At 41.1% G+C, this 72,089-nt stretch overlaps 1 protein-coding gene and 1 non-coding gene across 2 annotated transcripts; both read left to right on the top strand.

The window, feature by feature from the left end:
* Positions 1–17,099: 17,099 nt before the first annotated feature.
* On the top strand, positions 17,100–71,682 carry CSNK2A1 (casein kinase 2 alpha 1). Its single transcript, XM_060031096.1, is given in 14 exon segments — positions 17,100–17,227; positions 47,375–47,584; positions 49,579–49,690; positions 54,288–54,389; positions 54,904–54,954; positions 57,002–57,061; positions 58,588–58,671; positions 63,300–63,410; positions 64,321–64,422; positions 65,927–66,027; positions 66,858–67,006; positions 68,035–68,121; positions 70,309–70,385; positions 70,387–71,682. Coding segments are annotated over 13 exon segments (1,194 nt in total). The 5' UTR covers positions 17,100–17,227; positions 47,375–47,483; the 3' UTR covers positions 70,444–71,682.
* TRNAK-CUU (transfer RNA lysine (anticodon CUU)) lies at positions 63,114–63,186 on the top strand. Its single transcript has one exon. It is a non-coding gene; the product is annotated as a tRNA-Lys (tRNA).
* Positions 71,683–72,089: the final 407 nt, after the last annotated feature.

Below are 72,089 nucleotides of genomic sequence, written 5' to 3'. Positions count from 1 at the left end.
TTGTGAGAATTAAATTTGAAGAGTTTATAAAGTGCCCAGAACAGCACTGGACACATGAGTGTGGCATCGCTGAAGGACCGGGAGCTCTGAGGTCAGGCTGACCTAAGGTCAAGTCCCAGCTTCACCACTTTTGCTCGTGGAGACAAATACTCTACCTCTCTGAGCCTCACTAGACCCATCTGGAAAACAGGGATGATCAGTGCCTCTCATAAAGATGGTGCTGGTCCCAAAAGCTTAATTTTTTAAAAGTTAAAACATAGCTCTCATAGAAATAAAAAGTAAGCATGTGCCAAAATTATATGTAATTCATTAGCATTTAACCAGCAGGACAGAGAAGCTGGTTCAAAGAGGATAAGAGAGTCTGAAATGTTTATAATCAATGAAAGACAAAATGCTGAAATATGACTGCAGAGTGAAACTGGCAAAAGAACTGTAACCTTCGGGGTGATCTTTTTTACTGGACAAAAATCATTTGCAAGATAAATCTACAAGTGATTACATAACTTCCCTGCATTTGGGCCCTAACAAGTAAGTAAATGACAAGTCAAATAAAGATCTATTTCCCTAGAGAGTTAGATAACCCTTGGGTGGGCCTGTTGGACAATGCTCCAGCATATTTCTGAAAGGACATGCAGCTCTCTTTTTGCTTTATTGCCAAGTTTGGGATACTTTTTTTTAACCTGAGGGTGCAATACAGTAATAGAGGTAGAAAGGATTTATAAATTTATTATTTGTGCAGTGTCTCTGCCCACCAAACCCAGAACTCTGAGGGAGTCCCTCCCAGCAGCCCCTACGCTAACTAAATGAGGTAGACAGTGAGCTAGGAACACTCACAAGGCTGTAAGCTATTTACAAACATCATCTTACTCATCTTCATTTCCTTCCAGAACACTCTGAATGTCAGGGTTGGGACTAGGGTGAGGCGATGCTGAACATCACACAATCCATAAGTATCCTTTACATGGAGTCCCCACTCACCCACTGGCTCTCTGGTAGAGTCTGGAAGAGTCTTTGGTTTTATTTATTCAACAACTATTTCCTGGGGCCCTACTGTCCTGGGTACTTGGGATAAGGCAGAAGGCAAGAGAGATCCAGTCCCTGCCTTCAAGGGCCTAGAATCTAGACAGGAGAAAATTAACCAAGATAGAGGCTAAACCAGGGGTCCCCAACCCCCGGGCCGCAGACCATTACTGGTCTGTGGCCTGTTAGGACCGGGGCTGCACAGCAGGAGGTCAGCGAAGCTTCATCTGCTGCTCCCCATCACTCCCCATCGCTCGCATTACCGCCTGAACCATCCCTCCCCACCCCGTCCGTGGAAAAACTGCCTTCCACAAAACCGGTCCCTGGTGCCAAAAAGGTTGGGGACCACTGGGCTAAACAATTACAAATCACCACAAGCACTCAAAAGGAAAAGAACAGGGATGAACAGCAGCAGGGCCAACAGCTTCCTCGCCAGCAGAAGAAAAGCTCTCTGAATGGTGACATTCAAGTTGAGGCATGAGGAATGAAAGGATGCCAACCAAAGAACAGGCTGTGGGAAAGGCATCCCAGGTGGGAGGTACAGCACGTGCAAAGGCCCTGATGCAGGAACTAGCTTCAAGGAACTGAGCAAAACAGTGTGGCCACTGTTTAAGAAGCAGCAGGAGATGACAGACCAATTTTGTGCTTTGTATTTGCAGTGCTGACCTTTGAAACAGAATTTCTACTTTCTGTTACCACCTCGAAAGGGGACAGCTCTCCATTGCTCTCCTGGTTGTCTGAAAGCTCCTATTCTGTCTGTACCAAGTGATAGCTTCTTTCTCTTGTCCAAGTGCATGTTACTGTAATGTGGCCCTGAAAGCAGTTTTATAATATGAAGAATAAACAGCTTGTGAAAGAAAGAAAGAAAGAAAGAAAGAAAGAAAGAAAGAAAGAAAGAAAGAAAGAAAGGAAGGAAGAAAGGAAGGAGAGGGAGGGAGGGAGGGAGGGAGAGAGAGAGAGAGAAAAAGAAAGAAAGAAAGAGAAAGAAAGAAAGAGGAAGGAAGGAAGGGAGAGAGAGAGAGGCAGGAGATGAGGTAAGGAAAGAAACCAGGACCTGAATCATGATGGGGGTGGAGAGGGACCTGGTCAGAGAACTAGATTTAATTCTAAATATGATGAGAAGGCACTGGAGTGTTTTGGTCAGACATCTCTGATACCCCACCTCTTTTCTTTTCTTTTTTTTTTTTTTTTTTTTGCCGTGCCCCATGGCTTGTAGGATCTTAGTTCCCCAATCAGGGATTGAACCTGTGCCCTCGCGGTTAAAGCGCGAAGTCCTAACAACTGGACCGCCAGGGAATTCCCACCCCACCTCAAACAAGGGCTGCCGTCCTAGCTACCACCTCAGGCCTCCAACCAGGGGCTTTGACAGTGAGGTCCCTGAACCAGCAGCATCAGCACCACCTGGAACTTGTTAGAAACACAGACTCTTGGGACCCACCCCAAACCTACAGATCAAACACTCTGAGAGTGGGACCCAGCAATCTGGGTTTCAACAAGCCCTCCAGGTGATTCTGATGATGTCCAAGTTTGGGAACCACCGCTCTGGAATCAATAACCTACCATTTAGAAACATGACCCAGGGTCGCCACCCTGTGTTATTTTATGGGAACTACAACCTGGCCACCACTTGCAGCATCAGCGCACGGGAAGAGGAAGGACACTTTCCACCAAAGGGACACAGACAGGGTCATGGACAGGAGGGTGGCTTCAGTGTGTTCCTGCCCACTTTTCTCATATGCAAGGACACACAACGTAGGAGGGCTTCCTCAGTGAATAACTTCAAGTTTTCTCCCTGCTACACTTGGGATAAAACCCAGATTCCTTGCAGTCGGCTCTCTCCCTATCTTCCTGTCCTCATTTCCTCTCCCCTCTCACTCATGCATTCCCTGCCAGCTTGCTTCCTTGCTGCTTCTCAAACACACCAAGCATATTCTCACCTCAGGGCTTTGGTATTTGCTGTTCCCTCTGCCTGGAAAGCTCTCCCCTCAGACTTGCAAGGCTCACTCCTTCACTTCAGTCAGATCTCTGTTCAAATGCCACCTCCTTCAGGAAGCCTTCTGTGACTATACTCACCAAGGAGCTCTGGCCCTTCTCTCTTTCTATGATCCTGTCTTCTTTTTCCTCCTCCTCGACATTATCTTATACATTTATTTGATTTTTGTCTATCCTCCTTATGAGACCATGAGTTCCAATAAGGAAGGGATGTTTGTTCTGTTCACTGTTATAGCCCCAATACAAACAGTAGGTGCTCTGTAGATATTTACTGAACAAATGAATATACTCTGTGAGGCAGGTGTTATCACCCTCTTTCCGACCAATGGGGAGACTGAGGCTCAGTAAAGTGATATGACTCATTCAAGCTCACACAATGAGTTAAGGGGCTGGGATCCATATTCGAAGTAGGAGTTCTGGAAGCTGAGGAGTGATCTGTGTTCATGGTGACACCTTGGGGTTCCTGAGGCTAGGGAGACTTTTCAATCTGGCCGCGATGCCTCCATCACCCAAACTCGGCAAGCAGGGGGCTGTGAGTTCTAAAGAATGTTCTTCAAGGTCAAGGGACAGAGGGCACGGGTCCAGTGCCAAAATCCCAAGTAGGGCAGCACTTCCAGGAGCACTGGGCAGCCCCCAGTGATTGGGGGTGCCCCGAGCATAGAGCAGGAGGGGAGCAGGAGTGCAGACATCCTGCAACAGATCCCAAGTTGTACGTGGTATTCAAATGTCCCTTTGTTAATTAACGTAGGTGAAAACCTTGTTTTTAATGATCTGAGCCTGGGACCAAATTCTATTTCACAGCAAACACAATGTGCGGGGGCTTGTGTGTGTGTTGTGTTTTTGTTTTGGGGGGGTGGTTTTGGCTGCAATGCGCAGCTTGTGGGACCTTAGTTCCCCAACCAGGGACTGAACCTGGGCCCTCAGCAGAGAAAGCGTGCGGAGTCCTAACCACTGGACTGCCAGGGAATTTGGGGGGGCTTGTTTTGTTTTGTTAATTTTTAATGGGCTTTGTTTTAGTTTTAGGTTTACAGAAAATTTACGCAGAAATTATACTAAGTACCTTTATACTTCCTCTCCCCAACACACCCAGTTTCTTCTATTATTAACACCTTGCATTAGTGTGATACATTTGTTACAACTGATGAACTGATGCTGATACATCATTTTTAACCAAAGTCCATAGCTTACATTAAGATTCACTCTTTGGGCTTCCCTGGTGGCGCAGTGGTTGAGAGTCCGCCTGCCGATGCAGGGGACACGGGTTCGTGCCCCGGTCTGGGAAGATCCCACATGCCGTGGAGCGGCTGTGCCCGTGAGCCATGGCCGCTGAGCCTGCGCGTCTGGAGCCTGGGTTCCGCAACGGGAGAGGCCACAAGAGTGAGAGGCCCGCGTACCACAAAAAAACAAACAAACAAACAAACAAAAAAGATTCACTCTTTGTGTTGCAAGGTTCTGTGGATTTTGACAAATGCACAATGTCTTATATCCACCATGACAGTATCACACAGAAGGGTTTCATTGCCCTAAAAATGCCCTGTGCGCCATCTATTTATCCTCCCCCCCCCAAATCCCTGGCAACCACTGATCTTTTTATTGTCTATAATTTTGCCTTTTCCAGCATAGTATTTGCTTGGTTTTAATATACAGTGAATCTGCCAGGAAAGCAACCACCACATTAGTTGGGAACAGACCAGGCTGTGCTTGGTTCAAAACTTTCCTAGGACCACTCACATTTTGGACCACCATGGCCATGCAGTTGTGGGTTTGAGTTGTCAGAACTCCTGATTCAGCCCACAGTTTCACAGTGGGCTGCCTTCCCGACTACAGTCGTCCATGCCTTCCCGACTACAGTCGTCCCTTGGTATCCGAGGGGGATTGATTCCAGGACTTCCCGCAGATACCAAAATCCGCGGATGCTCAAGTCCCTTATATAAAACAATGTAGTATTTGCATATAACATACGCACATCCTCCCATATACTTTAAATCATCTCTAGATTACTTATAATACCTAATACAATGTAAATGCCACGTAAATAGTTGCCAGTATGTGGCAAATTCATGTTTTGCTTTTTAGGACTTTCTGAAAAAAAAAATCTTTTTTCTAATATTTTCAGTCCGAGGTTGGTTAAATCCTTGGATATGGAGGACTGACTGTACTTTGTGACATTATTGTGCCCAAACATTTATATGTTGATTTATTCTAAATTACTTTCATTTTACTTTCTTTTATATTACAATTAAGGTATTATTTACGTTTAAAAATATGTGTGTCAATAGGTTATGTTAGTTGTGAATTTCATTTTAGAAAAGAAAAGAAGCGTTATAATTATGGTTAAAAGGAACACTGGGTTCCGAATTCAACCCACTGTTATACTGCATGACAATCATGGCAGCAGCAAAGCACTGAGGAATGCCGGCCCCTCAAAAGGTACTGTGCTAGGAAAGCGACTTGCATGTATGAATCATTACATCTGCAGTTCCCCTACCAGGTGCTACACAGTGTGTAGTTTTACCCCATTTTACAGAGGGAGAAACTGAGGTTCAAGCAGAATAAGGTCCCTGAGTGGGACTGGAAACTGAATCCAAACCCATGCTTCTAACCCCCAGCATCCAGCAGTGGATTTCCTTGGTCTCCTGGAAAGACCATGTTGTGCGAGCTAACCATCCTCAGGCCTTAAGGCCCCAGGAAAGGGTGGAGGCACATGGGGCAGCAGAGAGGTCAAGAGAACAGGTTACGACCTGGGTTCTGTGTCACTTACTCATGTGTGACCCTGGACAGTCGCTCCCCCTCTCTGAGGATTAGTGGTCTCACCTGTAAAATGGGGGTAATGTCACCAAAGTGTGGTAGGTACTGTCCCTTTCCATGTTACCAATGTGGAAACTATGGCTCATAGAGGGGAAGTGAACTACCCAGTGTGAAATGAGGGATGATGGGATTGTCCTCTAAGGACACACTCCATTGCCCCGTAAGGTCCCCATGGCTCCTCCAAAGCCCAATTCAAGACTCACAGGTCACCAGGCAAAGGTCAGGGTCACCTGCCCTAGGCACCCATTCCCCAATCCAACCACCCACATGTGATTCCCACAAGGTAAAAGTATCTGAAAGCCCCCAATGGGCTGGGAGAGCTGGGGGGCTGTCTGTGGAAGCACCGGACCTCCGTTTCCCTGTGCTGCACTCCAGCTCCAAAACACAGCCCAAATCAATCCATTCCTCTCCGTCTCCCCTACTGCTTCTACTCAAGTCTATGACACCATCACTTCTCACACAGCCCACCCCCTGCTCCCCTCCTCCTTGCTCCCCACCTAGAAGCCAAGGAGATCTTTTATGAGTGAAAAATCATATAAAGTCACCCCCTTGCTTAAACCTTCCATGGCTCCCTATTGTTCTTAAGCCAAATGCCTCTGCCCACCTCCCTCATCTCATTTCTCCCTATGTTCCCTCCACTCTCCCACCCGCCTCATGTACGTTCAGGTCCCATTGGCCTCCTCCACATGCCTTTAATGCAACAGCATGATCCTCTCTTAGGATCTGCGGCCAAGCTGCTCCTCCTCCTTGGTCAGCCCAGTCACGGCCCCCTCCCTGCCTTCACTGGGCAAACTCTTCCTCCCTCCCTAACCTAAGACAGCTTTTCCTGCTATGCATGTTCATACACCACTCACTCATAGCCTAGCAATAAGCCCAGTTTGTGATGGTAGATTTATCTGGTTAGCTTCTCCCCGCTTGACTTAGGTCCACCAGGCCAAGGACACTGACTTGTTTCCCTTGTGTACTGAGAACGTAGAAGTGTCTGCCCAGAGTTGGCGCTTGGGAAAACCTGCTGAATGGCAGAGTGCAGGCATGAATGGCCACCCAAAGATAGGGTTGCCCATCTCCTCCTCCATGTGGACTAAGACACCCAGGACAACTAGAAGAAGAATGTGGGGGAGGAGAGAGAATCTGGGGATGGAAGGCAGAGGAAATCCCAGGCACAGCTCAGTCTGCTGTTCAGCATGAGCCTACGTGTGCCAGATGCCATGCTGTGCGCTGGGGACAGTATGTATGCTGGGTTAGTGAGAGAACAAGCTCTGAGCCGCAATGCCTGGGCTCAGAGCCCAACTCACTGCTCACTAGCTGTGCAAGTTTGGGCAAGTCACTAAACCTCTCTGAACCTTGGTGTCCCCAACTACCAGAGGAGAAGTTACTTGATTACAGAAAACCCATGCCTTAGGGCATTAGAACTTAATAGGCCCTTGACACTCCAGTGGACCCAGCAGTTCTATTTGGTTACTATTGCTGAATCACAACCACTCCAATCTTTAGTGGCTTAAACAACCATTTTTTCCTCACTATCGTGTGAATCAGGAGTTTGAAAGGATCAGCTGGACAGCTCTTGCTTGGTTGCAGTCAGATGTTGGCAGGGGCCATGCTTATCTGAAGGCTCAATGGCTGGCTGTCGGCTGGAAGCGCCAACAGGTGGCTTTTCTACCATGGTGGCCCAGGGAAGGCAATGTGTCACATTCGTTACCTGCACCCCTTCATTTATCTCAATTTCTAGCAGCCAGCTCAATGACAGTTGCCTCCTATCTTTCTAGCTCACTCTATCCAGTACCCCAATGCCAACGACTCTTCGGCCCTACTGGGAGCTCTGATCCGTTGAGCCTATCACCTTTTCCCTTGTGTCCTCCTTTGTTTTCTTGCTGAGTAAAGCCACAGGGCAGCATCAATCCCATGCACTGCACACCCGAGATGGCCCTGCCCCTCTCTGGCTAAACACCCACCAGTTGACACCCTCTGTCCCTCTGTGCTTGTTCTCCTGCAGTAGAATGTGGCTAGGGATCAACACACCACCACGTGGGCTCGTCTGACTTTACGTACATGATGGCTAGTCTCAATGAGGTCTTCAGCTCTGCCTGACAATTACGCTAGAGTTCCCTGTCCATCAATTCTCCCCAGGCAATTCCTTCCTCTTTTCTCCTCAAACCTCTATCACCTTCTCCTCCGTTCTCATTCTTAGCTGAGGACCCTGCTTCCTATTCCACAGGGAAAACTGTAGCAATTAGAAAATACTTCCACAAACTTCCACTACACAGCTACCTGCCTACCCTCGTTGGTACCCACTTATAAATACTCTGCCTTCTCTTCTGTGACCAGGGACCAACTACCTGTGCTCCAAGCCATGGTCAACCCTCCACTGTGTACAGATCCCACCATCTTCCTCCCTTCTAGCCACTCTCTTCTCCCTCTTGCATCATCATCATCATTTCCAATCTACTGAATCATTCTCATCAACATAAAAACATGCTAGTATTTCTGCATTTGAGTAACTTCTCTTGACCCCAGTTTGCTCTCCACCTACCACCCCATCCTCAGCCCCACAGCAAAACTCCTCAAAAATTGTCCATACCACTGCCTCCATGTCTCTCCTTCCATTACAGAACAGGTACATAAATAGTACAAAGAATAACCAAATACCAGTCACCCAGATTTTACCACCTTTGCTGTATCATTCTCTCTCTCTCTTCCTCCTTTTCCTGAACTCTTTTACAGTAAGTTGCAGACATGATTCCCTTTACCCATAAAAACAAGTGTGTATTTCCTAAAAGCAAGGACATTCTCTTACAATAATCAAGATCATAATTTTTACATTGATACAATTATCTAATCTACAGACCTTAATCAAATTTCACCAGTTGTCCCACTAATATCCTCTACAGTTAAGTGAAAATTTTTTCCTGGTCCAGGATCTCACATCACATTCTAGTTCTTGTATCTCTTTAGTCTCCTTAATCTAAAACTGCTCCTTAGTCTTTCTTTCTTTCATGAGCTCAACATTTCTGAAGAGTACAAGCCAGTCATTCCGCAGAAACATCCCTCAATTTGGGTTTGTCTAATGTTTCCTCATGAATCAGTTATACATTTTTGGCAGAAACACCACTGAAAGGATGCTATGATCCCCTCAGTGCATCACATGAGGCGGGGCATGAGGTCAATTTGCCCCATTACTGGCAATGCTCACTTCATCACTTGGTTGATGTGGTTGGTGTCTGCTGGGTTTCTCCACTGTAAAGTTACTATTTTACTCTTTGTAATTAATAAGTATCTTGTGAGGAGATACTCTAAGACTATGCAGAGATCCTGTTTCTTGTCAAACTTTAATCCACTATTGCAGCATCCATTAATGATTCTCTCCTGAAACAATTATTACTAGGGTGGCTGCCAAATGGTAAATTTCTAATTCCTCTTTTTCTGTATTTATTAGTTGTCCTTTTACTGTTAAGAGCTTTCCTTTCCCCTTATGTGTGTATGTATGTATTTATATCTTAATCTTTATATACTCTCTCTTAATCCCACTCCAATCAGGCTTTTGCTCCCATCATTCTACCTAAACTCTTTCCTGTCAAAGTAACAATGCCCTCCACTTGGCTGAATCAGTTCTTGGTCCTCATCTCATCTTCCCTTACCTCTCAGCAGCACTTGACATAGGTCAGCAATTCTCCCCCCTTGAAATGTTTTCCTTCCTTGGTTCCCAGGCCACTTCCTTGTCTCTTAACGTTGGGGGCCGGGGTCTCAGTCCTTTGTCCTGCCCTCTTCTTTGTCTATGCTCACTCTGTTGGAGATCTCACCCAGACTCATGGCTTTAGAAACCATTTCCACAGTGATGACTCTTGTATTAATCTACTCTGCCATAACAAGATACCACAGACTGGGTGGCTTAAAAACAGAAATGTATTTTTTATTTCTCACAGTTCTGGAGGTTGAAAGTTCAAGATAAAGGTGCCAGCAGGGTTGGTTTCTGGTGAGAATTCTCTTCCTGGTTTGCCACCTTCTTCGTGTGTCCTCACATGTCCTTTCTTCTGTACAAGTACACACACACACATACACACAGGGAAAAAGAAAGAGATGGGGGGCACTCAGATGTCTCTTCCTCTTCTTATAAGGATTATCGGATTAAGGTCCCACCCTTGTGACCTCATTTAATCTTAATTACCTCCTTATAGGCCCTATCTCCAAACACAGTCATATTGAGGGATTAGAGTTTCAACATATAAATTTTGGGGAGACACAATTCAGTCCATAACAACTCCCAAAATTACAACTCCAGCTTGGGCTCAGATTCATACACGCAACTTCTAACTAGGCAACTCCACTTGGAAGTCTGATAGGTGCCTCAAATTTAACAAGTTCCAAATGGAACTGGTAATTCTCCCCTCCTTTCCCCTGAAACAAAGTTCTCCTCCTATAGCCTTCCTCATCTCAGTGAATGGCAAATTCCTTCTTTCATTCTTCTGGGCAACAACCTCGGAGTCATTCTCGATTCCTTTCTTTCTCAAACACTCCATACTCAATCTGTCCCTTTGGCTTTACTTTCAAAATAACCCCAAAGTCTAACCTTGGTTCAAACCATCACCATCTTTTGTCTGTATTGTGGCGGTAGCCTCTTACCTGGTCTTCCTGCTTCAGCCCTCATTTATATTCCATTTATTCTACACCCAGCAGTTACAGAGATCCTGTAAAAATGCAAAGCAGGTCCTGTCCTCTTTCTGGTCAAAACCCTCCAATACGGCCCACCTCACTCATAGCAGAAGCCAAAGTCCTTACAATGACCCACAAACTGTACATGAACTAGTCCCAGGGGAATCTCCCTGATGTCATATTCAGCTCAGCTACCCTATCTACTGGCTGTTCCTTAAACCCACCAGGCATGAGTCCACTTTACGGTCTTTGCCCACCCTCTACTAGGAACAATCTTCTCCCATATACCCTCATGACTCCCTGCCTCACCTCTTCCAGGTGTTTCTTCAAGAATCACCTTCCCAGCAAGGCTTTCATTGACCACCTATTTGAATTTACACCACAGCATCCCCTTCTCCCTTCCCTGCTTCATCTTCCTCCACAGCGCTCATCACCATCTGACAAAGCATAACAACTCTGCACATGTCAGATGTGACACCATCTGACACATCTCTCCACAAAACATGAGACCTGTGAGAACAGGGACTGTTTTGTTCACAGTTGCACCCCCAATAATAATCACTCACATTGATTGTACCCTTGCTCTATGTCAGCATTTTTTTTTTTTTTTTTTGCGGTACGCGGGTCTCCCACTGCTGCGGCCTCCCCCACCGCAGAGCACAGGCTCCGGACACAGGCTCAGGGGCCATGGCTCACGGGCCCAGCCGCTCCGCGGCATGTGGGATCCCCCCGGCCCGGGGCACGAACCCGCGTCCCCCGCACTGGCAGGCGGACTCCCAACCACTGCGCCACCAGGGAAGCCCCCAGCATATTTTTAAGGGCTTTACCGTATCACTTATTTAATCCCAACAAAGACCCTATGAGATGGGTGTATCATAATAATAGTGTTACATAACAAACCACCCCAAATGTCTGTGCCTTACAGCAGCAAATATTGATTTCTCCCTGTCCCTCCCCCAAACCATTTGGGGTTTGGCTGATCTTGCCTGGGTTCTGCTGGGTTTGGCTACTCCATGTGTCCCTCATTCTTCTGGACCAGACTGTTTGATGTTGGGGATTTGGATGGAAGCTATTGCTTCCCTAAATTGACACAGAGCACTCTATTCCTCTTTAGCTTCCTGACATTCAAAAGAGATAGAGTTCATGAAAAAAAATACAATTTAAAATTTAATACAGGGAATTCCCTGGCAGTCCAGTGGTTTGGACTCTGCGCTCTCACTGCCAGGGGCCCAGGTTCGATCCCTGGTTGGGGAACTAAGATCCTGCAAGCCATGTGGTGCAGCTGGCCAAAATAATAATAATAATAATACAAACTAAACACTAACCTACAAAACTATTTTTATCCCAGACTTTGCTATGGCAACTTCGATAGGAACTCTGTTTCAAAAGATGGAATGCACTATGACAGCCCCATCCTTAAGGCAGAGGTGGAAATTCCAAGGGGGCAACTGAAAACATGAGAGATCTCTTAAGGCCTCGGCTGAACTTGCACACTGTCACTTTCATCCACGTTCCACTGGCCAAAGCAAATCACGTGGCTGTATCTAATATCAACAGAGTAGGGAGTATCAATCAGTCCTGACTGCAGGAGAGACTGAGTCATTGAATAGTAATCTAATTTGCTGCAAGATAGGTCATGCTGCACCCTAATGTTCACAGTGGCACTATTTACAATAGCCAAGAAATGGAAGCAGCCTAACACTTAGGCAGCCTAACACTTAGGCTGCTTCCATTTCTTGGCTATTGTAAATAGTATGTGTGTGTGTGTGTGTGTGTGTGTATACACACACACACACACACACACACAATGGAATATTACTCCGCCATAAAAGAATGAAATATTGCCATCTGAAGCAACATGAATGGATCTAGAGATTATCATACTAACTGAAGTAAGTTAGAGAAAGATAAATATTATATGATATCACTTGTATGTGGAAACTAAAAAATAAAACATATGAACTTATTTACAAAACAGAAACAGATCCACAGACATAGAAAATAAACTTATGGTTATCAAAGGAGAAGTGGGGAGGGATAAATTAGGAGTATGGGATTAACAGATGCACACTACCACATATAAAATAGATAAACAACAGGGATTTACTGTATAGCACAGGGAACTATATTCAGTATCAATATCCTCTCCCCTTTCTTTTTTCTTTCTCTTTCTTTTTCTCTCTCTCCCTCTCTGTTTTTCTTAACAGGTAAGGAAACTAAGGCTCAGAGAGGTCAAATACAATAACTTCTCCAAGATTATACTGCTAGTAAATGACAGAGCTGGAATCCAACCAAGTTGGAGTCAACTTTACACATGCCATATACACAAGGCCAAGAGGTTTGGACTTTCTCTGAAGGTGATGCAATGCCACTGAAAACTCTTGAGCAAGAAAGGTACATGGTGGTTAATAAACTTTCCTCCAGTAGCACTGTGCAGAGCACATGGGAGGGGGAGAAAGGAGGGGGCCCCTACAGTAGTCACAAAACTTCAGGCCAGAATTGAAAAGGGGCTGGGCTGGGGTAGTGTCAAAATGAAAAACACACAAAAAAAAAACAGTAAATGTAAAAACCAAATAGACAGAAGTGAGAGACAAGTTGAAGAACATTTTAAAAATGCTTTTTTCTTTGTTCAGTGTTGAAATAAAAATTCATGTGTGTTGCAAAAAGAAAAAATCAAACAAAAAATTCACACAGGGCAGACAGAAGTGTTTAAAGTTCTCTTCTCTTCCTGTCTCCTGAGATAAGCTCCATTAAGAGTTTGTGGGGCCTTCACTGGTGGTCCAGTGGCTGAGACTCCATACTCCCAGGTTCGATCCCTGGTCAAGGAACTAGATTCCCACATGCCACAACTAAGAGTTCACGTGTCGCAACTAAAGATCCCACACGCCGCAACGAAGATCTGATGCAGCCAAATAAATAAATATTAAAAAAAAAAGTTTGTGGTAAATCCTTCCTGAACTTTGTCTAAAACTATATAATACATTTACATATACCCATTTTTAAGTGTGTTTTTAAAATGTGTTCTCGCCAAACTTTTGTTTTGTCTCTTGCTTTTTCTCATACCTAATAGTATGGCAAGGCCAGCTTTCCATGTCCAGAAATTAAATGATCCTCATCACTTTTAACAGCTTTGCCACTTACTAGCTGTGTGACTTTGCACACATGGTTTAACCTCTCTGAGACTTGGTGTGCTTAATCTGTAGATGGGGATAAACATGTAACTGTCACATAGGGCTATTGTGAGGATTAAATGAGTTAACACACGTAAAGCATCTTGTATAGTGTCTGACACATACTAAGTGCTCTCCCTGTTAATAGCACCACGTTTAGCTGTACCATAACTTACTTAACCAGTTCTGTACCCATGGTCACTTAGTGTACTATGTTGTTTACAAAGATGGCCACAATGATCCCCCCACCCCCACACGACTCTTTGCAATATGACTTTGATGTTTTTTCCATCAAGAGATGGAGTCTATTTCTAGTCTCCTTGAATCTGAGCTGGCCATGTGACAGGCTTTGATCAATAAAATGCAGTGAAAGTGATGCTACAGCTCTTCCGAGCCTAGGCCTCAAGAGGCCTTGCTGCTTTCGTTCTTTTCCTTTCAGATGCCATCATGAGGAAGCCTGCGCTAGCTTGTTGAAGAAGCCACATGGAGAAGAACCTAGGCACTCAAGCCAGCAGGCCCAGCCACCTGCCAGACCTGTGAATGAGGCCATATAGGACCAGTGAGCTTGCCGACTTGCTAACTGACTGCAAATACAGAAGTAAGCCTGGGCAAGACCATGTACAGCAGAAAAGAGCTGTCTCAGCTGAGACATGTCCAAGTTGCCAATCCACACAAACATAACCAAAAATTTATTGTCGTTTTAAACCACTCTGTTTTGGGGTGATTTGTTGAGCAACAATAGAAAGCTGATATGCTGAGGCTCTTCTTACGTAGTGCCTATGGCCCTGGTTGGAATGCAAGCTCCATCTCTTGTATGTGACCTTGGGCATGTCCTGTGATCTGACTGAGCCTCAGTTTCCTGGTCTGTACAGTGGGATACTTTTAGTTCCTACCTCATCCGGCTGACGTGAGGATTAAATGAGATGATGAGCATTCAATGTGTGGCACAGGACAAGTACTGTGAACATCTTAACTGTGGTTGTGGCTGTTGTTATTGTTGTTTGAAGGAAGTCTAGCATGAGAGTTGTGCTATGGGGGTCAGGAAGTTAGTATTAAAGATAACTGAGCTGGTCTTTGGAGGCTCCATAACTAATGAACACTGGAGACTGATAGCTTTTTGGAACCAGAGACCTATACCAGGCTAGCCTGAGAAAAGGCAGGGGCTGGGTCTCAACTGTGTCCTACAAAGTGCGAAGGGTTGTATGTCTGTGCCTGGGTGAGCCCTCTGAATGATGTCAGGGATGGAGGATGGAATTGGGTAGAAGAATGAAGAACTGAGGCTGTAGGAGGGGCCAAGATCATAGGAAAGATCATTCACTCTTTTCAGATGAAATTCCAGACTCCTAATCATGGCCTGAATGCCCTGGCCACCTCTCCCACCATATTTCCTACCCTTCTTCCCTTCACTCACAGTGCTTCAGCCCCCCATGGCCTCCTTCCTCAAACTTATCAAGCTCTTTCCTGCCTCAGGACCTTTGTTCTTACTGTTTTTTCTCAGAGGGACCTTCTGAACCACTCAAGCTAAAGTTCTCCCCTCTTTCATGCTTTTTCACAGCTACTTATATTTTTCCTTCACAGTACTTATTCATTTTTTTATCTGTGCATTATTTGTTTATCACTTTAGGTGAATTTCATGAGAAACTGTTATCTGTCTTGCTCATGCCACATCCCCAGCATCTAGCACACTGTCTGGCTCATGGCAAGTGATCAACAGCTGTGAATTGAATAAATGTGAATAAGGATAGGGGAAAAGGAGCCATAAGAGCTGAAAAGACATTATCCAAAAGCTAAGTGAAGGCCTCATTTCCTGGAAGACGGCCTCACAGAAACCTTGAAATCATCTTGTCTAACCTTCTCAGTCCACAAGTGGGGAAACCAAGACCCATAATGGAGAAATAACCAGCCTATGGGCACCCAGAGAGCCATTTCTGTGTACTCTCAGCCCATTGGGGTCAAATGCCACAGACATGTCTGACAGATGAGGCTCAGAAAAGGTCATGGCCACCTCCCTGAGTCCATCACTATATGTCTGCAGCTGCCACCACCTCATCCTACAGGGGAGGAGATTGTCTCTTTAGGAGCAGAGGTGCCAGTCAGCTGATGAACTGTGAAAAGGAGGGCTGGAGAGGGCGGGGAGGCCCATCCTGGGTAGCTGCTATTCTGAGGCAGCTCAGGGATAAAAGCAGGTACCAAAATAACCCAACCTTCTAACACTTGTTCCAGACCTCACACCTCTGCCCTACCAGAGGTGAGGCTAACACTTTAATTCCTCTCGGTAACACACACACAGGCTTTTAGCAGGGCCTGCAGGGAAAAGGGTGATCATCAGACTCAGCCCTGTCCACTGGGGGCTCACAGTCTGATGGAACAGGCAGGCTAGGGACCAGTCAGGTTGCTGAGGGATGGTGCCTAGGTCTGAGGGAACTAAAGGTACGGAAGATCCCGAGAGGAAAGGATTAGCCCGATGGACATACAGAAGTTAGCCAGTCCAGGAGGTGACAGTAACAGATGTAACTGCCAGTGCAAAGAGAGGGAGGCTGACAAGTTCCAAGAATAGTCTGCAGTTTTAGTGGGTGGGAGCATCATGAAACTGAAATGAGAGGGGCAGAAGAGGCGGCTTGGGGGCGAAGGAAGTGTCCAAATTATGCAGGAACTTGGATGTCAAGAGAAGAGCTTGGGCTATCTTTGGTGCACAAAGGAAAGACTTGGGAGGTTTTAACCAAGAGGACGTCATGATCAGTTTTGCAAGACAGAAACTTCCCTATAGCTGCCCTGGAGCCGTTGCCCAGGCAAGCGGGGTGGAGGGAGGCAGATCGAAGGGGGAAAACAGTTTATTCTAGATGGGCAGCTCTGCAAAGTGCTCCTGTAAGAGGCATGAATTGGGTCTCAGTCTCTAGAGGGCTAGTACCGTCACTTCCTCGACTGCTGCGCCACACCACTCCCGGGGTCCAACTTTCGTTCACTTGTTCCGGAACTCGAAGTCTGAGCAGAAAAAAACGTGCTGCTGGAACCCCAACCCTAGACGAGGGGCCTGAGCAGCAGACTTCAACTCCCAAAACGCTTCGCTCTCCAGCTCTGAAGGTCGCGCATGCTTCTTTCCAAATAAGGCGGGCCGGCTTGCCGACTGGTAGAACTCGCCAGCTGGGTGAAGTGCGGGAAACCTAGGGACCGCCATCTTACCTTGGGTCAAACCAATTATACACTTAGTGGGAGGTTCGTGTTCTCTCTCTCGTAAGTTCGTACAGGTACTGAAATAAAATGCGCTTAATTACTGCAAGTCTCCTTATTATGCTTTACGTTGAGAACTTGTTCCATTTTGCGCCCCAGTCCGGAACTGAACTCCTAGGGATACAATGACACATCCCAGCATGGCACCGCACTCTGCGAGATTCCGCTGGGGGAGGAGTCGGAAGCGGTCCCGCCCCGCCTCCCGGTCGGAGGGGGGTTTCCGCTTCCGGCAGCGGCGGCTGCAGCCTCGCTCTGGTCCCTGCGGCTGGCGGCCGAGCCGTGTGTCTCCTGCTCCGCCGCCGCCATATTGTCTGTGTGAAGAGTGGGGAGAGCGGCCGCCGCCGCTGCAGCTTCCACCACAGGTACCGTGGGAGCCATCAGGCGAGGTCGTTGGGGGCTGCGGGTGGGCCCAGGATGGGGCAGCGGGGCGCGGCCGCCTCTAACGCTTCCAGCAGACTCCCGAGCGGCCCTTCGCCTTCCCCTGCCCCCCCACCACACACACACTAGCCGAGGCTCCTGCAGCCCATCGGGGAGGCCCTGGGCTAACCCCCAGGGCGGGGAGTGAGGCTTGGGGGCAGAGGCTGATAGGAGGGTGGGAACTGGCTCTCGAGAGTCCAGCTTGTTGCGGGGGAGAGGGCTGGGCTGGGGCGGGGACTAGGGGGCAAGTTGGAGGAGGAGGTCGGCAGAGGGGGAAGCGAGCTGGAGGGGTGGGGCCGCCGGGGGGGGGATGCTGGGGGAGGGTGCCTAGGGGAGTGGTGCCCGCAGTGTAGGCTGGGGTGGACCCTCCCACGGAGCAGAGCAGCTGTAGTGGGGGCCTTCTAAGGTCCCTCTAGGCGAAATTGGGCTTCCCACCTGCACCCTGGGGTGCAAGGTGAAGGGGACCCGGGGCGAGGTCGCTGAGGATAAAGGGGAAGGGACCATGAAGTGGGGCAGAACGGGTGGAGTTGGAGTTAAGGGTTAGTTGGGAGCCTGGATGGAAGAGGAGAGGTATGTAGAATGAAAGGTTGGCTAAGAGTGTGCATGTTAGTTTGTGACCTTTGAAGAGTAGGACTTTTGTTTTTGTTTTTCGGTGGTTTATATATTTGCAGCGTTGGAACATTTCTAACCTTGGCAGGTGATGGGTGGAGCTTATGTAGTTTGTTTTTGGGAAGGAAGGGTCAGGAGAAGTTGCTTCTTGGCTGTTGCTATTGTGGGAAGGAAAGAGTTCTGGAAAGGAGGTAGCAAATTAATTGAGGAAGACCTGATTACCTTTCAGCTGCTAAATTCTATTGAGAAGTGGGTGTGAGGAGAGGAAATGAAAAGAAAGCTAGAAAGGGAAGATTTTTCTAGGAGTTGGAAGACCCCATTCCATCTAAGAAGTGGCAGTAAATATCTGGATTATCAAATATAAGTGCCACTGTTATTTAGCTGTGTGACCTAACTTCTGTAAACCTCAGTTTTCCTATCTGTAAAATGGGGGTGATAATATTTCCTAGACGGTAAGTTTATGGTGAGGAGCAAATAAGATAATTTGTGTCAAGTGCTTACCACAGTGCCCAGTAGGTAGTAAGTGCTCCATAGACCTTACCTGTCACTTTTATTAAAGGGACTAGCTGGTATATATGGGGTTCCTTCAGTCTAGGTAAAGTTTATGGTCAATAATCTGACAATAGGCAAGGCTTCAGAAAATTATATTTGTAGTTGTTGAGGTGTTTTTCTTTTGTTGTTAAGTCAGTTGGCTTAACTGGCTTGGTGGACCTTGAGCTGAAAGACCAGGACCAATACTAGTTCTGCCTCGTGTCGTTTTTAAAAGTTCACCAGCAGTTTTACCTGGGTAGTTGTATCCTTCTGTGACTTTGAAATACTTGCCTTTCATTTGCTATTGGGGGTGGGTGTATGACTTGAAGAAAGAATGAAAATATTTGAAGTTTGCTTAGATTGGTTTATCAGCTGATTACAAAATTAGGTCACCCTGGGGTAACTTTTGTTTAAATGCAAAAACCAAACATGCCTAGTTATATCCTGTTATATGGAATACAGTAGAGAAGAGGAGCACACATTTAAGGGGGAGCAATAGGTTATTTTCTACCTAATGGTTTAATTGCCTAGCTGTTTGGGGATGAAACAAGTAGCTTCTTTTTTACAGTGTATTTTTGGTTCTATTGCTTAGCCACACTCTTCCAGGGTGAGAGTCCTTGATTTTACCATTGTCTCTGTCTCTGAACATATAGCTTTACTTCACATACTCTTTTGGAGAAAGGAGAAGTTTTCTTTGGTAACTAAGTTTAAAACTTGACATAGGATTTGGGTTTGTAGTAGGCAGAATGACCACCACCACCACCCCCAAGATGTCCAAACTCTAATTCCCAGAATCTGTAAATATGTTACTTGGTAAAAGGGACTTTGCAGATGTAGTTAAATACCTTAAAATAGGAAGATCATCCTGGATTTAGTGGGTAGGCCCAATCTAATCACATGAGCCCTTAAAAGCAGAGAACTTTCTCCAGCTGGGAGTCGAGAGAGATGGGGCAGAAGGGGAAATCAGAATCGAATCATGAGAGGGACTCCATTTGCTGTTGCTAGAGGGGGCCACATGGAAAGCATGAGAAGGAATGCGGGGAGCCTCTAGTAGCAAAGACCAGCCCCGGCTGACAGCCAGCAAGGAAATGGAGACCTCAGTCCTACAACCACGAGGAACTGAATTTGGCCAACAACCTGAATGAGCTTGAAAGTGGATTCTTCCCCAGTTTCCCGCAAGGATAACACCTTGATTTTGGCCTTGTGAGACCCTAAGCAGAAGACCTAGCCAAGCCCACCCAACTTCTGAACTACAGAAACTGTGAGACAATAAATTTCTATTGTTTTAAAGCCACTACGTTTGTGGTTTTGTTATGGCAGCGATAGAACACTAGTATAGATTTTGGTACCAAGAGTGGGGTACTGTTACCTAAAAATGTGAAAGCGGCAGTAGAAGAGGCCAGCAAATTTTTGAGGAGCATAATAGAAAAGACCTAGAACAGATCATTAGTAGAAGTAGTGAGGGCTGAGGTGGAAGTGAGGTGTGCATTGGAAACTGGAGGAAAGAGGATCTTTGTTACATAGTGGCAAATAAGCTTAGAATTGTGACCTGTGGTCAGGTGGAAAAGAATACTTATAAGTGATGAACTTGGATATTTAGCTGAGATTTCCAAGCAAAGTATTGAAGGTACAGCCTGGTTTATTTGTGGGGTGTGAGTCTCAGTGAGCTCATGTGAAATTCATGTGAAGCCCACTAGGTTCTTGAGCGTTTTATACTAGCAAAAACAGTGCCAGCTTGGATTGAAAAACACAAAGTAGTAAATTAAAGAGCGCTCTCAACCCACCCCCCCAACCCCCACCCCCAGTTATACTGGTAGGAAGCAGGCTGGTAAAAAAAACTACTTAGATGTGAATGTGCTCCTTTTCATTAAAAAAGAAGAATGACTCAGAGGGTGGAACCAAGAGCCCGAAGAGGTGGAGTCGAAGGCTGCAGAAGAGTTTACCCTGGCTTTGAAATGGAATGGAGTTTGCCCACATTTTGAAACTGCTTTGGACCGATGGATCTGCTTTTTCTTATATTTTCCCTACTTTCTTTTATATTTTTCCTGTTTGAACTAGAATGTCTATAAGTTGCCTTATGCTGGTCTCACCGTCGTATGTTGGGAACAGATAACCTTTTTTTTTTCCCCTAGGAATTGTGCTCCAGGGGTTGCACTTAATGTATTACAACCAGAGCTTCATCCACATTTGATTTAGATGGTGAGATTTGGGAGTTTTGAATTGATGTGCTTTAGATGAGATTTTTGGACTTTGAGTTGGACTTTTAATGGAATGAGACCTTAGGATAGAATGGATATATTTGCATTTGGGAGAGATATGAGTCGTTGGAGCCCATAGGGTGGACTGTGTTAGGTAGAATGATCCCCCAAAGATATATGTGCCCTAACCTCTGGAATCTGAATTTGTTACTGTTTTGTGGCAAAAGGGACTTTGCAGATGTAACTGTGGTTTAAGGATCCTAAGATAGGAATATTATCCTGGATTTTCTGGGTAGGTCCAGTCTATGCACATGAAAGCAGAGAACTTTATCCAACTGGAGTTAGATTTGAAGCAGGAGAGGGTCTCACCCTGCCATTACTGGAGGGGACCACGTGGAAAGCACAAGAAGGAGTGCTGGCAGCCCCAGCTGACAGCCGGCAAGGAAATGGGAATCTCAGCCGTACATCCGCAAGGAACCACATTCAGCCAACAATCTGAATGAGCTTGAAAGCAGATTCTCCACCCCGGAATTTCCACAAAGGAACACAGCCCTATGGACACCTTGATTTTTGGCCTTGCAGGACCATAAGTAGAGGATCCAGCCAAGCCTACCTCACTTCTAGCCTATAGAAACTGTAAGATAATAAATTGTGTTGTTTTATGTTTGCGGTAGTTTGTTACAGCAACAATAGAAAACCAATTAGAAAATTTAAAAATTTTAAGAAAAAGAAAACTAATTAGAGGGGTTTTGCTGATTTTATTTAAAAATCTTTGGGGGATTATTTTCTAGAGAAAAAAGGCAGCAAAGATTTTCTGTAGTGATTTGGTTCTGGAAGACTTCACAGAATAATGGTGTTGAGTGGAACCTAGGCCTCTTCCCTAGATGTTTAAGCATCCTGTTACTGTCATTAGATGCAATTTGAAGGGGCTAAATGACCAGCTCAGTAAAGCGTAGATTCTAGAGCTCTAGGCCATTCTGGTAGAATTTCTATAAATTGATAATTCTTCCATGCCTATAATAAACGTCTTGGATAATTCCTTCATTCATTTTTATCGGCTGAGTAAGGCATTGAGTTTATTTGACAACCCTTTATAGACTTAATTCCTGTTTTTTAGAAGAGATGGAAATGAGTGATTATTTTTTATGAATGGATAACCACTACTATATACAGTAGTCTGTCTGGTCTTTCATACCTCCCACCCCAACCCAAAGTTGTTGTAAGGTCTTTTCTCCCTGTCATTGTCATTTGAGGTTAATAAGATTTGGGTGTATAACTAAATCACTTTGCTGTACACCTGAAACTATTACAATATTGTAAATCAACTATACTTCAATTTCTAAAAAAGCCAATACAGTTTAAAAAAAAGAATAAACTTTGGGGATCATAATTGCAGAATAGAGTTCTAGTTTTTAAGAAAGGCTTTTTTGTTGTTTATCTGTATGTTATTGATTAGATTCATAAAATGTGGACTCTCAACTTGAGTGAAGGGAACTTCAGAGGATGGAGGAAATAAGGCAGTTTCTCTTTGAGTTAGTTACCTGAATAGAAGCATGATTACAGAATTAGAGCATTTCAGGGTACGAAGGACTTTTGTGATTATCTGTTTGACTTTTAGGTTTAGAGTAAAAGAAATTGGGCCACATGAAGGTTAAGTGACTAAACCAAGTATCTCAGCCCTACAGCTGGCCTAGAATCCTGGTCCAGGCAATGGGGATTCATGGCTTTTAAACTATATTCCCTGTGTACCCCTGCCTTGTCCTTTTTTTAGATTTTACTGTAGCTTATCTCTCTGTGCCTCAGTTTCCTCATGAGGGTCATTGTGAAGATTAGTTGAGATAATGCACGTAACACATTTAGCATAGTACCTAACACAGTTAAATGCCCAAAAGATGTTCACTGTTATAACATTTATGATAATTGTTTTGACAACTGTATGACAGCTTTTACATAAATATTACAGTACAATTTATACAAGTTCAGAAACTGAGAATGATATGATTTGGCATTGGATTAGGTAAGGACTTAGTGTTTTAAGGTAATGCTTGTGATACTTGGTTTAAAATGAGAAACTGGATTTGATCCTTGGTCTATCACAATTCATTGGGTGACTTGGGCCAAGTTTGTTTCACAAGGGTGTTAGTGTGTTCATACACCTAAATTTCTTTGAACTCCTAAGATGGATAATTTCGAAAGAGTACTATATCATTTAGTTGTTTCTTATTAGAGAGAAATCTAGGCCAGCTAGCTTTTCAAATGAAGAAATTCCTCTAGGATTATTAAGAAAAGGAACTGCTGTCATTTGTCATTGTAACAAATATTTACATTGGGTTATAGACAACTGGTAGTTTTTCTTAAATATTTGGTATGATCCAGGGTAGATTGCAGCTGACCAATTTGTTGACCAAACTTTTTTTCCTTTACATTATAGAAATCAAAGACTGAGTCTTTTTTTTTTTTTTTTGCGGTACTCGGGCCTCTCACTGTTGTGGCCTCTCCCGTTGCGGAGCACAGGCTCCTGACGCACAGGCTCAGTGGCCATGGCTCACGGGCCCAGCCACTCCACGGCATCTTCCCGGACCAGGGCACAAACCCGTGTCCCCTGCATCGGCAGGCGGACTCTCAACCACTGCGCCACCAGGGAAGCCCAAAGACTGAGTCTTTTTAAAAGTTTAAGGTGAAAGAATTAACAGTATTATACTAGGAGTGAGATTTCACTGGTTTCTACAAATTCTGTGTCTTTCAGCCTTAGACATAAGAAGTGTTCTTAGTAATGGTTACTGTCGTGGGCAAGCTTTTTTTACATTAATGATGATAGTGTTTTCTTGCATAGAAAATATGTGTCATCTGAAGTGAGGGTTTTAGGGTTAAATACCAGGGTACACTTAGAATAATGTTTTATAATTTTATGTGTCACATCTTAAATGCCTTTATATTGGCCACTTTTTTCTTTTCATACTTTCTGGTCTTGTGGATTTTCTGACAGGTTTTTATTAGCTGAAACATTTTAATCTGCTTGGGAAAGTGAACACTTGAAATTTTTCTGAAGTTATGACTAATGCACTAATGGGCATTTCTCAATTTAGCTAGCTCATTAATATTATATAATTTTTAAGAAAGCAACCTTGTTAAAAATGAATGTGTAAATTATTTTCCTAAAAATTTAATCATGTCATATCAGAAAGTACAAACTAGCCATTTGGCTTTATTGAATTTATAACCAGTTTTAAACAATGTTACTCTTTCAACAAGCCCTGAGTTCTTGCTACATTTCAGGTAGGTGCTGTGCTGAGGCTAAATTATCCCAGACATTGTAAATTTGTCCAGTGACATTTTGTAATAACGCATCATTCCATAACTTAGTAGCTTTCTGGAGTGTTTTCTTATGAAAACGCCTTTGGCTTTGTATCTTAGGTATAGTTTCTGAAACAGCTGCAGAAATTTGGTGGGCAGTGGATTGAGAATTCCTCATTCTGAATGGAATTCTTTAACAGATTACTGGGAGGACTGGGGGAAGGAGGCAGCAGGATAGTTGGAAAGAGCTCCAGCTTTGGAGTGAGATAGACCAAGTTTGGGTTAAGTAACCAAGGTTATTTAACTTACTCTTAAGCCTGGATTTTGTCATCTCTGCAGTTAGGATAACAACTACCTTGGGCACAACTTTTTTTTTTTTTTTTTTTTGCGGTACGCTGGCCTCTCCCTGTTGTGGCCTCTCCTGTTGTGGAGCACAGGCTCCGGACGCGCAGGCTCAGCAGCCATGGCTCACGGGCCCAGCCGCAGCATGCAGGATCTTCCCGGACCGGGGCACGAACCCGTGTCCCCTGCATCGGCAGGCGGACTCTCAGCCACTGCGCCACCAGGGAAGCCCGGCACAACTTATTTATTAGCCTTCTGTTTCTTCATCTGTAAAATGGGGGTCAGTACTTACCTCAGAATATTCTTGTGAGGATTAATAGCTAAAGTGCCAGCTAATGTTATCTCAGGGTAACTCTGAGGATTAAAGGAGATAATTTATAAAATGCCAGGTGCCTTTCCTTTCCCTGTCAGTGAAGACAGTGTGTTCATTGCCAGTGCTGCTACACTTTACTCTATTTTCATTTTTTGCTGCCAGGAGTTCTTATTTTTCAGTGAGGCCTTTTGACCTGTACTTCTGTTTCTGGTGTGGCCTGCTGGGTGGGTGAGGTACTGAATTGCTGCAGCTTAGGGGTGGGTCAGTATGTAACTCATGCCCAGTGTAGATTGCCTCAGTTACTCACCTTCAGTGTGCATTGCCAAAGTGGTTATCTAGTCTTGGTGAATCTAGGGTTCTCTTGCTTCTAGAGAGAGAAGTGAATCTTCCCATCGCAGACTTGGGGGAAGTTCAAGCTTTGCTCACCCATAGACTTGTGAACCTGGGATCAGAGGCCTTATTCCCAGTGGTTCTTTGATCACAGTTTGGGAATTAACTTTTGTATTGTGTGTTTGGAGGAGAACTTTTTCGTGCATTAACATGTTCTCTGTGTCTTGCTCTCTCAGGTAATCCACTAACTTGCTTTCTTTGCTCTGTATTCTTAAATCATACATATACTGCTTAGGCAGAGCAGGAACCTGTCTTTATCAGTACTTTACAGTACTCTGTATTTATGACTCTATAGAATGAATACAAATAGCCATCTGCCTTGGGAGTTGTTCTTTCATCTTTTCAAACGTGATTTTGTATACCACTGTGACCTGGTGGCCAGCCCATTCAGATAGGAGAATAATGAAGACTCCAGATTGTTGAAACTCATATCCCTCACGCCTCACCTTGCCTCCAGATTTAAAGCAATCCATTTCCTTGTCATGTTACAAAGGTAAGCTGTTGTTGAATCAGTGTGCAGAATTGGGGAAATAGTGTTGAATTAGTGAAAATAACCTATTTAGTCTTTGAAACCTAACATTTGACTTGAGTTCAAATCTGGCCTCTGCCACTTAGTATCCTTGTGACTTTTGGCAGGTTATTTAACCTCTGAATCTATGTTTATTTCTAAAAAGAGAATCTACATCTCATACCATATCTGGTTTATAAGAGGCATTCAAATGATAGTTATTACATACATAGATGGATTCTACTTTAGATTGCTCTAGGTCGCAAATGAATCTTTTTTTTTCCAGAGGGTTGTGGCCAGTGGAATAAAGTTTCAGATTGTGACTTTATTTCGCTCGTGTTGCCTGGTAAAAAGATACACAGATGATAGCTTCTTTGCCCATCGTTTATTATATTTTGTATTATTGGAGACTACTGTACTTCAAACTAATGTCAAGTGTTTGAGATATAACTGTTAATTCAAATCAAACTGCTTGGGTTTTTTTGTTTTTTGTGTGTATTGAAGTGTAGTTGATTTACAGTGTTTCAGGTGTACAGTAAAGTGATTCAGATATATATATATATATAATATAATATTTATTTATATATAATTTTTTTCATATTCTTTACCATGCTTAGGTTTTCTTATAATTCTTCCCTTCACTGGAAGACCTCCCACTGTTGCTATGTTATTTATGTAACACTGACACTTTGATTCCTTTTCTGGCTTAAAGGTGGAGAAATGAAATTCACACAGAAGGCCCAAATGCTAATGTTTTTTTGTGATTACGTACTTGCTGGTTTGTTTTATGGAAATGCTTGAGTGTATTGTCTTTAAAGCAAGAAGCCTGTAAGTTTTGCAGATGGGAATAAAAATAAGGCCCAGTGATATATTAAGATTATAACATCTTGAAAATCCTGCAGGGTTATGCAAGCAGTAACTTGGTAACTTCATGAAGTTATCGGGTGTTATTGTGAATATTTATATTCTGAATTCAGACCCTTAACAGGGCCCGAAAAAACTTATACTGTTGGCTTTGAACAGGTAGTTTTCTTGCTTATTCAATGTGCACTTGGAGTCTTGGGATTTGAGGGTTGGATTGGGTATGGGGAACTGTCAAGGAGCTAATTGTTAACCTTTTTGGCCTGTGTATTTTTCCCCAATTAAAAAAAAACTATTTATATGGCGTTAGTTTGATAAAGTAGAGGAAAAAAGATAGCTTCATTTAATCTTACATTCATTTTCCCCACTAATCTATTTTCTTTTGATTTATTTCAAGCTATAGGGTTAGGAGGTTTAGGTTGTTTTTTGTTTTCTTGTGCCAATGACCTCCAAATAGATGATCTCCCAGAAGGAATGGTAGTATATTAGTGAACTATACTTGAAAACTGCAAAAGGTGATTGCTTATCTCTTGAAGTAAAAGGGAGCTATGAAATAATAATAGTTTTCTCAGCCTACTTGCATGGATTTTGACTATTGAGCTTACGATCTCTTTAGGTTAATTAAATCAGAATTTTCCAGCCAATGGACTATATCAGGGAGAGTTACAGAAGTGCTGAGATTCTGGTCCCCTCAGCCTTCTGGCCATTTGTGCAGGGTACAGGGCCTCCAAGCCAATGATCTTAGGTCCAAAGGTCTTGATCCTTTATCCAAGTCTGCCATATAAATATTTTCTCTTTGTGTTTTGACTTTTTAAAAGCTGTAAGCCCTAATTCAGAAAGTTCAGTAATTGAGTATCTTAACAGTTTTAAGACTCTAGGGGATTCCAATCTTAAAGTAGTCTTGGCTTTACGTTTAGAAAAAACCATTTTAAAGTCTCTGACCCTCAAGCAGTTCTCTTTCCATGTATATTTCAGGGGATATACTTTATTTATTTATTTATTTATTTTAATAAGTTTATTTATTTTTGACTGTGTTGGGTCTTCACTGCTGTGCGTGGGCTTTCCCTAGTTGCGGCGAGCGGGGGCTACTCTTTGTTGCGGTGCACAGGCTTCTCACTGTGGTGGCTTCTCTTGTTGTGGAGCACGGGCTCTAGGCACACGGACTTCAGCAGTTGCAGCACGTGGGCTTCAGTTGTTGTGGCTCGCAGGCTCTAGAGCGCAGGCTCAGTAGTTGTGGCTCACGGGCTTGGTTGCTCCGCGGCATGTGGGATCTTCCCGGACCAGGGCTCGAACCCATGTCCCCTGCATTGGCATGCGGACTCTTAACCACTGCGCCACCAGAGAAGCCCTCGGGATATACTTTAAAGTGTAAGACTAAACGATTAAAGTTTGGACACTTGTAAAGAAATTCAATTTCTTATTTTTTTAAGCAGTAATGGAAGGCAAAACTGAAGTTCCCTTGTGTAAAACTGGTGTCCTCACCTGACTGAATGCCACTGTATCTTTTCTGAAGCTGACATTTTGTTAATCATTCATCAAGCATGGGTCTCATGCTGGAATATAAATTGAAGCCTAAGATACATTGTCTTCCTCTCTTCCTTCAGGAAAAAATGGGATATGTGTAACTTGAGAAATTTAATTGTTTAGTATTTATGTAAATTATTGAGTTAACTTTTTTTTTTTTTTTTTTTGCTGCTTGCCTTGAGTGATCTTAGTTCCCTGACCAGGGATCGAACCCGTGCCCCCTGCAGTGGAAGCACGGAGTCCTAACCACTGGACCGCCAAGGAATTCCCATCAAGTTAACCTTTTAAAATTGATATTTTGCAGTGTGAAAAATGTACCTTTCCTTTTGTCTAATTCAGCAATTCTTAATTTTCCTGGGGTTTACAGATTTCTCTGAGCCTGTAATGAAAGCTCTGATCTTTTCTTCAAAAAAATGTACCTGCACAACGCTACTTTGTATATACTTTAGGGAGTTAATGGACCTCTGATCCCGTTGATAAACTCCATTTTGAAATAATTTGTATGGTCCAAATAACAGTTTCCCCTTTTTATTATTTTTAATACAGTAACACTTGCATGACTTATTTGTCACAGTATTCTTTTTTTTAATTGAAGTGTAGTTGATTTACAACGCTGTGCCAATCTCTGCTGTACAGCAAAGTGACTCAGTTATACACATACATACATTATTTTTCAGATATTCTTTTCCATTATGGTTTATCCCAGGAGATTGGATATAGTTGCCTGTGCTATACAGTAGGACCTTGTTGTTTATCCATTCTAAGTGAATAGGTTGTGTCTACCAACCCCAAATTCCCAGTCCATTCCTCTCCCTCTCCCCCCTGGCAACCACAAGTCTGATCTCTATGTCTGTGAGTCTGTTTCTGTTTTGTAGGTAGGTTCATTTGCACCATATTTTAGATGCCACATATAAGTGATAACATATGGTATTTGTCTTTCCTCTCTCTGACTTACTGCACTTACTATGATAACTGCACTCTAGTTGCATCCATGTTGCTGCAAATGGCATTATTTTGTCATTTTTTTATGGCTGAGTAGTATTTCATTGTATATATGTACCACATCTTCTTTATTCATTCATCTGTCAATGGACATTTAGGTTGTTTCCATGTTTTGGCTATTGTGAATCGTGCTGCTGTGAACATAGGGATGCATGTATCTTTTTGAATTATAATTTTGTCTCGGTATATGCCCAGGAGTGGGACTGCTAGATCATTCTATTTTTAGTTTTCTGAGGAACCTTCATACTGTTCTCCATAGTGGGTGTACCACCTTACATTCCTACCAACAGTGTAGGAGGGTTCCCTTTTCTCCACACCCTCTCTAGCATTTGTTATTTGTAGACTTTTTAACGATGGCCATTCTGACTGATGTGAGATGGTACCTCACTGTAGTTTTGATTTACATTTCTCTAATAGTGATTTTGAGCATCTTTTCATGTGCCTCCTGGCCATCTGTATGTCGTCTTTGGAGAAATGTCTGTTAAGGTCTTCTGCCCATTTTTCGGTTGTTTTTTGTTATTGAGTTATATGAGCTGTTTGTATATTTTAGAAATTAAGCCCTTGTCGGTTGCATCATTTGCAGATATTTTCTCCTAGACTGTAAGGTGTCTTTTCATTGTTGTTGTTTGTTTGTTTGTTTATGGTTTCCTTTGCTGTGTAAAAGCTTGTAAGTTTGATTAGATCCCATTTGTTTATTTTTGTTTTTATTTCTGTTGCCTTAGGAGACTGACCTAAGAAAACATTGGTATGACTTATGTCAGAGGGTTTTGCCCATGCTCTCTTCTAGGAGTTTTATGGTGTGATGTCTTAGTCTTTAAGCCATTTTGAGTTTATTTTTGTGTATGGTGTGAGGGTGTGTTCTAACTTCAGTGGTTTACATTGCAGCTGTCCAACTTTCCCAGCACCACTTGCTGAAGAGACTGTCTTTTTCCCATTTTATATTCTTGCCTCCTTTGTCAAAGATTAATTGACTGTAGGTCTGTGGATTTATTTCTGGGCTCTCTGTTCTCTTCCACTGATCTGTGTGTCTGTTTTTATACCGATAGGACACTGTTTTGATTACTGTAGCTTTGTAGTATTGTCTGAGGTCTGGGAGAGTTATACCTCCTACTTTGTTTTTGTTCCTCAGGTGTCACAGTATTCTTTCAACAAATATTTCTGAACGGTATTCTATGTCAACTTCTGTGGTAGATTCCTCAGGATACAAAGGCACTATTCTCTACTTTTGGAGCTTTGTTTAGCTAGGGCAACAGATGTATAAACGGTACAGTGACACTGCTAGATGGAAAAGGTAAGCAAAGTGTGCTGTTGGAGTACAGAGGAGGGGTCTTGGTCATTAGAAATTTTCTGTAAATCTGTGGTTAGGTCTGTATTTCTTAATTGGCAAAAAACATACTGCAAAGTACTCCAAGGTGTTTTTTGTTAAGTTCTAACTGGACTAGTAATGAAAACTAAATCAAGGAGCAAATGGTGTTAAGTTGAGAGCTTAAACCGGCTTTTGCTGTTGCATCTGATAATGCTGAATGTCTTCTTTGCCCATATTTTTCCCCAGTTACCTTTTTAAAATATATCACTTTTAATTTACTTATATATTTATAAATTTATATATTTAGTATAGAGCAGGGATTGCTAACTGAAATACCTGCAGGAGTCGAGCCAGTAAGATAAATGTATAGAGTTGTCCAGGTTTACCTGTGGCATCTTCCAGTAGGTTGGTTTTAGAGCCCATTGTTGGATAATCACCGTTAGCAGATCCAAGTGATTTTGTCAGTGCAGGAATGCAGAATCATTGTTACCAGAAAGACAGATCTTTCTCCTTCCTTCTTAAGAGAAACTGAAGGTTGATTTGTTTTTTAATGTTGGCAACCAAGTCACACTTAGAAATATTTATTATGAAAATCTTTAACAAATAATTGAACTTAATATCTGATTCACTTTTTAAAAACACTGTGGAAAACTTGCACAAGAATGTTCATAGCAGCATTATTCATAATGGCCATAAAGTGGAAACAAATGTCCATCAACTGATGAATGGATGAACAAAATGTGGTATATCCTTACAGTGGATTCAACCATAAAAAGGAATGAACTACTGTAAAGCTACGTCATGGATGAACCTTGAAAACATGCTAAATGAAAGAAGCCAGATACACAAGGATACATATTGTGTGATTCTGTTTTTATGAAGTGTCCAGGATAGGCAAATCTATAGAGACAGAAAGCAGATTAGTGGTTCTTAAGAGGTGAGGGGGTATTAGGAGTGACTGCTATGGGATATTCATTTTCTTTGGAGGTGAAGGTAATGTTCTGGAATCATATGGTAGTGATGGTTGCATGCTACAAACATACTAAAAACCACTGAATTGTACACTTTAAAATGATGGATGTGATGTTGTGTGGATTTTATCTGTTTTAAAAATTGGAAGAAAAAATACTGTGTGAGCCAAATAGGACATATATGTTTGCTATAAAGCAGAACGAATAGGCTGTGAATCTAGACAGAATATTTTAAAATCACCACCTCATTGTGACACTGTAAAAATTGCTCAGATTCACCTTATGTAAAATGGGAAAGGTATTACCTAGGTCTTAGACTTGTTAGGTTTAAAAGTGATAAATATAAATCCCAAGGAGTAGTATAGGCATAGGCGTTCACATTTCTTTAGAATTGGGAGCTGGAAAATGTTTGCTGCCCTCTGTTCCAGCCTATTTGTTGTTGGCAAGTCTAGGACAACCCACCCTATTAATTATTGTTTATTGATCACCTGCAGGGAGTATCTCCTGGGTAACCTATCTCCATGATAGTAAAGGAGGGAGAGGGAGAGAATATTACACCTTATATTCTGCAGTTTCCTCACTGTAATCAGATAGGTTAAATGACAGATCCAAGGTCATATTTGGTCCTAGTGGCTCCAGTGTTCCTGTTCTTTTAAATGCAAGGTTCACATTTTTCAGTTATAGAGTACTGAACTGTTTCTGTAGCTCTATCAAGGATTGTACGGCACTGTGTTCATCACCTGGGTAAAATGCATGGCCTCATAAAACTTGTGGTTCCAAAGAAACATCTCTCACACATACTGACTGGCTTCACATCTCATTGGGAAGTGATAGTATGACTGTTATGTGATAAAATTTACATGCAAGACCAAAGAGCATCTTTAAAATTGGCTGCACATCAAATATCCATTATACCTGTACAGCCAAACTGCTTTTCTCAGTTCTGAACAGGAGCAGGTCCGTATGCAAGGAAATTTGATTTTTGCCAAAATATTGTCTATTACTGTCTTAATATAAGTTCATCAAACATTTATGGAATATATCAACATGCTTAGGCACTGTGATAAACACAGGGTATATACCAAGAGAAATAAACCATGGTTCAGGTCCTTGAATTGATAGTTTAATGAGTGAGAAGTATGTAAACAAAACACATGTGATAATGTAATGATTATATAGGGGTGCTTTGGCACCATAGAGGAAGTATTTTGGTTCATTTTGGAGAGTTGTGGAAGGCTTCATTGTGGACGTAAAAGTTGCTGATTCTTGAAGGGTGAGTAGGATTTCCCCTAGCAAGCTGTATTGTGGAGGGCATAAAGTATAATGGCACAGAAAAGGCGGAGGGAGCATGTTCAGTACTCATTTGCTTAACATTTTTAAAAGTTTTAAACTTTTACAAAGTGTTATGGAAATACTAAGCTGTGCAGTAGGAAGACATTAGGATAGAATGGAGGTTGAAAACTGATAGCCAGTTACAATACTGATTGAAATGGAAATGGCTAAATATTCAGGATTTTCATTTCCTCTTGTATCAGTTTTCCTAAGTCTTTTTCCTCTAAGTATTTCAGATATGTTCTTCATGTTATCCTATGTTTTAGGATACAGCATATGATAGGATTTTCCCCTTTTTTTAATTTTATTTTTTAAATCGGTATACAGTAAAATTGATTCCTTTTTGTGTGTACAGTTCCATAAATTTTGACACACGGAGAGTCAAGTAACCACCATCACAACAAGGGGACAGAACAGTTATTATCACCTCCCTCATATTACCCAGCCTCCCACCCCTATTCTCTGGCAAATTTTGTTCTATTCTGTTCTGTTCTCAGTTACTATAGTTTTATCTTTTCACAAATGTTATATAAATGGAATCAAGCAATATATAATATTTTGAAACTGGGTTCTTTCACTCAGTATTGCTTTTGAGATTCATCAGAGCTGTGTGTATCAGTGGTTAGTTCCTTTTCATTGTTGAGTAGAATTCCATTGTATGGATGGACCACAGTTTGCTTATCCATTTAAGATTCTTTGGTGATTATGAACAAAGCTGCTGTAAATCTACATGTATAGGCTTTTATGAACATAGTGAGTGGGGCTTCTGGGTTACGTGAAAATCTTTAACTTCCTAAGAAATTGCCAAACTGTTTCCAGAAGGGCTTTGTTATACTATTTTGCATTCCTACTAGCAATGTAAGATCTCTCTAGTACCTAGTATTGTTCACATTTAACTTTTAATTTGAAATAATTTCAGATTTACAGAAGAGCTGCAAAGATAGAATCCTCATATACCCTTCACCCAGCTTCCCCTAATGTTAACGTATCACATAACCATGACACTTCATTAAAACTTAGAAATTAACACTGATACAGTACTATTAACTAAACTGTGGACTTTATTTGGATTTTACCAGTTATGTCCTTTTTCTGTTCCAGGATCCAGTCCAAGATACCATTTAGTTGTTTTGTCTCCTCTAGTCTGTGACAGTTTCTCAGTCTTTCCTTGATTTTCAAAACTTTGACAGTTTTGGAGAAGACTGGTGAGATTTGTAGAATGTCCTTCAATTTAGGTTCTAATCTTTTTCTAATCTCTAATCATGATTAGATTATGGTTATGGCTTTTTGAGAATGCCACAGAGGTGATGTGCTCTTCTCGTTACGTATTTAGGGTATATGATATTAACATAACCTATCTTTAGTGATGTTTAGATAGTGTCTACCAGGTTTCTGCACTGTAGAGTTGCTATTTCTCCCTTTCCATACTTATTCATTGGAAGGGCTTTTCTAAGTCCAACCCACCTTCAAGAGAAGGAGCATTAAGCTCCACCTCCTCGAGGGAGGCATACCAAATAATTTGTGGACATATGTTAAAACCATCATAGTAGTTAGTGAGTATCCTGGAGGAGTTACTTAGAGGCTATGCAAATATCCTGTTTTCTTAAAAATTTTACTGACCAATTTTAGCATCAGTCAGTGGATCTTGCCTGTGGCAATTACTGTGCTGATCTAATGGTAATTTTCTATTTCTTTTTTTCTTTCTACATGTGTAAGTTGAATTCTTGTGTAAGGAAGATTTTTTTAATTTATTAAATCATTTATTTATATAGTGTGGACTCATGGATGTTTTATTCTTTGGGGTTACTATCTAATACTGTCATTATATTTTATTCAAATTGTTCAAGCTTTTGCACTTGGAACTCTTTCAGGTTGGCTCCCATGTCCCTTTGACTACAAGATTTGCCAGGCTATCTTATATTTTCCCTGCCTCGATCCTAGAATCAGCCATTTCTCTAAAGAGCCCTCCTTCCTTTTATTGGATAAAGGTATTGAGAAACCAATGTTTGGACACTAGTTATTCTTGTTGCTACTCACTGACACTACTTCTAGGTGCTCTTAGTGGACAGAGCTAGGAATTTGCATCCAGAAATGTCTGCTGTTCGTGGTGCACAGTTCTATGGATTCTAACAATACTTAGAGTAATAAATCCACCTTGCAGTATTAAACAGAACAGTTGTATTTCCATGTGTCAATCACTCATGTTCTGTCTTCATAGTTCTGCCTTTTTCAGTATGTCATATAAATGGAAGCACACAATATCTAGCATTTTGGATCTGGCTCCTTAACAAAATATATTTAAGATTCATCCATGTTGTTGTACAAATCAATAGTTTGTTTCCCATTGTATGATTATACCACCATTTATTTATCCATTCACCTGTTGGACATCTTGGTTGTTTCCGTTTTTTTGCGATTATGAATAAAGCTGCTGCCAACATTTGCATACAGGTTTTTGTGTGAACATAGATTTTCAGTTCACTTGAGTAAATCCCTAGGAGTGGGAATGCTGAGTTACATGGTGTTTATTTAGCTTTATAATCAGTGGACAAATTTTTCCAAGATTGCCATACCATGTTGCATTTTCATCAAGAATGAATGAGTTTCTGTTGCTCCGAATTAGTTTCTGTTACATCCTCACCAGCTTTTGGTGTCGTCAATTTTTTTTAAGCCACTTTAATAACCCTGTAGTGGATCTCATTTTAATTTGATCTTTTGTGAAGTGTCTGTTCAGATCTTTTGCTGGTTTTTTGTTTGTTTGTTTGTTTGTTTGGCGGTACGTGGGCCTCTCACTGTTGTGGCTTCTCCCGTTGCGGAGCACAGGCTCAGCGGCCATGGCTCACGGGCGTAGCCGCTCCGCGGCATGTGGGATCTTCCCGGACCGGGGCACGAACCCGTGTCCCCTGCATCGGCAGGCGGACTCTCAACCACTGCGCCACCAGGGAAGCCCCCTTTTGCTTGTTTTTTAATTGGAGTGTTTTCTTATTGTTGAGTTCTTTGTATTTCATACATGCAAGTCCTTTATCAGGTATGTGATTTGCAAATATATTCTATCTGTGGCAGTTTTTTCATTCTGTTCGCAGTGTCTTTTACAGAGCAGAAATGTTTTAGTGTTGATGAGGTCCAATTTTTCAGGTTTTACTTTTATGGATTGTGCTTTTGGTGTCATGTAAAGAACTCTGCCTAATCTCAAATCACAAGATTTTCTTATAAAGGTTTGATCATTTTACATTTAGATCCACAATCCATTATGAGTTGTTTTTTTAATAAGGTGTGAGGTTTAGATTGAAGGTCGTGATTTTGTATATGGATGTCCAAGTTTCCCAAGACTATTTACAGAAAAGATTATCCTTTCTTCTTTGAACTGCTTTTCCACCTTTGTCAAAAATCATTTGGCCATATTTGTGTGGGTCTATTTCTATACCTCATTCTGCTCTATTGATTTATGTTTTATCCCTTTGCTAATGACACAGTTTTAAAAACTGTAAGCTTTGCAATAAATAACTTAAAATTAGATCATATGATTCCTTTAGCTTTATTTTTCTTTTTCAAGACTGGTTTGGTTATTCTGGTTCATTTGGATTTCTTTTTTAATCCAGTCTGACAGTCTTTTGTCTTTTACCAGAATGATTTATTTCATTTATATTTAATATAATTAGTCATATTTGTGTAACTTTTTCTCTGTTTCTTGTGTTCTGGGTTTTTTTCTTCTTTTTTCTTACCTTTTTTTGGATTCTTCTTATTCCATTCCCCCCCACCGCCAATCTTTCTAGTTTGGAAATACATGGTATTTTTGTTCTATCAGTAAGATACCATCGTAAATATTGTAACTTGGAGCCATAACTTATCAAAGATGTTTTTTTGAACTTTTCCATAAATTTTGCTCTTCATTTTCTCTTTCAAGTCAAACCTTCCAAATGGGGTTATTGTTCCTTATTTTCTTTCTTTAGAGATATTTACTGGATGTAGAATTTTTTTTTTTTTTTTTTTTTTTTTTTGCGGTACGCAGGCCTCTCGCTGTTGTGGCCTCTCCCATTGCGAAGTACAGGCTCCGGACGCGCAGGCTCAGCGGCCATGGCTCACGGGCCCAGCCGCTGCATGGCATGTGGGATCCTCCCGGACCAGGGCACGAACCCGCGTCGCCTGAATCGGCAGGCGGACTCTCAACCACTGCGCCACCAGGGAAGCCCGTGGATGTAGAATTTTAATGTGGCGGGTTTTTCCCTCAGCACACTATAGGTATTAAACTGTCTTGGCTTCATTGTTGCTTTTGGAGAAAACTGTTCTAATGTTGCTTCTTTGAATGCAGTCTGTCTTCTCTGCTTGCTTTTCAAATTTCTCTTTATCTTCAGTTTTTCTTCTATTTTATTGCATGATTAGTTGTGATTTCTTTTTATTGATCTTGTTTGGTATTTGTTGGCTTCTGGAATGTGATTGTATCTAATTGCTTCTGGGACTTTCTCAACTTAACCTCTTCAACTATTGCCTCTGCCCTGTCCCATTTTCTCCTTTTCTTCTAGTTCCAATTAAAAGTATATCAGACCACTTCACAGTATTATTCTTCTCTTATTTTTTCATAGTTTTGACCTTTCTGCTACACTGTGGATAATTTCTAGCCTGTTTTCCAGTTCCTTAGTTTTCTCTTCATCCTTTTGAATCTACTTTTTTTTTTTTTTTTTTTTTTTGGCCCCACCACACAGCTTGTGGGATCTTAGTTCCCTGACCAGGGTTTGAACCAGCGCCCTCCACATCAAGAGCATGGAGTCCTAACCGCTGGACCACCAGAGAGTTCCCTGAATCTACTGTTAAATCAGTCCATTTCAGTTACTTATTTCTGAAAGTTCTGTTTTGTTCTTCCATGTTTTGAAATCTGCTGTTACTTTTTAAGTATCCTGTTCCCTGCAGATATTCTGAAACTTATTTCTGTAAGCATAGTCAACATAGTTGTTAAGTCTCTGTGGGTTTTTTTCTGTTGTCTGTTCTTTTTCTGCCAGTCTAACTATTGGAGTCTTCAACACCTAGTTGTCTTTGATTACAAGTTGGATATTGTATATGAAAAATTATTTGTAGGATTCATTTGAAGCCCACAGCAAGCTTGTTCATGTCAGGTATCTGTGGACATTACTGGTCCAGGGACCACCTTAAAACAAGCTTCAGATCAGACATTCCCTCTATAGGGCTATAATTCTTCCCTGGATCTTCTACTCCCTTTTCACTCCCACCCTAAGATTGTAACTCTCAAGTCTCAGCTTATTACGATGAGGGCCTCGTCTTTATCCTCCCTCCCTCTCTTCTTTCTTACCTTCAATTTATTTATTATGAGGAGGGACTCCTCACCTTGTGAGAGCCCTAGGCTTTGGTTTCTGTCAGAACAAAATTCTAATTTCCAGGGATCAACAAAGACGCTTTGGGCTTCCTTACTTCTCTGGGCTCTCATTTTCTCTTCACTTTTGGCTATATGCTTGTCGGTCTTATTTAAGAATGTAAGAGAGAGATGGGTGTGTGTGTGTGTGTGTGTGTGTGTGTGTGTGTGTGTGTGTGTGTGTGTGTGTGTGTGTGTGTGTGTGTGTGTGTAATCCATTCTCTTTGGTTCTCACTAGGAGAGTTGACCTAAATAACCTAGCCTGCCATTACTGAAGACAGGAAAGTTACCTGCAGAAATCTTCACTTTGAAAACTGAGAAGCAGTCACACTTTCAGGGATTGTCTACAAACTCTAGCTACTTGTCCTTTCTAGGCATTTTGCTTTGTGACCTCTGCAGTAGAACTGATTTGTTAGAGGAGTGGAGAAAGGAAGAGAATGAGATCTAAAGTGCAGTGGTTGTGAATTAATCATTGTTTCGGGGGAGAGGGCCACATATAGTAACAGTTGAGTAGAATGCACTAGTGTTTTCCACCGTAGATATTAAAAGGTTGTTGATCTGATGTGCTTCTTATAGAGGATAACAGGGTGTGCCAGCTTTTGGTCATTTGGGGATACAAAGTTATAGGTCTTTAAAATTCCTAACTTAAAGAATTGTGCTTTACAATTTGTTGTATTGGTGTTTCTCGTCTGAATAATTCCTGTGCACCCTTCAAAACTGAGCGTAGATGTTATTTCTTCCCTGACTGCCTTTCCCCAAACATTGAAGTACTCCATAAATATTTATTGAATGGATGATAATGGGTTGGTGGGTGACTTAAGTTCCCTTCAGTTCCTGCAGAGCACCCTGACTTAATTCTTTCAAGCACTGATCAGAGATTTTAATAGTCTGTTTTCTTTGTTGGAGGGCAGAATTACTTTCTCTTTATTCTCCAGGGCCTAGAGAAAGTATCCCTTCCTGGCAATCAAGCATGTTTCCTGGTACATAACAAGTATTAGATAAATGCTTAATGAATGAACATTCTGCTCTTGATTTTGAAAGGAGGAGGTAATTGGAAATTAAGGGCAACTATGGACATTTGAAACAAGTAATTCAGATAGTATTAACTACTTATGCTTTTTTTTGTGTTCATTTGACCTTCTAAACAGTGCCACTTTGAAAGGGGAAAGGACAAGTTTGTATGACTAAATGTTTGTCTTTGCTTCTACCACGAGGCAAAAACATATACATAGTTTGTTCCACAAATCCTCTTACCAGTTTTTGCTGCCTTATTGCTAAGAAGAGTTCATTCTCTGCTGCAGTGCTTCAAAGGTGTTTTTCCTCATACAACTGCTTTTCCTCTAAACAAGTGGTCCTAAATCACGCAGTCAGTGCAATATAAGCACATTCCGCATTCTTTACTGTAGAACTCTTTGTCCTGCCTGGACGAGTATGAGCTCTTGTTCATTAACTATGGTTGATCTAGGGATGGGAGGGAGAACTTTTTTTTTTCTTAAGATGGAGACCCTAATAAATATTAGGGTTAAAAGACATAATAAAACTGTTTCACAATTTGAAAATATTTTAAATTTAGAGTTCCAGAATAATCTTTTCTAGTTCTAATACTAGAAAATTGATCTATAAAACTACATTAGTACAAATGACTGATTAGACTTGTGCATTTTCTGATATTGGTCCATTCACTAAGCCTCTGATTTTCTTTTTTAGTTGCCAGATTGAAAAACAGAAATCACATGGAGTAGAAGAGATTAGAGGGAGAGACTGACTGAAGAGGACAAAAGGAGTTTTTATTGAAATTAATTAGTTCTGTTACATTTATGTCAATAAACTTATTACTTTCACAGTACATATTTTAGCCTGATGATTTAGTGAAGTTTTCTTTTCCTTGCATTTTATTAAAGTATAGGTCAAGCAGAGCCATGTATTAATAATTGGCTTTGGTTGTGGTCTGACTTTAGTAGGGAAAATTTTGTTGACAAGATAATTTTTCATAGTTGATTAATTGGCTTTTATTAGGCTAAGCATTGAGCAAACAAAACTTAGCCATGACTTCAGAGTCAGTCTGAGGGCTTTTAAAATAGAATTAGTGATCTGAAATTATTAGCCATGAAAGTTACATCTCCTTTTATGCAATACATGAGGACAGTAGGAACTAAGTAAGGTCATTTAAAATGGAAATTAGGGCTTCTCAGGTGGCGAAGCGGTTGAGAGTCCGCCTGCCAATGCAGGGGACACGGGTTCGTGCCCCGGTCCGGGAAGATCCCACATGCCGTGGAGCAGCTGGGCCCGTGAGCCATGGCCGCTGAGCCTGCGCGTCCGGAGCCTGTGCTCCGCAACGGGAGAGGCCCGCGTGCCGCAAATAAATAAATAAATAAATGGTAATACTTTTTCTGTAAGTTATATTTTTTTAAGGTATACTTCTATTGTGAATGGTAGATAGGAGAATTGACCTTCAGGATACTCAGGACTCAAGCACTTTTCCCAACTTTCAGATAAGCCATTATAAAAATTGCTAAACTAGAGTTTCTTCAGTATTCTTTTAATTCTAATTGTTGTGGGAGAAAAATACCAATCTTAACTGTGGCCCTGTTATTTAATAGAAGAAGCTATATTGGTGGGGCGGGGAGTGAAGAGAAAATTACTCAAGAACTCTTGAGTTAGTCTTTTAGTTTTCCTAGCTATGTACCAGATGACCTGAAGTGTTTAGGGGTACTCTACCTTTTGGAGGCAACTTCATTTTTATTTCATTTTTTTTAAAATAAACCAACATTGATTTGATTGATAAATAATATTTACTGGACATCATACAAAATGCAGACACTTCAGCTGGGTACTGTAAAATCAAAAGATTAATTAGATAATGGATCTTGACTTCAAGGAGCTAAGGGTCTAATAAGGAAATTAAGGTATGATGTAGAAAGTGATAAGTTCAGTTCGATAGGAATGAAAAGACATGAACCTTAAGGGCCAGCCATTTTGGCTTTGAATCCCAGCTCCATCTCTCCTGGATATTCTTGCTAAAGCTACTGAATTTACTTTGGCTGTTTTCTTATCTGTAGATTAGGAAAAGAAATGCCTGCCACATAGAATTCTGGAGGAGAGGTGTGGGGGGCAGGTATTTAAAGCTGAAAAACTCTTTTAGCTCCAGACTTGTAATACCTGATTGCCGATTCAGTACCCTTTTTAATATGTCAAAGAGCCATTTTAACCTTATGTTCAAAACCTGACTTGTGAGCTCTTCCAGAATGTTTTCTGTCTCCATGAATGGCATCAACAGTCTCTCTAGCCAGAAATCTAAAAGTCACTTCCACTCCTTACCCCATCATCCAGTCCACCCAGAGCTATTGATTTTACACCATAAATTTTGTTCCTCATATTAGTTCACTTATCTCCATTGCTACCACCATAGGTCAGGCCTTTATTATCTGTCTTACATAGGCTACTGTTGATAGCTTTCTGTTTCCCTGAAAATATTCTCTCTTGCCTGTCTCACACCCAGCCAGAGTAAACTTGTTCAAAATGTACATATGGGTCACTTTTCTGCTTAAAATTCTTCAATGAATTTCCATTATCCTTAATCTGCAGATAAAATCTTAAAGGCACATTGGTCTCACTGTTCTGCCTTGCTCATTATTGTATTCCCAAAGCCTAGCATAATACTTTTTCATAGTAGATGCTCATATATTTAAGGGATGAACAAAGGAAGGAATGTCTGAAAGAACCAAATCTGTGGTTGAGAGATTTAGGCTTGTCCCTGTATTTCCTTCCTATTAGGCTGCATGTGAATATACATACACATTTACAGCAGTACAAGTGAAGTAGTATTTCTGAATAGAATAATGTTTATCTTCTTTTTTCTATCTTTTTTTTTTTTTTTGCGATACGCGGGCCTCTCACTGTTGTGGCCTCTCCCGTTGCAGAGCACAGGCTCCTGACGCGCAGGCTCAGCGGCCATGGCTCACGGGCCCAGCCGCTCCGCGGCATGTGGGATCTTCCCGGACCGGGCACGAACCTGTGTCCCCTGCATCGGCAGGCGGACTCTCAACCACTGCGCCACCAGGGAAGCCCTCTTTTTTCTATCTTTTCACATCCCCTCTTTACCCCATTCCATCACCCTCCCTCATCCCTCCCTGCACCATTTTATTTATCTGAAGTTGCTAAGCTATAGTTTAAGAACACACACCCCACCATCCCCCACCCCTGTTTTCTTCTCCCCGCATAATTAATGAAAGCCAACTATTTGGAATTCATGTGAATGACTCTCTTACTCTAAGCAGATTATTTGGTATGCATGACAGTAAAGTGAAGCACCTCTTTGGGTTACTGCAAAAATAGCTCGTTGTCCTCCCAGTGGAGAATCAAATTCACCAGTTCATAAATTAGGTCCCAGTTGATGAGGCACAAAGCTGCAAGGGCCAGTCAAACAAGTACTTGAGAATCTCAGAGTTTCATCAGTGAATAGCCTTGCTCTACGCTTCTCAGAGAATGCCAAGGCCTTATGAGAGCAGAAGACTGGGTCATAAGAGTGTGATTGATACATGGGCTAATAAATGGGAGTTGGGGAATATTTTCCGTGTGAGTCAGATGATTTCCACAGAGAAATGAGGTCTCATTTTGTAATGGCATGTCCACCCATGAGTTGGCCCTCAGAGGCTGGGAGTTAACCACAGCTCCTATAATTTCTGTACTTTGAAGAAAACTAGGAGAGAAGACCACAGCCTTTTAAGGTTAGGCTTCTGCTTATTAGTTTTCACTAAGGAGCAATGGCATAGTAATCATTTAATAATAATTTACATGTGTTCGGTGTTTTTGAGCCCTTTCTGGAAGATCATCTCGCTTGAGCTTCCCTTCAGTCTGCAAGTGCAATTAGGCAGGTTTTATAAGTGATGAATCAAAGCTGGAAGAACCCCAGTAGAGGTCCTGTAGCCAAATAGGGATTTGAACCCAGGACTCCACTGCTTGCTTCATCACATTGCATATTGCATCTAATCCCATTTATGCAATTTGTGCTGATTTTACAAACTTCTTAAGTTCATTGGGGAAGAGCTTTGAGACCCACGGTGTCTTACAGAATATCAACAGAAAGAATAAAATACCTATAAAGGAATATAGAGACTGAAGAGAAAGATACTGTTTCAGAGAAGAAGGTAAGAATTTAAGAGTTTAGTATCATTAAAATTCATAAATTCCTGGGACAGTATTTCTGCTGGTTTAATGCTGTTGTCTATACAATTTTGGCTGTTTGCGCACATACACACACCTTTACCCGTCTCCCTAGTGTCTTTTGCTGTTGTTAGTGCAGTGATAATAGTCACCAAAAAAGCCAGCAATCCTAAAGCAGAAATGACCTTGTTTCTTTGGGAAGAAGAAAAGTTACAATAAAAGTGTCTGCTTTCTGGTTTTTTGCTTGTTTGGGTGTGTGTGTGTGTTTATAATTAATCAATATTAGGTAAAGATACATTAGGTTATTATCACCCAGGTGGTTTTATAAAACCAAAGAAATAAATATTTGGAAATAATTTTAAAGACAGTTTTGGTCCACTTTTTAGTAAGTATCTGAATTATTTTATTGTGTTCTGGCCATTTAAGTTGTATACATATGGGACCCCAGAGTTGAACAGAGGCAAGTTATAGGGGCTTTTATGAATTGGAGAATTCGTAGGTAGACAAATGGATCTTTTGATCTCATATATTGCTGGGGAGGGAGGTGGGAGTATCATTGTTTGTCACACTTTTGGAGGATAGCATTAACCCCCATCCTAGTCTTTCTTGCTCTTCCTCTAAAAGCTTTAAGCTGCTGAAATTGTGGGCATAAGGAGACATCTCTTCTGGCTTACTTTTTGGTGTAGTAGCTAAGCTCCAGCTTAAATACAACATTGGAAAGAACATGTAGATGGTTGTGAGTCTCATAGAGGTCTCAAATAGGCACAGTTCTAAACACTTTACACTTATTAGTTCATTGAATCCTCACCACAAACCTGAGAGGTGAATACAGTTATCTCTATTTTGTAGTCTGGTTAAATGTCGTCAGCTCCTTCTAGCTGTGTGTCCTTTGGCAAGTTACTTAACCTTTCTTTACTTCATTTTCCTCATCTGTAAAATGGGGGTAATGGTAACTGTCCTTACCAGTTCCTTGTGTGGTAAGGTTATGAAATAATTCACATAAAGCACGTAGTGAATGCTTGTAGATGTTAGCTGTTGTTATCTAACTAGTTTATGATTACATGGCAAAAAAGATTATCGTCACAAGAATCAGAAGTTTGGTTTCCAGTCCTTAACTCTCCTGTTAAGTAGCTATGTGATTATAGGTAAATTTTCCTCTTTCTGGGCCTCAGTTTTCTTATACCCATTTTTTTAAAACTTTCTACTTGAAAGTAACTTCAAATTTATAAGAGACAGAAATAAAAATAGTACAGATATGACACCAAAAGCACAGACAAGACAAAATAGACAAATTAGAGTTCATCAAAATTTAAAAGTTTAGTGCATCAGCGGACACCACCAACAGAATAAAAAGGCAACCCACAGAATGGCAGAAAGTATTTGCAAATAACATCTGATAAGGCATTAGTATCCAGAATATATAAGGAACTTCTGCAACTCAACAAGCAAAAGAAAAGAAAATTAAAAAATAAAGGACTTGAATAGTCATCTCTCCAAAGAAGATAAATAAATGGCCAGTAAACACCTGAAAAAGTGCTTAGCATCACTAATCATTAGAGAAGTACCAGTCAAAACCACAGTGAGATACCACTTTATATCCATTAAGATGGCTGCTATTAAAAAAAAAATTACATAAATGCTGGAGAGGATGTGGAGAAATTGGAACCTTTGTGTATTGCTGATGGGAATATAAAATGATGCAGCCACTGTGGAAAAGAGTGTGCTGGTTCCTCAAAAAATTAAAGATAGAATTACCATATGATCCACAATTCCACCCAAAAGAATTGAAAGGAGGAACTCCAGAAGATATTTGTACAGCAGTGTTCATAGCAGCGTTATTCACAATAGCCTAAAGGTGGAAACAACCCAGGTGTCTATTGATGAATGGATAGACAAAATGTGGTATATACATGCAATGGAGATATTCAGCCTTAAAGAGGGAGGAACTTCCGGCATATACTACAAACATGGATGAACCTTGAAGACATGCTAAATGAAATGAGCCAAGTGTAAAAGGACAAATATTCTACAATTACACTTACATGAGGTACCTAGAGTAGTCAAACTCAGAGACGAAAAATAAAATGATGGTTATATAAGGAGCTGGGGGCGGAGGGAGTTGGTGTTTAATGGGTACAGAGTTTCAGTTTGGGATGATGAAAATTTTCTAGAGATGGAGGATGTGGTGATGGTTGTACTAGAATGTGAATGTACTTAATCCTCTGAACTGTATGCTTAAACATTGTTAATTTTGGTAAATTTTATATTTATATTTTACCACAATTTTTAAAAATATATGTTTCAACAAAATTAAAATAGTACAAAGAAACATCTGTATCCCCATTGACCCAGATTTACTTACTGTTATATTTTACCCCATTTGCTTTACATGTGTGAGTGCATTCTTGTATACACCTAATCTAAATCCAGTTTTGTCATTTGATCTGATAGTATTTTTAATAGCATTTTCCCACGTCTAGTACAGGATACAGTCTAGAGTAGGACATTGTATTTAGTTGTAATGTCTCTTTAGCCTTCCTTTATCTTTTATAATATTGACATGTTTGAAGAGCACGGTGTATTACTCCCCACCCCTGAATTTTTTAATAGAAGCTTCCTCATTTTCTGTTTGTCTTTGCCTTGTAATTAGATTGAGATTACACAGTCTTGGCCAGAAAATGCATGGGTGATGTGTCTTCCTCAGGTTATAACATCTGGAGACTCAATATATTTTTTTAAAATATGATTGGCTTTGTCCTGTGATTTATGCATCAGACAGCATCCCATCAAACAAACAGAAGAAGGGTGTTCCCTCAATACATTTGTAACTAAATGCAGAGTAAAGGGAATCTACAAATGTTATAGGAATCTCAGAGAATGGAGATAAGGAGATTGGAGTAGGGGTGGGGGTGGGGTGGGGGGGACATGATGAAGGAGACTTAGTTTACTGATTTGGTAGAAAGCACATTTCTAAAATTTTACCAGCTTTTCCTCAGTGTCAAATTCTGCATTAGTTCAGCCAATATATATTACTGTCTTCCACCAGTTTTTTTATTTACCTACTTTTTAATTAATTAATTTTATTTATTTTTGGCTGCGTTGGGCCTTCGTTGCTGCGCTCGGGCTTTCTCTAGTTGCGGCGAGCAGGGGCTACTCTTTGTTGCGGTCCACAGGCTTCTCATTGTGGTGGCTTCTCTTGTTGCAGAGTACGGGCTCTAGGCATGCGGGCTTCAGTAGTGGCTCGCGGGCTCTAGAGCGCAGGCTCAGTAGTTGTGGTGCACGGGCTTAGTTGCTCTGCGGCATGTGGGATCTTCCCGGACCAGGGCTCGAACCCGTGTCCCCTGCATTGGCAGGCGGATTCTTAACAACTACACCACCAGGGAAGCCCTCCACCAGTTTTTATTAAGCTTGCTCCTATATTAAATAAATCAGGAGGAAATTACTGGTTTCTTTTTCTTTTTAATGAAATCAAGTGTATCTTTCAAATGGTGATCACTGACCTACGTATTAGTATGTAAAGTTACCCAGATAATAAAATGACGTTGAACTTTGATGTATGAGAACAAGTCTTTATTCTCTTCCTGGTTTCATCAAATATTAGTCAGGCTAAGGTTTGTACTCTGGACTTTGCCACCATTCTAGAGTGTTTTAGCACCCTTACTTGAGCTGTAGAAAGCTGTTGAAAGGAAAGTGCTGTTCTTGCTAATACTTTTTTTTTGGCTGCATTGGGTCTTCCTTGCTGCACGCAGGCTTTTTCTACTTGCGGCGAGCCAGGGCTACTCTTCATTGCGGTGCACGGACTTCTCATTGCGGTGGCTTCTCTTGTTGCGGAACATGGGCTCTAGGTGCGCGGGCTTCAAAAGTTGTGGCTCGCGGGCTCTAGAGCGCAGGCTCAGTAGTTGTGGCGCACGGGCTTAGTTGCTCTGAGGCACGTGGGATCTTCCTGGACCAGGCCTCAAACCCATGTCCCCTGCATTGGCAGGCGGATTCTTAACCACTGTGCCACTAGGGAATCCCTTGCTAACACTTTTTGTAGAATGTATAAATAGTAGTAATGCTGATGGGTTTATCCACAATGCCATTCTTCCCTTTCAGGCTATCTTTTAAAGAGCATCCAAACTTTAGATGAAGAGGTAACAGGCTACTTTGTAGAATAGGATTAGGGCCAGTATACGTTTAAGTATATTTCTTGGGATTTGGGTGTTTTGTTTTAATTTTTCCCCATGTTTCAGGAAACACTGTGATTGGCACAGTTGGGATATATTCATCGGTTAACAGGTAGGAGAGCCAGAGGTATGTTTGAGGCCATTACTCAGGATGATTTTTTTTCTTCCTATATGCTTTTTAAAAATGGTTCCTTGGCCTTTGTGTGTTTTGTTTCTGCAGTTTGAAGAAAACAGTTCTGAAACGAGGTCTTACCCCCAGCTGCCTCTCAATACAGTGATTGCCATCTCTCCAAACGTCAAGTCCAGCTTTGTCCGCCAACCTGTCTGACATGTCGGGACCCGTGCCAAGCAGGGCCAGAGTTTACACAGATGTTAATACACACAGACCCCGAGAGTACTGGGATTACGAGTCACATGTGGTGGAATGGGGGTAATAATTTCCGTTTACTTCACTGTACTCACCCAAAGGGCTGACTCTTGTGGATTTGTTGAGTAATTTACAACAGGAAACTTCCCTGACTGTACAGTTATAAACCTCAAGATTGAACGCAATTTTTGTTTTCTTCTACAGTAGAGAAACAGGGTATTGGCTTTGGTCAATTAACAGTTCTGATGGGTTTACCATTTTAAAAACATTTCGGTCTCTTATTCTTTTCTCCGATGTATATATTCTGTATGGTAACAAAGAGTTATCTATTAGCTTGCTCAGCTAAGGGCTTTGCAGTTAGGTGAGAATTAATACTTGAGAGACTTTGAAAACACCAGGCTCTTACATAAAGTATTTTTGAGGTCAGAGAATGTTTTCCCATGATGATACTGAAGGATAAAACAGTTCTCCAGAAAGGTGTCCTCTTTCTGATGAGAAGCAAAATTAAACCCTTAAAACATTTGCCCTTATCATGAGGCTAGCCATGTGTAACGTGGAATTCAGCCCAAATTCCATCCTGAACAGTTGCAGTCTGCCTGAACAGCTGTGTTTGCCCTCCTAATTTTCTGTGCAGTCTCATTTGGATGTTTGCATTTCTTGTCCCAACATAGTATGTATTTAATTGATCAGGTCGTACCTTTTGTGATACAATTATTTTGATATTCAAATGCAAAAGATAGCAATTTGAAAACTTGGTAAAGCTGCAGCTCCCATACACTATGTTTTATATCTGTCCACATGTGATTTTCATAGCATGTAAATGGTCTTCAAAATTTGTCATAGGGTGTGTTTTAATGCTGATTGGGCCATGATTCTTAACGGTAAGTACATTATCTCTGCACAAGGAGGCACAGTGTGCTTCAAAGATACCATCAAGAACCATGGTACAGTGCCAATAAATGTTACCATTATTGATAATCTAACAATTTTCCTCTTACATCACATGCTTTGGACTCTAGGAATACCTGAGTTTTACTGCAGAAATTTCAACTCTCTTCAAATTAAGTGCTTTGAGCTTAGTTCTGCTTAAATGGCACTAAACAACCCTTTGAGTTTTTGGTGTGGTGCTATTTGCTTGCTTGCATTTGTTTTCTGTGCCCTCCCACAGGAAAAGAGCTCAACCAGAACTAAGAGCTTCCTTCCCTAGACCTGCCATGATTTTTACATTGTCCATTGTCCTTAGTACCTTTTACCTTCTCTGTTCATTCACTTTCCTTTTTTTTTTGCTTGCTGATTTTTTACACTGAATTTTCAGTGCCTCCAGCAGGAGTAAATAGCATTTAGACCTTATTGAAAAGACTCATTCTTTGGAGCAAATTCCTCTAAGTTGTAAGCAGAGGCAGGGAGAAAAATGTTAGCATTTCCCTTATTCTTTTTCACCTCTGATGTTGCTTAGTAGTCTTGGAATATGGATAAAAGTAGGGGAAGGGACACCTAGCTGTGGTTCATGATCTGTAGTGTGGTTTGCAAACTTCATTACGTGGACTGTCCTCAGAGCTTTGGAGGGCAAGTTGGAGGTCAAACCTATATGTTTGAAAGCCACTTACCTGCAAAAAGACCCATTAAAAATTGGCTGCTCCCAAAGTGTGGCTGAATTGAAATAGTCTTGTATTGACTTCCTGTAAGATGCCAACACTGAGCCAGGCACTGAGGGACAGGAATATATATAAATTATTTTCCAAGGGAAAGCTGTCTGTTGTTGGAGACAAACATACATAACAAACCCCAATACAAGCTGTCTACATGTGGTATGTCAATAGAGATGTGAACAACTTGGGATTTGAAAGAATAACTGAAAGTCTTAAATTTTTTAATGCTAGGATTTGGAACACACATTTTAAATTGGCCAAATTTTTTAAAAATACAAAGAAGCCAATTTGGGAATTATTTGAAATACGGTTTATTTCTTTTACTCTACTGGCTATAGTTTTGTAAGTTGAATTAGTGCTTGATAATTTGAACTTTTAAAATCATTGTGACTGACTTTTTGTTCCCAGAAATCAAGATGACTACCAGCTGGTTAGAAAATTAGGCCGGGGTAAATACAGTGAAGTATTTGAAGCCATCAACATCACAAATAATGAAAAAGTTGTTGTTAAAATTCTCAAGGTAAGTACAAGAAGAGAGATTATAACTTCACAGGTTTTTGGAGTTTAGAAATTTTTTTTAAGGTAGCGCTTGAAAGGGTTTTTGGAGTGCTTTAACACCTTGATTTTATTGCTCCTTTGAAGTCGATAGAAGAGATTATCTTCATTTGACAGATCAGGAAACTGAAGCAAGAGAAGTGTTTGACTCAAATCGTACAGCTAGATTGTGGCAGAGGGAGGGAGTAAAGATTCAGTCTTCTCTGTCCTAGATCTTGCCTAACGCTGATTTCCTATTTCTTACATTTTTAGTTCTAATCCATGCTTTTGTTTGCAATGAGTTGTTAGCTCTACTGTGTAAAGATGAGGAGCCACAAATGCAGACTTTTAGGGGACAGGTGGATCACATTAATGCAGCTAGTCTGATTTAAGTGCCCATGATTAGAAGATGTGAGTGATGGGTACCGTGGCATGTGCTCCAGCTCCAGCTGATGATTGCCCAGCAGTAGTGCAAGTCTAATGTTTTTTGGTACTGTTTCGCAAAAAGAAGCTAGACATTTATATTTGTATACTAATTCCCCTGGCTTTTAAATGTTGGCTCGAGTGTTTTAAAACACCGTACAGGCCAGATTTGGCCAATGGGCTACCTGTATGCAAATTGTGATTTAGTTATAACTGTACTGTACACTGCCATATACCAGGAACTTAGCATACAGTTCCTTGCCACAGGAACTTTTCCATATTTGACACGAGAAGCAGAGGGACCCAGACTTTCTCAATTTATAACACCCATATTGCTTCAGTGACTCTCATGGTACCCCTAAGCCAAAAGAAATACAGTTTTGTTTATTAAGTAGTTAAGTCCAGATAACTAAAAAAAGTATTTATGTTTCAACTGGTAGCCGTTTAAAAAATTATACACATAAGTTGAAAGAGAAAAGTAATTTTATTTTATTCTTATATAACCATAATTAATTACTATTGGGATATGTATACCTATTAGTCACTGCACAACTTCTCAAATGTTGGAATCAGATTGGACACCAGCAGCCTCATTTCCTGTTCCACATTGATTTTTGCACAATACTTGCTTTTTGTCACAGCAATTGCTGAAAACCCAGTTTCACAAAAATATGCCATTAAAGAGAATGTAGTGCAATCTAATATTGAAACTGAACTACCTCAGGCTGGTAGTGTACTCAGTGACTGACAGACAGCAAGTATTAATTGGCGTTTTCCTTCAAAAATTAAAAATCCCACAGAACACCTGTTTTGGCATACCTTTCGGGAACCAAAGTTTAAGTATTTATATCTTATCTTGTGTAGAAAGAGAACTAGGCTGGAAATCGGGACATTTGGATTCTAATCCAAACTCTAAAAGTAATTAGCCATGGTAGTCCTTTTAATTATTTAAGACATATTGGTTCATCTGTGAAAATGAGAGTTACCAGGATCGAATACAAAATTGTATATAGATATATACTTTGGAAACGGAAGTTCTGTGTAATTGTAAGATGATATTCCTTTGGAAAAGTATATGATAGACTGAGGTGATATATTATTTAGAGTCATCTGAAAGGCATAAATAGTGAGTCTTACAGTTCAGAAGAGAGTAGTGATGGTTAGGCAAAGCTCCCTGGAACTATTTTCAGGGCCCGAGTGGGGGAAGGATTTGGATTGGTGTGCATGGGAGCATGGAAGGGAAGCATAATCTAGAATGCACAAGATTAAGAAAAGAGGAAGAAATAAATGAGAGAAATGTTTCATGTGGAAGCTGTCATGTGATCATACATGGGAAGTAAACTTGGAAAAGGAGATTAAATTAATGATGGCCTGGGAAAAGATAACATCTCCATTTCCTTCCAGCCTTGAAAACTGTGATTTTTATCTCATCTAGGTTGTTGGGAGCCATTGATGGTCTTGAATGATGGGTGGTTTGGAAAGATTTTTTTCCTAGCTCAGTCTTTTCCTAACTGTACTGTATATGTTACTGTAACTGTGTAGCTAGATGGTATAATTATAAAGTTCACTCATAACTATATTTAAGTTTTTTAATTTCCCCCCATTTATTAGACAAAATTTGCATTGATCACATTAAATTAGGATTTAAGTGACCTGCCTGGTCTGTCTAGCTTTTGTAAGCTAGACAAAAGCTAGCTTTTTTTTTGTAAGCTAGACAAAAGCTAGCTTGTAAGCTTTTATAGATTTTAAGAGTTCTGTAGAATAAAATTTTTGTAAACCAGTAGCTTTCTGCCATCAACCAGCAGTTGGGATATAGTGATTCAGTAGAAAACAGGAGAGAGATTGATGGATTCGTTCCTGGAGAGTAGAAACATCTCCTAGACACTCCAGCAGATCAGAAAGATCCGGTAGTCAAAGCAAATAGAAAACTTGTGATCAGCTTGTTTCCTAGCCAGTGTAGTGAGTTCTAATAGAAGCAAGGCTGAGGCCATGGATTGAATTAAATGTGGAATTCACTACTAGTAAAACAGCTTCCATTTATTTATTTACTTTTAATATGTTTTTTAATTTTTTTTTGGCCACGCCTCATGGCTTGCGGGATCTTAATTCCCCGACCAGGGATCGAACCCGGGCCCTCGGCAGTGAAAGCTCGGAGTCCTAACCACTGGACCGCCAGGGAATTCCCAGCTTCCATTTATTGACTGTCTACTTTGCATTGGGCCCTTTTGTAGCTGTAGTATTTACATCACAATACTGCAAGGCAAGTGTGAAGTTCAGAAACACTTAAGTGCTTTTCCCAAAGCTACACAGCTACAAAGCCAGGGTTTGAGGACAGTCTTTCCAAAATGTGCTTGCTTCCTGCTGTACCATGTGCTTAGGACTCAAGAAAAGGTTAAAAGAGTCTACAGTATTGTTTGGTAGTTCCTAGATCTGGATTATCAACCCAAGAAGTGTCTCAAAATAGATCTCCAGCTCTGTTCTCAAGATTCTGATTCAGCAGATCTATACAGTTTGTATATTAAAAAACCCAGGTTGATAATCAAAGTTTAGTAACCAGTAGTCTTGTTAATGAAGAGATGATATATACTTACAACAGTTTCTAAGAAGCATATGCAGTGTGTCAGTAGTCTGAGGTGATCAGCACCAATAGGAAAGATTGCCTGGTCCAGTGTGGCAGACACAGGTCACACGTGGTTATTGAGCATTGGAAATATGGCTGGTCCAAACTGAGATATGCTGTAAGCATAAAATACAGCAGATTTCAAAGGCCTAGTACAAAAAAATATATATATAAAATTGCTCATTAGTAATTTTTTATATTGATTTACATGTTGAAATTATAACATTTTGGTTATATTTTTGTTAACTAAAATGTATTATTAAAATTAATTTTGTCTGTTTCTTTATATTTTTTAAACGAGGGTACTAGAACATTTAAAATACACCTGTGGGGAATTCCCTGGCGGTCCAGTGGTTAGGACTCGGCACTTTCACTGCCACAGCCTAGGTTCAGTCCCTGGTGTGGGAACTAAGATCCCACAAGCCGTGAGGCGTGGCCAAAAAAATAAAAAATAAAATACACATGTGGCTTGCATTGTATTTCTTTTGGACCAGCACTGTTTTAGACTGTTTAGAAAGAAGGTTTTGTAGAGGAGGTGCATTTGGACCAAAGCCCTTCTCAAGAAAAACAAGAAAGATTTCTATACCAGAGCAGATGTGGAAATGATGGGTGAAGATAAAGGAATGTGGAGGATATATTGGTTATAAGCCTAGACAGATATTGTGTATTATGTCTCAGCCATATTCTGAGGTCTTTTCAGGTACCTCATTTGATTCTTGCAATAATATTCTGAGATAAGTACTCTTGTTGATCGTTTTACCCATAATGAAAGGTTTAGAGAGGTTCTATAACTTGCCCATAGACACACAGCTAGCAGGCAATGAAAGAAGGATTCACATTAGGCACACATTTGACCCAAAAGGTTATACTGCACAAAGGTGGTGTGGCCGGGCTTCCCTTGTGGCGCAGTGGTTGAGAGTCCGCCTGCCGATGCAGGGGATCCGGGTTCGTGCTCCGGTGCGGGAGGATCCCGCATGCCGCGGAGCGGCTGGGCCCGTGAGCCATGGCCGCTGAGCCTGCGCATCTGGAGCCTGTGCTCCGCAACGGGAGAGGCCACAGCAGTGAGAGGCCCGCGTACAGCGAAGGAAGAAAAAAAAAAAAAAGATGGTGTGGCCATCTTTGCTGTGGTCCTGATCTCCTTCATTTCTGTAGGGTGTTTTTAAGACTTAGAGGAAGGAATGGAAAGAGCCCCATGTTTCATGCTAATTAATAAAAAGATTTTTCTAGATATATCTTAGTATTACCATTTACATTCCTAGTTTGTATAGTTTTTAAAAGTTAACACATTAGGACTGATGATTGGAATTAAATGGTAATTCTGCAGAATTTTGGTCTTTGGAGTGGAAATCTTTTTTTCTTTCAATTCAGTATTTGCTAAGTACCTGCAAAATACCTGGCACAGGCCTAGGAGAAGGGGGATTCAGAGATCTGACACATTTCCTTCCTTCAAGGAGCTCATAAGTAAGCCATTCATGTATTACATTACCTGTTGGAATATCCTGAAATAATTTTTTTTAATGATGTACTTTTACCTTTTCAGCCAGTAAAGAAGAAGAAAATCAAGCGTGAAATAAAGATTTTGGAGAATTTGCGAGGCGGTCCCAACATCATCACACTGGCAGACATTGTAAAAGACCCTGTGGTGAGTGTAATAGGTGCTAGTAAGGCCCACCAGAGCTGAGGTGGTGTTTGACCCTGAGCACAACTGGCCTCTGTTTGTTCCTCCCTCTGCCATTAAGTCCTGCTTTAAAAGTGCTTAATCAGTTATACCACTTAACTAGCTTGGGTCTTTCTTTCAAAGAGATCTCCACCCACAGACTATTTCTTATTCTTCTAGGCTAAGAGACTGATAGCACTGGAAACTGAAATGTGTTAATCCATTTTGCAAACTCAGGTCCGATGCCGATGGGCGATGGGCGCATTGTTGGGCTGCCTAGAGCCTGGTGAGACTTCAGCTCCATGTCTTCTGTTTGAAATCCATCCCCAATATGACCTAAGTGTGGTGATGATCAGAGTGGGGAGGGCTTATAGCAATAGAGGGTTTCCTACTACTGAGGCAAGGACTGCCAATTTCACCACGTAGTGTCCGCAAACATTGTGCCCACTAAAGCTGCCAGGGCTATTACTAATGTGTGTTTTCTTTTTCTTTCCCCTAGTCACGAACTCCCGCCTTGGTTTTTGAACACGTAAACAACACAGACTTCAAGGTATAATGTATAACCAACCATTTCAAGCTGTTGGGTTTTTAGACCACATAGAAAGTCTTTCAGGGATGTTACTGTTAGAAGAGCTTCCTTCTAACTTACTTAAAAAGAGCTTTTCATCCTTACAGTGCTAATTTTTTTTCCTTTCCTCCCCCCCTCCCCCCCTCCCCCCCCTCCCCCCCCCTTCCTCCCTTCCTCCCTTCCTTTCAGCTGCATTGGGTCTTAGTTGTGGCACGCGGGATCTTCGTTGAGGCACACGGACTTATCTAGTTGGTGGCGTGCGTGTTTTCTCTTTAGTTGTGGTGCACGGGTTCCAGGGCGTGTGGGCTGTCTCGTTGAGGCACGCAAGCTCAGTAGTTGCGGCATGCGGGCTTAGTTGCCCTGAGGCATGTGGGATCTTAGTCCCCTGACAGGGATCGAACCCAAGTCCCCTGCATTGGAAGGCAGATTCTTTTCCACTGGACCGCCAGGGAAGTCCCCTTACAATGCTAAATTTAAATATAGTCATACTCTTGTACAAACAGTGCTCACTTTCCATATCTTGGTATTTTGCCTTTTTATTTGTTTAGTGCTCTTTCTAATGACCAGTACTTTTATTTCTCACCATTTGACAGTTTACCATTCGTTTGACAGTTTCCGGTGATGTCATACTTAATGAAAGCAACAGCTCATGTTTAGTCAGGATCCGGCCTTAGGACATTCCTCTTTAAAATGACAAAGTTCAAGAAGAAATGTATTGTCTATATATAAAAGCAAGGACTGCTTGCTTATACCTTAGGATTCCTCAGAATCTTTGGGTTCTAGATCTTAAAAAGAGATGGGTGGGGAAGGGTAGTGTAAATTCTGGTAGAGCGCAAACCTCTGCAACAGATACTCTGACTTCTGGCCAATTTCAACAATTCTCAACTCCAGCACAACAGAAGAATGTAGGCACTCTCTTGGGTTTTAATTTGTAAAGGTATTTGACTTGCCTTTGCACCAGGCCAGTATCATTAGGTATATGGGTCTTCCCTGGTGGTGCAGTGGTTAAGAATCTGCCTGCCAATGCAGGGGACATGGGTTTGAGCCCTGGTCCAGGAAGATCCCACATGCCACAGAGCAATTAAGCCCGTACGCCACAAGTACTGAGCTTGTGCTCTAGAGCCGGCAGCCACAACTACTGAGCCCGTGTGCCACAACTACTGAAGCCCACGTGCTTAGAGCCTGTGCTCTGCAATGAGAGAAGCCACTGCAGTGAGAAGCCTGCGCACTGCAGCAACGAGTAGCCCCTGCTTGCTGCAGCTAGAGAAAGCCCGCGCACAGCAACGAAGACCCAATGCAGCCAAAAATAAATAAATACATAAATTTTAAAAAGAGAAATGTTAGGTATCAATAAATGAGTGAATTCTTTTGCTGAGTGGAGGAAAAAAGGAAGAAGAATTGTGTTAGAATCAGAATGATAATTTCAAGGAAAATGTTGTCAGAGGACACCACTGACCATTTAATGATATGTACATTTTTTTAAAGTCTGAAACTCTTTAGAAACTGGAAAAGATACATGACATGTTCAGAGTTTACTTTCATGACATGTTCAGAGTTTACTTTCAAATTGGGACAGTTCTATTAAATTGGCTCAGCAGATTTGACAGCAATGCATCTGCATACCCACTGGTGATCTGCAGTGCCTGTAACTGTAGGCCAAAGGTGAATTAATACCCTACTAAGGAGGCTATGTGTTTGCCCGCGTGTTTTATGAGAAGATCTGGAGGTAAATGAAAAACTACAAATGTATATCAGTGCGTGTTGCATATGTAAATTGGTATGTTCCCAAAAGTAGATTATAGCTTCAGCAATATGAACTTAAGTAATTCTTCACTTTTATATATAGAGTTAAAGACCCAAAGTATCTCTTTCGTTTTATATTGGAGAAGTAGAGACTGGTGAACAGACAGATCTTAGAACAGTGGTAAATGAGCCCAGTCTTGATTTGAATTACTACAAATGAGGATGAGAAATTTCCTTCCTTTCAGTACTATTTCATGGCTCAAATGTTGCATTTGTCTTTTAACAGCAATTGTACCAGACGTTAACAGACTATGATATTCGATTTTACATGTATGAGATTCTGAAGGTAAGAGAACCTTGAATACTAAATATCTTTAGATCTCCCCTTTGTTAAATAATCAAAATGACTGTAGAAAAGCCAGTGGGTTAACTTTGTAAAATATGGGGTTTGGGGGTCTGTTTATATAAATTTTTAATAAATTAGTAGCATCAGAATTCTTATGCTGATGTAAAGGTTATGGAATAAGGGTCTAGTAAGAATATAATTTATAATGCTTTGGAAGGGGTATTTAGAAGAGAGGTGGGACTCCTTAACAAATATCTCTATCTTGCTCTTACGAAAGTTACAGTTAAATTGTCAAAACTTGTAAAAAAAAAAAAAAAAAAAACTCCTGGTGTAATGGCTTCTGGTGTACTTTATTTCACTTAAAATTGAACAAGTAAAACAGTAAGCTTGAACTCAGCCCTCAAAGGGCCATTGTCCTAAAGATTATGTAAATCTGTGCTTAGAGATTGGTGATTTAGAATGAACTTTGATTCCTGAAGTGGGATCACCAAATATGTTGCTTCCAGTAGTCAGAAGATCAGCTTTATAGATAAGAAGATTGCTAAGAGTTGGCTAGTGTCTTACTAAATGAGGATTGACATAAAGCCTGCATTTGAACCTTAGAAGTACCCTGAAGAGACTATGCCAGCAGAAATGTTTGATCTTTCCATTCATTCAATGATATTTGATCATTCCATTCCATTCAATGATCTCGTGCATTATTGTGGCAAACAGGACTTCCGAAAGTTAAGGATATGCTTGCCTAACCCTGGGAACCATAGGAACCCAAGTTGCCCTTCAGAAAGGACAAGAACTTGGCCAATGACATCAGCTGACTTGAAGACCTGGATTAGCAAGCCCCAGAGGTTATGTCACTCACTAGTTTGAGATTGGACATGGTTTTCAAATTGGGTTTGATGTCATAAATCAGGAGTTGGCAAACTCCTTTACAAGGACAAATGGTAAAATTTTTGGCTTTGTGGTACATAGAGTCTTTCTCACACTACTCACCTCTGATGTTGTAGCATTAAAGCAGCCACAGGCAACATGCAAACAAATAGATGTGGCTATGTTCCAATTAAGCATTCACAAAAACAAGCAGCAGGCCGTATTTGGCCCATGGGCCATGGTTTGCCGACCTCTACTGCATACTCTTAGCTGCTAAAGAATTACTGTTCTTTGAATACAAGGTTTGTAGTACAGATCAGTTTTCTTCTTTTGAGGGGCTCGTGTTTGTGAAAATAATCCAGGCTTTGGGTAAGGGGGAGAAATTGGAAGTCACGTGATTGGTGTACGCTTTGAGTCTTTTTAACAAAAAGGATGTTGAAACAACTGTGCAAGAACAGGATTTGAAGTTTAGAGGCCATGCATGCATGGGTTTGCACAAGACTCTAAAAAGTACCTGCGGAAGTGATTGTCCTTACTTTGACTCTCAGGAGTGTTGTGAGGCTAGAAGGAAAACTGTGGAGGAAAAGGTAAGGGACTTTAACTAAAAAATCACTCTTATACAAGCTAACGCTTTCCTTTCTTACCTGTTCCTCCCACAGGCCCTGGATTATTGTCACAGCATGGGGATTATGCACAGAGATGTAAAGCCCCATAATGTCATGATTGATCATGAGCACAGAAAGGTAAAGTGGTAGATGGACAAGTCTTATTTATCAACATGATAGAGTTAACAACCCATCTTCAACATTTTATTCCTAGCATCTGTCATAGTCCGTGGTACCTGTTAGGCACTTAATAAATATTTGATGAATGAATGAATGAACAAATCAGTGTGGAATCTACAATATGACATTAATGAACTTATCTATGAAACAGACACAGAGAACAAACTGTGGATGCCAAGGGGGGGGGTGGGGGAAGGATGGACTGGGAGTTTCTAGAATAGATAAACAACAGGGTCCTACTCTATAACACAGGGAACTATATTCAGTAACCTGTGATAAACCCTAATGGAAAAGAATGTATGTATATGTATGACTGAATCACTTTTCTTTACAGCAGAAGTTAACACAACATTGTCAATCAACTAGAATAAAATAAATTTTTTTTAAAAATCACAATGATTAAAACTTTATTCATTCATTCATATTCCTATCAAAAAGAAAACAGATTAGTGTAGTGGGTAAAGCATTAGTTTTGGCAGGGAACCTGGTTTCTAGTCTTATTTATTGAAAAACTACTCTCTTGGGAAATGCCTTTCTCCTCATCTGCCTCTTTTTTTTTTTTTTAACCTATACAGTGAGTATACAAGTAATATTTGTCTTGCATGCCACTAGGTTATTGTGAGAATTAAGTGTGTACAGTTGTGAAATGGATGAAATATTCAGAAAATGCTGCTGCTTATTAGCAAGTATCATGAGGCCCCTGAGCTCTACAAGTACTTTTAATGAAAGCTGCAGTGTTACATTTCTGTTTTTTAAGGTGACCCAAGCCCACCTTTTATGCAGTGATGGCTCTCTGTTGTAGGCTTTGGGGATATAGGTGATTTGTTCATTCAGTTAGTATTCTTTTAAGCACACACTATGTAATAGGTATTGTTCTGGAGGCTGGGGATATATGTGTGAGACAAAAATAGATTAAAAATTCTTGTCCATAGGAGTTCACAACTGGGGGAGACTGGTAGGATAGAAAGTTAAAAGTGATGTGGAAGGGGCTTCCTGGTGGCACAGTGGTTGAGAGTCCGCCTGCCGATGCAGGGGACACGGGTTCGTGCCCCGGTCCGGGAAGATCCCACATGCCATGGAGCGTCTGGGCCCGTGAGCCGTGGCCGCTGAGCCTGCGCGTCCAGAGCCTGTGGTCCGCAACGGGAGAGGCCACAACAGTGAGAGGCCCGCGTACCGCAAAAAAAAAAAAAAAAAGTGATGTGGAAGAAAAAATAAAACAGGATTAGGGAGTGGCAGAGGGTGTTGCAGTTTTAAACAAGGTGGTAAGGAGAAGGTTTCATTAGGAAGGTGACGTTTTGGAGAACGCTTGAAGGGAGTCAACCATGCAGTCTCAGGAAGAGGATATAGCAGATGCAAACCCCTGAGACAAAAATGTGCCTGGCGTGTTGGAACAGCACAAGGATAGAGCTGGGATGGAATGAACACGGGGAAGAGGGGAAGGAAAGGAGATCAGAGAGATAAATAGAACCAGATCATGCAAAACCTGGAAGATCACTGTCAGGCCTTTTCTCCGAAGACACAGGGGTTTTGCAGGATTTGAGCAGAGGGTTGGTAAGTTCTCACTTGAGTATTTAAAAGTTCACTACACATCTATTAGAACAGCTAAAATAAAAAATAGTGGCAGTTCCAAATACGGACAAGGATGCAGGGTAACTCAGTCTCTCATACATTGCTGATGGGAATGTCAAGTGGCATACTCATTTTGGAAAGTGTCAAACTATTGTTTTATAGTTTTGTCAGTTTCTTTAAAAGCTATAAACAATCCAGCAGTGACATTTATCCCAGAGAAACAAAGACTTAGACATGGTTTTCAAATTGGGTTTGATGTCATAAGTCAGGAGTTGGCAAACTCCTTTACAAGGACAAATGGTAAAATTTTTGGTAAAATTTTTGAAGAAAGACTTAGGTCCACACAAAAACCTTCAGTGCATAAATGATTCATCAAACTCTGGTGTATCCATACCATGTAGTATTGTTACTGATTAGTAAGAACTATTGATAATGTAACAGCTTGGATGGGTCTCATGCTAAGTGAAAAAAAGCAGCCTCAAAAAGTTAAACTGATGGTTCCATTTCTATAATACTCTCAAAACAATAGTTAGAAAACAGAGAGGTTACCAGGGGTTAGAAAGTGAGAGGAAGGTATAGCACAAAGGACATCTGTGGTGATGTCCTTTATCTTATGGTGTAAGCTATATGAAGCTGCACATGTGATAAAATTGTGTAGTACTATACACACTTACGCATGTAAAACTGCTGAAAAAGAAAGGTCTCTGAATTGTCAGTTTCCTGGTTTTGATATTGTACTATAGTTATGTAAGATATTACCATCAGGGGAACTGGTGAAGGGTACACAGAACATCTCCAAATTCCTATGAATTTATAATCATTTTTAAATAAAAATACTTTTTAAAAGGATCATTCTGGTTCCTGTGTGGAGAATTGAGGGTAAAAGTGAAAGGTAGACCAGTTAAGAAAAGCAGCTCTTGCAATAAATCAGAGATTGGTGATGGCATGGACCGGAGCAATGGCAGTGGATGTGATGATATGGTCAGAATACAGTAGAGCCAACAGGATTTGTTAACAGATTAGACTTGGGGTGAAAGGGAGACAAGAGTCCAGGGTGAAAAGTTTTTGACCTGAATGACAGGATAAATGGAAGGTAACAGAGGAGGAGGAATCTGGGAGAAACAGGTTTTGCAGGGAATTACCAGAGGTTTAGTTTTGAGATGTCTGTTAGGTGATCACAGAGAGATGGCTGGTGATATGTGTAGGCTAGAGAGTGTAGGTGGGAAAAGCAGAGATACTGTGTGTGAAGCCACAAGACCAGAAATGGTCATCTGGGAATACTTATTGATAAGACAGGAAGCTCAGGGACAGCTCTGGAGCACTGATATTAAGAGGTTGAAGAGAAAGATGATAAAAAAGTTATATCTTCTTTCATACCTTTTGTTATATTTCCCTTTGTTTACTAAAAGAAGACACTGAACCTAATTAACAGTGAACTTTTGGAGACAGTACTGGAGCAGTCAGGCATTACTCAGACCCTAGTGCTCACACTTCAAATCATGGTCATGGTTTGCACACAAAGGGCAAATAAGGTTGCCTTTTTTTTTTTTTTTTTTTTTTAATTGGGGTATAGTTGCTAAGGTTGCCTCTTGTCCTTGCTACTACTGTTTCCACTTTCAGGATACATTTTGGTAAGAGCTGTTTTGTGTGGCTTTTCTCTTACTGCATTCACTCAGTAAATATTTTTAGGTTTTCTCCTGTGTACTGGGCATTACATTGAATTCTAAAAATTAGCAAAGGTGAATAAAACAGTCCCTACCCTCAAGGATCTTACTGTCCATATTTTTTTTTTAAAACGTTTTCTTCTTTACTCAGTTTTTTTTTTCTTTAAATAAATTTATTTATTTATTTTTCTCTGCGTTGGGTCTTTGTTGTTACGCGCAGGCTTCCTCTAATTGTGGCAGGCGGGGGCTACTCTTCATTGTGGTGTGCGGGCTTCACATTGCGGTGACCTCTCTTGTTGCAGAGCACGGGCTCTAGGCACGTGGGCTTCAGTAGTTGTGGCATGCGGGCTCAGTAGTTGTGGCTTGAGGGCTCTAGAGTGCAGGCTCAGTAGTTGTGGCACACGGGCTTAGTTGCTCCGCGGCATGTGGGATCTTCCCAGGCCAGGGATCAAACCCATGTCCCCTGCATTGGCAGGCAGATTCTTAACCACTGTGCCACCAGGGAAGTCCCCAGTCCATCTTTTTTTAAAAGGTAGCAAACAAATATTCAGTAAAGAGCTGTAGGTTCTATTAAAGAAATTTTAAGGTTGGTTGGGTAGGGGGGCATATCAAAGACAATAGTTGCTTCTATTTGCATAATTAGAAAAGACTTCATTAAAGGAGCTAACTTAAGTAACTCAAAAGATGAGGTGTTCACCACAGTAGGAGTCTATATTGAATAGTGGAGACATTCTAGTCAGATGAGCAGTTTAAGAAATTTGCAAGCAGCCACATAGCACAGGGAGATTAGCTCAGTGCTTTGTGACCACCTAGAGGGGTGGGAGAGAGGGAGACGCAAGAGGGAAGAGATATGGGGACATATGTATATGTATAACTGATTCACTTTGTTATAAAGCAGAAACTAACACACCATTGTAAAGCAATTATACTCCAATAAAGATGTTTTTTAAAAAATCACTAAAAAAAAAATTTGCAGAAGCACAGAATGAGATTGTATTTTTCAGGAACTGTAAGTCACACTAGAGCAAAGGAATTAGATCCTGGAGAGAACCCTGTATGTCAAGCTAAGAAGTTTTATTTTCATCCTAAATGCAATAGGTGGTCACTGAAGGGGTTTCAATAGAGAGTGACATGGCTGTTATTTTTAAAAAGATTACTCTGGGGAATTCCCTGGTGGTCCAGTGGTTAGGACTCTGTGCTCTTGCTGCCGAGGGCCCGGGTTTAATCCCTGGTCAGGGAACTAAAATCCCACAAGCTGCACAGCGCAGCCAAATAAAAAGAGTGCTCTAATGGCAGTGTGAGGGGTAACTCAAAAGATGAAGTCACTCATTATTTATTATCTTCTTATTTCAGCTACGGCTAATAGACTGGGGTTTGGCTGAGTTTTACCATCCTGGCCAAGAATATAACGTCCGAGTTGCTTCCCGATATTTCAAAGGTCCTGAGCTACTTGTAGACTATCAGGTGAGAAGAGGAGGGCAGATAAAATTTTGGTCCTTGTGTTTATTTTGCACATAATTTGCAAAAAATGTCATTTTGCACTTTTGAGTAGGCCATTTATGCACATCCATGGCTATCCCTTTTATAGGAATGTAAAATATGAATCACTTCAGTTCATCTGCCACAACTTATGTTTGTATTGTCATAATGTCAGTAGAATATGAATAGATCTGCATTTGATCCTAACTGAAGAGAAAGACACTTTTTCTAATCAGAAATTACAAAGCTAGTTTGAGAATTGTAAGCTAGATTTAACCAACCTTAAAAGTAAACTGAAAAAAATGTTCTCTTCTTAAATTATATCTAGATATAAAGACCTTCCCTCTACCAAAAAAGAAAAGAAAGCACTCTTCTCACGGAAACAAAATCCTTGGGAATACCTTTCCTGCCCCAGTCCTCCCAGGTGTTATCAGATACCTTAAAAAGTTCAGACTCTGTCCTAGAAATTCCTTTTCTGGGGTCTTGAGGATATAACCCTGAGTTCAAAAAACATTTTATACATAAAAATATTCTTTACAACATTATTTATAATAGTGAAAAACAGAACACTATCCTGTTGTAGGAGAAGTTAAAGATTAAATTCTGAAGCATTCATGCAATAAAAAAATGATACACGTTAGAAGGTTTCCATAGGCTGACAATTGGGTTGTTCTTACGTAAGTGAAGAAAGTAATTCAAAATAGTATGTACAGATTTAAAATGAGGGTGGGGGAGCATGGGTGGGAATGCATAGAAGAAAAACATGTTTTTGGTATTTGGACTTTAAGTCAGTGGAGTGGTTTGTTTTTAATAAAAAGCTTTTCTAAAAAAATTTGAAGTGACAGGATTCATTCTTGTCATTTCATGTGTGATGACGACATTTTCTTTAATGCAGATGTATGATTATAGTTTGGATATGTGGAGCTTGGGTTGTATGCTGGCAAGTATGATCTTCCGGAAGGAGCCATTTTTCCATGGACATGACAATTATGATCAGGTGATATATGTTGTTCCTATTAGGAAATTTACTGGTCTTACCAAGTGACGGCCAGATCTGCTTACCCATTAGAAACTGCAGTGGATCTTGCTAAAATACAGATGCTTGGCCCCCCGCACCTGAGAGCTATTAAATTAATAAGTTAGAATCTGAGAGTGGGACCCTAGAATAATTTTCAAATATTTGCTTGTCAGCCAACCTGACATTGATCCTCGGATTGGTGTCTTGGGAACTATTGGTTCAGCTTTTGAAATTAGAGTTTTTCCTTTGCATTGCTTGTTTAATTGTGAGATGTACTTGTATATACATGTTTTAGGAAATATTTTACAATTCAAAGAATAACAGTTTAAAATATAGGATATTACCTTAGAATCTCCTAATGTGAACTTTTATTAGGATTAGGAATGTTTTCTCCAACATGTTGGTTTATATGTGGTATTTCTGTGATCCTTTTGTCTCGTCATACAGATTGAGTTGATGTATGTCAGTAGAAATATAGATGGTATTTTTTATACTAGCTGCACTTCCCCTTGTAGATCAAGGGGCCATTTCATTCAAGGGAACCTGGAATGATTCTAGGGCCTTGTGGAAGGTACTGTTGCCTTGTTTGACCACAATGACTTTTTTTTTTAATTAAACTTTATTTTAAGGTAATGTAAATTCATGTGAAGTTGTAAGAATTAATACAGAGAAATATGGTGTGCCTTTTATCCAGTTTCCCCCTAACATAACTTTTTGCAAAACTATGTACAGTATCACAACCAGGATGTTGATATCAATATAACCAAGGTACAGAACATCTCTGTCACCTCAAGGATCCTTCATTTGCCCTTTTATAGTCGCACCAAGTTCCCCTCCCCCTCTTTTATGCTTCTCTGTTGTAATCTCCATTTCTGCAATTTTATCATTTCGAGAATGTTATATACGTATGATGACCATTTTTCACATGAGTCGAAGAATACCATGTGAATTCAGTTAAAATCAGCAACTCTTTATCAGGTGCCATGCAGAATTGAGGAATATAGACAGAAAGAAAGAATAGCCCCTCATCTCAAAAGTTCTTCATAGTCTGTCTAGCAAGGGAACCAAACATATAAGAAAGTAAGTTACAGTAGTAAATGTCAGAGTAGAAGTGTAGACAAGATACAAAAGACAGTTGTAATGGGAATGAGTGGTCTGAGTATATGGGGTTGGGGGGGAGCTTCCCAAAGGAAGTGACATCTTCAGCTGGGTTGTAAGGGGGAAAAAAATAAGACTTCACCAGAAGGAAGGAAGCGGGTTATAAAGTGGTTTGCTTTTTCTGTTTGATACATTCACATCAGTAATAATTTAGGGAACGTTATGTGGAAATCCATTCATGTTGTGCAAAAAAAATTGAAGTAAATTGGTTGTAACATTCATACCTGTAGCCATGATGATCCGTTCTGTTAATTCAGTCATGGTTAATTGTTGATTTAATCATGTAATATGCGTTTGGTGTGGGTTTTGTCTTCTTCAATCCTAGTTGGTGAGGATAGCCAAGGTTCTGGGGACAGAAGATTTATATGACTATATTGACAAATACAACATTGAATTAGATCCACGTTTTAACGATATCTTGGGCAGGTAAGTCACAAAATAAAATCTGTGCATCTGTGCCTTAAGCAGTTTGGGTGTAAACTGGTACTTTGGATCCCCAGAATAGTTATGTTCTCTTTGCCAACACTGCTGAGGTATCTCTGGTCCACTGCTACAGAACGCTGCATAGGCAGGCGTGTGATAAAAGCATTGGATTGAATGGCCATTTCCCCAGATGCACTTACAGGATTCTGAGTGTGGAGGTTGTAGTCAGAAGATTCCTGACTATGTAGAGTCTAGTAGAAGGGTTACCGTTGAGTCAGAAATCAAAATCTCCTGATTCAACTTGCTCCTCTAAATGACAGAATTGTCTCTAAGAGAAAGAAATAGTCATAGAATAAGTACATGCTTCAAGACTGATGTGCAGACAACAGACTCTAAAAATAGTGACTAGACACAATACTAACTCATTCACCACTTAACAGGAAGAGGTGAACTTTCTTGATACAAAGGCTTTTCCTGGCCAAGTGGCAGAGATGCCAGGAAAGGGGGTGTGGGGGATGGGGAGGGAGGCCTGGTTAGCCCAGCCACCTGGCCCTCCTTGCTGTGCAGGAGCATTCAGTCCTGTAAAGTAACCTGAATTATGTTTCATAAAATTATGGGGACCCAGATTTCTCTTTTCTGCAACACTGCTATTTCCAGTCTCTCCAATTAGCTTTGTTGTCTCTGCAGTGGCAGAGCGGTATAAGACTAGTCTCTTGAGTTTTTATTTCTCTTGTGATTGGCTGGAATCCTAGCCACTAAGGAAAATGTAGGAGTGAAATGTTGGGCTTCTCTGCCCCTTGGTCCATTTCTCATTCCCCCTTTTGGCTCTGCAGACATTCCCGTAAGCGATGGGAACGCTTTGTCCACAGTGAAAACCAGCACCTTGTCAGCCCTGAGGCCTTGGATTTCCTGGACAAGCTGCTGCGGTACGACCACCAGTCACGGCTCACCGCAAGAGAGGCCATGGAGCACCCCTATTTCTGTGAGTCCAGCTGTTCAGTCCACAGAGCCTGTGCAGGCCTGCCCAGTAGATTGTACCAGGCAGGGGAGAATATATGCTGTGAAGAAAGCCCTGGGCCCAGAGCCCTACAGAACAGAATTGGAATTCCAACCTCCTGTACTTAGCTTGCTGCAAGGTTACTTCACCCACAGTGAGCCTTGGTTTCTTCAGTGGGGACCATGATTGTTGAGAGGATTCTTATCTAACACAGAGTACCTGACTCATGATCACTCCTAAATAAATTGCTTTTCTTACTGCGTGGGTGACACTTCTCAGTGGCTAGTCTGGAGTGGTTGGATTAGAACATACAGCCCTATATCTGTCCCGTCTCTTGTTAATCATTTGTTGGAGAGAGCCAAAAAGGCTTGAAAACCTTATTGTATGAACACCTTGACCTAGGTTTGTGAGTATAGCTAACTGTTGTCATGAATGAAAATGCCACTTAGCTGCACCCCATCCTCACTGTGTTGGGTTGTTCCTTGGGGAGTGGTTGGGTGGTATTTTAGTGAATCAATTACACTCTTGCTCAGTCTCCTGTACCTGAAGCAGACTGAAAGGCTGATGGAGATGTAGAGTGAAGTCTGTGGTCATAGCACTAATTTGCACAAGCCTGTAGTTTTGGCCTGTTTGGCACCAAGCTGTAAACCGCAGTAAAACCAATTCACTCTGATAATATATTTCTGTTTGGGTAAGGGTAAATTGTATTATGTCATTAAATTCTAACAGGATTGGTTTTGTTTTAAATTAGCTCTACTATGGATAATTACCTCCTTTTCCTACTATTTAGTTTAGTAGTTGGCCTTTACCACAGTTTGACAGGAAAGATAGTTTTATTTTGTATTACTTGTTCAATTCATAGTGAAGGCAGTTGACACCTTAATTCTATTACTAAGGGAATAATATGGAATACAAATAAAATGTAAAGAATGAGGATGACTGCTTTAAGGCCCCAGCCCATTAGTTTAATCCTTCAAGCATAACAGAATCTAACCTTTTTGTCTCTTTTCTAGACACTGTTGTGAAGGACCAGGCTCGAATGGGCTCATCTAGCATGCCAGGGGGCAGTACGCCTGTCAGCAGCGCCAATATGATGTCAGGTCAGTTCATTGGTAAATTTATTTTTTTAAGAAAAGATAGAAGTCAGTTATCATTCTTAATTTTGCTCCCTCTTTGTGACCTGATTTCTGTGGCCCTCCCTCTTCTCTATAATGATTACCTTATTGACATACTGCCCTGTATGGCTCTCCCCACCAGGTTTCAGGATGCTTTTGAAACCTGGTATACCTTAATGGCCCTGCCTTGAGTAAGAGTATCAACAGTCTCTTCTAGGCCAGAATCACAAAAATTATTTGGGACTTGAAAGTCTCAACAAGCCATGAGGAGTAAAGAGATCCTTTCATCTCACAGGTTAGAGTGACAGTAGGTGATGCTGTCCTCAGAAACAAGATTAAGAAAATGAGGGAGAGTAGAGATGGGGTTTGTACATGGGTATATATGCGTATAAGAATGGTTCTCGGGCTTCCCTGGTGGCGCAGTGGCTAAGAATCTGCCTGCCAGTGCAGAGGACATGGGTTCGAGCCCTGGTCCAGGAAGATCCCACATGCTGCAGAGCAACTAAGCCCGTGTGCCACAACTACTGAGCCTGCACTCTAGAGCCCGCGAGCCACAACTACTGAAGCCTGTGCGCCTAGAGCCCGTGCTCCGCAACAAGAGAAGCCATTGCAATGAGAAGCCCGCGCACCGCAACGAAGAGTAGCCTCCGCTTGCTGCAACTAGAGAAAAGGCCGCGCGCAGCAACAAAGACCCAACACAGCCAAAAATAAAATAAATAAAATTAATTAATTAAAAAAAGAATGGTTCTCTGAGTTTTTCCAGAGCAACTACAGTGTACCTAGTAAATTATAATGTTTTATATGAAATTATCTTTAATGTTGTTGAGTCATTATGATTTAGAGCGAGTTTTTACCCAGAAGAAACCACAGTTACCCAAAAGAAGCCATAGGCCTGTCCCCTAAGAATTATATATGTAGGCAGCGTCCACATGAATATACTCGTGATCGTGAGGGTACTTAGACACCCTCAAAGAATTGCTGTTGTCTGAATTCTTTTTTTAAAGAACTAGCTGCCTTCTAGAGTTTATCCTCTGGGTATCATGCCAACGTGCAAAATGATATATGTCCAAGGTTACTCATTCTAGCCTTATCTGTAATCAAAGAACATTAAAAACAGCTCCGTGTAGAGTAGGGAACTGATAAAATGAATTACAGGGCATCCATTCAGTGGAATGCTATATGGCTAGAGAAAAGAATGAGTGTTTCGTGTTCTTGTCTAGTTTCAACTCCAAAGTAGTAATGTGAAATGAAGAAAGCAAGATGCAGGACCATGTCCAAGACCAGGAATGGGCAAGAATATATAATCACATTCTTATATGTGATTCTTATATGCATATTTTTATAAAATTATATTTAAGTATATGCATAAAATATTTCTGGAAGGGTACACCCCAAAAGTGGTGCCATAAGTTGGCCAAGTGACAGGGCAAGGAAAATTCTCACTGTGTACTCTTTTCAGCTATTTTTAAGTCATGTAACTATATTGGCTATTCAGAAAATATACAACATTTTGAAAATGTAAAGAACTAGCTGATTGAGGGCAGTCTAACAGGTAATCTGATCATGGGTGGAAGAAACTAAATGGAAGTAAATCCTAAAACACTATTTTAGCTTACAGATGAGAAATGATCCTTTCTGCACTGAAAATGCTGGCTAACAAGGGAATGTGGTCATGAGCATGAACTTTGACTCCAGCCTTCTACTGTTCAGTTCATAGTGACTAGCCACATGTGGCTATTTATATTAACTGAAATCAAATAAAATTGTAAAATCAGTTGCTTAGCTACACTAGCCACATTGCAAGTGCTCAGTAGCCACATATGGCTAGTGGCCGTTAGTACAGATTACAGAGCATAAAGTTTGGTTGGACATGCTGCCCTAGACAGGCTTGGGTTGGAATCCAAGCATAGATGCCACTTACTAGCCATGCACCTTGGACAAACCGCTTAAACTCTCCAAACTTAGATTTCTTTACCTGTCTACTAAATTTATTGGAGCTTGTCATTTTAATTTGTGAAGATTTAATTTGAAATTAGATTTACTTTGTAAAAATCTAAGGAGAGGCCTTTAATAAAATGAGAATTTGTGTCACTTTTGCGATAGGTGCTCTGAAAAACTGGTGACTAAGATTTCCATGGTGTCTCTAGCTCACTGTCAGCTGTTGTCTTTCAGGGATTTCTTCAGTGCCAACCCCTTCACCCCTTGGACCTCTGGCAGGCTCACCAGTGATTGCTGCTGCCAACCCCCTCGGGATGCCTGTTCCAGCTGCCGCTGGCGCTCAGCAGTAATGGCCCTTCTGTCTCCTGATGCCTGAGCAGAGGCTGGGGAGTCACTCACTCCCTCGATGCAGCTTGTGCCTGCGGGGGGGCGGGGGTGAAAGACTTCAGAAGCACCGTGTCTGAACCGTTGCTTGTGGATTTATAGTAGTTCAGTCATAAAAAAAAAAAAATTATAATAGGCTGATTTTCTTTTTTTTTCTTTCTTTTTTTTTTTAACTCGAACTTTTCATAACTCAGGGGATTCCCTGAAAAATTATCTGCAGGTGGAATATTTCACGGACAAATTTTTTTCTCCCCTTCCAAATTCAGTTCCTCACCACTAAAGAACAAAGATAAACCAGCCTCAATCTGGCTGCTGCGCTTGGGTGGAGATCTCTTCCCATGCCCACCATTGCTCCCCTACCATCCCACACTTCGAGGGGTTTGTATTTCATGCTCTCCTCCAGAGATTACAAAAATGTAGCTTCTTGAAGGGAGGTGGGAAGGAAGGAGGAAGGAAGGACCCAACCTATAAGAGCAGTGTACTGCTAGTCACTTACATCACTTTACTCCAAAAGTGCTTCAGTGGGGTTATACTGGTGAATCTAGTGGAAATATGTCTTAGTTACACTGAGATGCTGAAAATCTACCCAAAGTGCAGACAGGTCCTGAAAACGTCTGTTCAGTATGAATCATGTCTTATTGACCTAACCTAAATCCAACTCACTTACAATTTAGTTTCAGTTCAGTTTAAAACTTTAATACTGTCCCTCCCAGGCTCCTTACCTTGGTCCTCTTCCCCTTTCATCTCCCAACATGCTCTATAGCTGGTAGGAGGGGGAAGGCAAAGTCTATTTCAATTTTCTTTGACTTGGCCCTTTTGAATTCAGTTAGTTACTGGGTATAATTATTGCTTTTTACAAAAGAAAAAAACATTGTCTATGTTGGTTTCATGCTAGTAACTCTTGAAGAGCTAGTGAGAGATGTGGCCACTGCATTTTATTTTAAGCTTTCTACCTTTTCCTCCTACCTTCCCCTTCCCTCACATGCCATCCATTGAGAAGACCTGCCCCTCAGTCTTGTAAATGTACCTGAGAGGTAGGAGCAGAGCCACTATCTCCAGTGAAACTGAAATGGTAGACCTGTAATTGTGGGAAAACTAAACTCTCTTGTTACAGCCCTGCCACCCCTTGCTGTGTGTATATATATAATACTTTGTCCTTCATATGTGAAAGATCCAGTGTTGGAATTCTTTGGTGTAAATAAACGTTTGGTTTTATTTATCAAGGTTAGATTTAAGTTCCCTGTGTAAAGGTCTCGCTGGGTGGGTGGCTCACGTTCACATCTGAGGGGCCTGCAGCCCTGTACCGTGGAGGCTTCCCAAGGCCCCCATTTTTATACAACCCTCGTTCAACCCATGGTACCGGGCAGGCAGAGAGGCCTTAAAAAAGCTCCACAAGCCAAAGCGTCTCTGGGGATTAAGGATCCTTTGCCATAAATTCATTTTGTGTCTCAGCAGTGCAGGGATTGGGGATGGGAAGAGTCGCCAGTTTTTGTGTGTTTGTGTGTGTAAAGTGGATTTTCCACTGTAATCCAGCCACCTAAGTTTATCAGGTGCTTCACTGAGGAAGCCTAGTTTTTTAAGCACAATAGCAAAACCATCAGCTCTGTATTTTCTCCTGTTGCTTCATTACC

Source organism: Delphinus delphis, chromosome 15 (genome assembly GCF_949987515.2).
Source record: "Delphinus delphis chromosome 15, mDelDel1.2, whole genome shotgun sequence".
Taxonomy (NCBI): Eukaryota; Metazoa; Chordata; class Mammalia; order Artiodactyla; family Delphinidae; genus Delphinus; species Delphinus delphis.
Note: the sequence above shows the minus strand (reverse complement) of the source record. Positions and strands in the feature narration are given on the sequence as shown.